Below are 72,089 nucleotides of genomic sequence, written 5' to 3' on the forward strand. Positions count from 1 at the left end.
GATCAATACAGCCTCATATTGTAAATATGTGTTCATTGCTCACTATAATGATGATCCTAATAAGGAATGGAATTGACTGATTGAAATGAAATCCTCTTTTATTGTCACACATGTACACAGCACCACTTTGTTTCCAAAATGGTTTAGCCCTAATTTCAACATTGCATACATTAATGAATTGGTGAAGACAGATAGAAAGGGGCAGCCATCAAGTAAGGATATGTTAAATCTAACCATACGCTGTATTTTTTACTTTAATTTACTATTTTTGTACAATAATAGGAACAACAGGATTGTTCTGAATAGGCAAGACACCTCCAATGAGTGTGAAAAACAAATGTACACGTGAATATGTAAAAGCCCAAAGATGACAGAACAAAATCAGACAGGCATGTATCAACCTATAACAAAATAGTTATTGAAGTGTGCGCATTCACACATTAATAATTGAAATAATATCTACATGTACATATATAAAAAGTATAGTAATTATAAACAACCTTGGTTGGACATAATTACTATGCTTTTCATAAATGTCAAATCAAACATGCTGTCTTCACGAAATCCAAGTGGGTGGACTGTATGAGTGTATTCATTTGATCTGGTGTGCCTGTTTGCTATGGCTTCATGTTTTTGTTATGTTGTATGTTTGAAAAGGACTAAGGAAATAACCTAGTGGTCCTCCTTTCCTTTCATTACATTTTCATTATTCACAAGATCTGTATTCTTTTGACACTCAAGCAATGTGTCTGCCATCTGAGAGTATTCTTCATTATTTCTTCATTGTACACACTCATTGAGTCTGATTGAAAGTCCTGCACCTCATGAAGAACGTCAATACCTTTTCTGATTTGAATAGCTGAGGCATTTAATGACTTTTTTGATTACTATGGACACATCTCACAGCATTTCTTCAAGCCAGAGGCTTTTAGCTTCAATGAAACCTCTCAACGTGAAATGCTGTACAGTAATGGCAAAAATAGCATTCAAATATGTTCATTTTCAAAAGAGATTCTAAGAAAAATGGCTTCCATTTAGATGTTATCAAATGCCTCCTGGTTTTGTTTTTTGTATGATAAGAGGAAAGGAGAAACATTAGTAAAATGAATCCCCTGACACACTAACACCTCTCTTTTCATTAACAGCAATTAAAACCCCTTTGATAAACTAGAACAATCTACAAACTAGCACACAAATTAAACTCTTTGGCAAGAGTCCAATTTAAAATATCACAAAGTTTTAACAAAACCTTCCATTTTCAACCAAGATCCATAATCCCCATGTTTATCTGCAGTAGGTACGGCCTCCGAACATGGACTTCAGACTATACGCCTGGTTTCAAAAGTTCACATATGAAAGAGATGAGAAGAGGCCCTCTTAGCCTAATTGCTCTCACAGTGTGAAGTAAATAGTTATTAACGTATGGCAAGCAGCAAGCAGGGATTTCAATCTGGGAGGGAAGTGGGAGGAGAAAGTTGGTGAAAGAGGGAGGAACACGTCAGGAGAGAATGAGAGAGACGAAGGCTGAAAGAAAGGAGGAATGGGAGTGGGAGAAGAACAGAGACATGGAGTGAGAGAGAAAGCGGGTATCACTCCTGAGTGACAAAGCCGCTTGCGTTTCAGGATCCTCGGCTCTAAAACAATTCTTTCATGTTCCCCCTCTCTCCCTTGCATTCTTATTTATCTGTCTCTCTATCCTCCGCACCTCCTCCCCTCAGCGGAGTCACTCGTGTTTCCCCCCCAAGTCAGCTTCTCTCTTTTTTCTCTTTCCTTTAATTTTTTTCTTCTTTGAATAATTTACTGCGGCAGGGGAGTGTGGAAGTGCGCTTATTTTGCGTGTGTTTGCGCTTTAAACAGAATGCTTAATGATTGCCGATGGGAGAGAGACTGCATTAATCCCATTTATGTTGAGACCTTTTAGATGTACTGACACCCGTGGCAGACAGGCAGGGCCCGGGCAGGCAGTGTGTTTGTGTGTGTGTGTGTGTGTGTGTGTGTGTGTGTGTGTGTGTGTCTCTGTGTGTGTGTGTGTGTGTGTGTGTGTGTGTGTGTGTGTGTGTGGGCCCTTTTACCACATGCACACAAATGATCCCCCATCACATCTGTGGGAAGAACCCCCATATCACTCTGTCTGACCGTGTGTGTGTGTGTGTGTGTGTGTGTGTGTGTGTGTGTGTGTGTGTGTGTGTGTGTGTGTGTGTGTTTGTGTGCGTGTGTGTGTTTGTATGTGTGTGTGTATATGTGTGTGTGAGAGAGAGAAAGAGGACCAAAATGCTGGCTCTTTGCATATACCTCCACCCCCGATCAAGGCGAGGCCTTTGGGCATCCCCCCTACCAACTTCAGTTGATTTCAAATCCCTCTTTATGAAATTCACATTTTTTCAAAGTATATGTATTTCCTACTATTTCTGCATCTCCACAAATGTGGGAACTGCTTTGAAAACTTGCATCTGAAGGAGGCACTTATCATTGAATATAACACCATCTTTTAAAAAATGTATTTCTCAGAGCAGCGTTTTGCCTCCGGCTCTGGCAAAAGACAGAACTCAAAGATGGCTCAAAAGAATATTTAACAAGAAATATATTCCTTTTTGTTTCAATGACCATATGAGTTTTTAAAGCTTTCAAACTAATTGCTTCATATTAATGTAACACATGCACTAGACACGCTATCTGCTTTCAGTGCCTGAGAGGAGCTTAATTACAGACTGAACGGTTTTACATAGACAGAAAAAGCAATTCACAGCAGTGACATCATCACACACATTAATCATGCTCTATTAATAAGACTGCAATAAAGTGAATGACTTTGAAGGATGCAAATCTTTGGCTATGAGCAGGAAGTGTAGATTAGCGCTTTAATCTTTTGCACAATAATGTATCAGATACATGTTGGCTTTTTCTCCTGGTAAATGTTTCAGCTCCAATGAAAACATTATTCAGATTTCATCTTTGATTTCACATAGCGTCATCAGTTGTTAACTTTCAGATCTACTACATAAATAGTTAAAAGTCTGCTCAATCGTTGCAAACCTGATACCTCTGTATTCACACCTGTGTGTTTACAATCTTGATTCCCATACAGTGTGTACGATAACACATATGGACTTAAAGAAGTAAGAAAATGCTACCATTCAATGCTGACACAAATGTGTATTTCAGAAAGAATCTTGAAATATGTGTGCTGTCATTATCAATCCAGTGAAAGCGTCACTTGGTTCTTTTATATAGCTCATTTATTGGATCCTCTAAAGGCCTCACTCTTCCTAAGACTTCACATATTCACCTTGACAGTTACGTACAAGGCTGTATTCAAAGTTTAATCTCCCCATTAATCCTCTTCTGCCTGCTGCAGCACTTTAGAACAAGTGTTTCACAGCTCCGCAGCCGTGCACCCCAGCAGTGCTTTAGCACAAAAGGTCTCTGGCAGTGCTCTTTGAATTTACTTAATATTTAGTCTCATTCAGTGTTTGCCTCCGGTATATTGCTTTATGAATTTCTGAGCATATGGCACATTCCTCTGCAGGTCAGCATATGGCAGCAAAGAATTCAGATTCACTTTAGAATCAAATAAGAATGAAGTGAAAAGGAAGGAAGAAAACACTGTTGGTTCTCATTTCCACCCCTGCCACCCTCCTTCCCTCCCTCCCTCTCCTGCTCTCCCCTCCTCTCCATCCATCTGTCGTTTCCCATAGATGCCTGGAAAGTGAAAACAGAGGGAGAGAAAAAAACAAGTGAAACATCTGATGAAACCCACAATGGTGTGCCGGAGCTGATAACCCTGCAGTGTGGCCACTTGTGTGTGTGTGTGTGTGTGTGTGTGTGTGTATGTGTATGTGTATGTGTATGTGTATGTGTATGTGTATGTGTATGTGTGTGTGTGTGTGTGTGTGTGTGTGTGTATGTGCGTGCGTGCGTGCGTGAAACAGGGATCATTTTTATACTCAGTACTATTATAACACACACATCGACATTTTCCATTTTCTGTATTCTTCATATTTATTCTGTGTGTTGTGTATTCATACTTTTTCTGGCATACTGTACATTGTAAATATACATTGAATTGAATGATAATGATTGACATGAATTTAGGAAATATACCAAAATATTTCAGAACAATTGACAAACAATCAACATTTATAGTAATCTATCATCAAGTATGTTTTAAAGCAGGATAACATACTGTATGTTGTTGGCACCTGCTATATATTGATTATATCAAGCCTTGCACATGTGAGCTTCAACTATAACGAATACATTGTTCAGGGAGTTTGTATAATTCTGTCTAATCAAATGTTATTTCCTTATTTCAGGAAAATTAGCAAAAAGTGTGCTATTATGCAGATTAAGTTAGGATCATAATATAATGTTGCAAACATTGCTTATACATACACACCATATATGCTCTTTTCTTTTAACGCCTGAAACCCCACGCTTATTACTCATACTCTGTCTGAAGAGTAATTATTTTAAATAGCCCAGATGCCTGTCTGTGTGTGTGTGTGTGCTTTGAAATCAACTTTATGCTAATCCTGTTCCACGCCTTGACAGTCTTAGTGAGTAGACACATTAGCATAACTAGCTTGTGCCGTGAACAACAGGGGTCCGTGTGGTTCACGTACAGTACGTAGGTGTGTGTCGTTCTTATCTGAGGTGCGTACGAGAGAGGAAAGAGCTTTAGAGAGACAGAATGTCACTCTTCTCCCTCGTTTGCTCTTTCACTCTGTCTTAGCAAGAAGGCCTCTGCCTCATTTACACCTACAGAGGTGTGGGATCTGGGAGAGTGCCACACACACATATACACAGTCACACAGGGGACCTTTTCTTAACCACGAAGCATATGGCTAAGAGAAGGTGCTTGACTTGTGACTAGACCTAGCATTAAGTCCCAGCCTTCATTTTCTCTCAGATCCTTATTTTTTGTGTTGCACTTCTACATGTTATAGAAAAGACAGACTAAGTGGGAAGATAGATAGATGGATGGATGGATAAATAGAAGCTGAAATGGATATTTATTTCTCACTTTGTTTGTTTTCATCTCTCTTTTCCGTTTATCCCATCTCCTATTTGCTTTTGCTTGTTTGTTTATAACATGGAGCCTAACTCCCAGCAGGACATTTGAAACAGGCAGAGCTGACACACAAACACCCACACACACACACACTCGCAAATGCACACACAAACACAGACCTCATAGCTGCTGCTGGCACCACGCCATCCTGTCTGGGCCTGTCTATGTGTAGGGGGCGAGCTGTCTGCCCTCATCAGTGCCAACATGTCGCCTATATGTATGCTGCTCCAGGGGGACCTGTGTGTGTGTATTTATGTGTGTGTGTCCGTATGTTCAGCCCTTTACCGATACCCAGTGACCATGTGGGTACAACAAAGCTCATTACACTGGTGACCTCAATCCCATTTGATATGTGTATCCACATTTTGTGGGCATATGAGTAAACAGAAATGAACATATATGCACAGAGGCAGTTTTACAAACATGCAGATGGATGTAAATATGAGGTTACAGAGATACACCAACATTTATATATTGAGTACAAATGCTGATTTATTGTGCAGCAGGCCTTAAAGATGTTCACTTACTGTAGGAAGTCACTGTGCTCAAAGAAATGTTAGACCTCATCTTACAGTAATTGCTCTTCGCATATGTTAATTTGTTCGTGCTGAAATTACATCATTGATAAACTGAATATAACATATCATAACAAGCCTAAAAGCACCTCACATGTTAGGTCATTTGACCTGAGATGTATCAAACAGAATGCTATATTTTCCTGTTAAAAGTCTAGAGGCGACACATATGTTCATGAATAAACTATAAATCAGTGCTATTCAGGTAAACATATTGTTGAGCATTGTAAATAACTGCATTTATGAGAATTATAGAAATGTTTCATACATATATGGGTCATTCACAAGGTTTGCTGAACGATTATTTTAGTGAGTAGCCTATAGACAAAATTAAAAGTAAATTACCGGTGAACCATTTATGCTTACAATGGGACCGTTTTTCCTGTTTTTTGATAGGCCTTCATGAGACTTTAAGCATAAACCTCTTTCATAACTAAAAGCAGTGACCTTGGACTGGATGTTTCCCTCTTTGTGTTGAGATCAAACTAACTCCCTTTGAAAAAAGATTTGCAGTGGATGTCCCTGTTGACCAGAGCCAACAAATGGCTTGTTGAGATTCTAGACCTACAGTAAACACATAGATATCTAGCGTTATGGTTTTTTGTATTTATGTTTTTTTCTCATTTACAATCGCAGCTCCAACAAAACCTGATTTCCAATTTTTCCTCAGTGCAGCAACTGCACACTTTTTCCGTGCTAGTCTTGTCAGTTTAGTAGTAATCTATTTTAGGTTGAATGTTGCTTACTATGTTTTTTCCATCTAAAAAGGATCTATGATTAATTATAAACCTAAATCTTTCTTTCAATGTGTTTTAGTATTTTTTAAGTAATTTAATCTTTTCAAAAGCCATGAGCTGTCCAACTCCAAAGCCCTGTAGGGATAATTGCCCTTCTACCTTATCATGACTGGCATTTGAACATTATACTGACACATTGGTCCTTGCTGGCATTTGGCGATGAGGCAGAAGGGCAGTCTCATACACACTCATGCAACCGAGCACAAACACACACATACTTGAGCTTGATTTTGCGAGTGTGCACTCACAGGTGTACACGCAATGGTAGATTGCAGTACGTGTACATACACAAAAAATGCCTTTTGTCTTAGGGTTGCCCACATATCCACATTATATGGATGTGTGTGTGTCTGTGTGAATGCGAGAGAGACAGGGTCTTCTTGTCCCCGAGGCTGCAATGCCGGGAAGTGTCGGGGCCGACAGTGAGCGCGCTCAGTAGGCCCTTCATACCCCGTGAGCCACGGAACACTGATCTTTATGTCAGCTCAGAGAAATGGATTCACCCTTTTCTCTGTCAGCCATTCTCTCTGTGTGTGTGTGTGTGTGTGTGTGTGTGTGTGTGTGTGTGTGTGTGTGTGTGTGTGTGTGTGTGTGTGTGTGTGTGTGTGTGTGTGTGTGTGTGTGTGTGTGTGTGTGTGTGTGTGTGTGTGCGTTCATGTGTGTGTGCGTGTGTGTGTGCGTGTGTGTGCATGTGTTTGCGACGTTTGTGTGTGTGTGTGCATGTGCGTGTGTGTGTGTGCGACATGTTTGTGTGTGTGTGTGTGTGTGTGTGTGTGTGTGTGTGTGTGTGTGCGTGTGTGTGTATAAAGCAATAAAAGGACATGAAGACTTGGCCTTGCTTTGAACTCTGTCACTCTCTTATAAGTTACTTCTTTATGCGTTTAGAGCACTTGCAATCTCTGGTTCTCAATGCAGTTTACCTTTGATCTATTTCTCCGGTTTCCTAACTGCAACTGTCTTTCTTCTCCATCTGTTAATGTAACGTTTCTCCAACTGCAGGAATACTACACAGTGGATCAAACAATACACATATAGAGGCATTTGATATACTGTGCTTATAGAAATAGACAGTATGCATTCGTGCAGAAATACACCTTTCCCTCAGGGCCTACGCATGTGGTCTCGTTACCACTTGAAGATCTAATCACCATTAAAAGGTGTTTGATCTCAAAACACGTGGGAAGGATCCGAGCATTCGACTCCTTCCACTTCGCAGTCATCAGCTGTTTGTGATCCTGACTCTTGGCCGGGTGGAGGTACTGCCAGTCAATCTACCCCAGAATCAAAAGAAAAAAGTAAAAATATTGTATCCATCCTTTCTTTCAAATCCTTCCAGCGTATCACCATATGCTCTAATATCCACAATTCATCCATGTAGCCATCATCCCACCATCCATCCCAGGGCTTGACATTAAGGCTTGTCCGATTGTCCGGGACAAGTAAAAAAAATGGTCGGACAAGCATAATACAGTTTAACTTGTCCGAACGGACAAGTGCATTTTTGGGGGGGGGGGGGAAATCACCCAAACGAAATAGTAACGTTATTCCATCTGAAGTGCCTGTCTCGCAGTGTCGCAATCTCCGTACCTGTACGTCAATATTATGACTGCAGTGATTGGTAGAAATATTTGACCCGCGGGAAATTGGTGTGAACACGAACCCGCGAGTGCCTGCTTGCGCGGCTGGTGTGTATGCGCTGTCACGCTCGCGACTCATCTATCCTCGATATCCAGTCAGTGAGTAATGAGTTCAAGATGTCCTGGCTGCAGGCGCCAAAAGCAAACCAAGCCCCAGGAAAGCGACCTAGGCGAGATCCTGAAAAATCGGCTGCCTCCAAATTAGATTATGAAACAAAACGCAAAAGAAACTTCCTTCCATCATGGACCGAGAAGTTTCCTTGGCTCCGGTACACCGAAGAAGCAGGAGAAGAGCATATCATGTACTGTTCAACCTGCCGCAGTTTGCCCGACATTGCAGACACGTAAGTGACAACTTTTATTTTTGCTAACGTTAGATAATTGACTATTTATCTGATGTGTGAAGATGATGAGATTCGAAATAAACTGAACTGTGTAGTCTAGCTAGTTATCCTGACTGACGTTCACAGTTGACAAACGTTGTGTAAAATGCTATATAACATTATCTAGATAACGTAAGCTATTTAATGTGTTCTATGATATTATTGATGTCGACGTTATTATTAGGTGGTCGTTTGTTGTGTTATTGGAGTGGACAGAGGAAGGAGTGGTTATGTTGATGATCAGATATCAAGTCTTTCGTGATTTGATTTGACTATAGTGTAAAACGTATAGGCAGACTATTCCTAACGTTCTCACAAGCTAACGGTCACGACTCGAGACATTAATAACTGTGCTAGAGCAAGCTGCTGCTATGCAAAAATGGTTATCGTTGTGTGTAAAACATTAGATCATCAATCCGACTGACGCTGGAAATGATTGGCCGTTTGTGTAGCCAATGAAATTCAGATAATAATGACTGTAACGGATCCCCGTATTATTATCCCCGTATTATAGTCCAGTAGGGTGTGTTCAATTATGTTAATTCATTTCCATTTTTCAAATCCAGGTCCTCGTCCTTGTTTAAAGGAACCGGGTCATTCCGATATGACACCTTGTCAACTCATGCTCTAAGTAAGCGACACCAGCTTACTGAAGCTGCAGACAGAGCCAGACAGAGGGGACCTGATGCTCCACTGCCACCTGTCCTCACAGGGCTCCACAGGATGGAGGAGACAATGTTGGTTAAAATGACCAACATAATGCATGCTGCTTATTATGTAGCCAGAACAGAACAGCCCTTCACCCACTTCACAACCCTACATGGGTTAATAAACAGGACGGGAGGACAACTTCCCAACTGCTATGCGTCCAACAAGGCTTGTGAACGGTATGATATTCACAAAATGTTCATTTATAGGCAGTCAAAAAGAACAAGCAAAGATGCATTATTTCAGTGTTTTTCGTCTTGCTTTGATTCTGACTTTCCAAAACAACACCATAACAATTTGTATTGCTGTCTCTCCCCCATCAGGTTTGTTGTTATTATTTATGAAATGGAGCTGGAGAAACTACTGCAGAAGCTGAAATTGGCTAAATACTTCTCAGTTATGATTGATGGAGCCACCGATACAGCCACCCTAGAGAACGAGTTGGTGTACGTTCGATACATGGACACGGAGGGTCCCATCAATTCATATTTGAAAATTGAGGACGTTAAGCATGCAAATGCAGCTGGTGTGCTGGAAGCTGTTTATGCAGGTGAGAAATGTTTTTTTATCAAACCTTTTTTACGGTACTGTAGCATATAAGTTCATTATTGCTTCTGTATTGGGAGTTATTGCTTCTGTGTTCTCTATGCTGATGTCTTTTCTTTTGTTCAGCTTTTAGTGTGGCTGGCTTGGTGGATTGGAGGGAGCGTCTGGTGGGCTTTGGGAGTGATGGTGCAGCAGTCAATGTTGGATGCAGGACAGGTGTTGCTACTCGCCTCAAAGAGCAAGTCCCGCATCTCATACCCATCCATTGCATCGCTCATCGTCTGGAGTTGGGCGTGGTCAGTGCGATCAAAGAAAACCCTAAGATGCAACAGCTTCAGGCGACCCTATGCAGCATCTATGAGCAGTACCATTATGCTCCAAAAGCACTTCGTGAGCTCCGGATGATTGCGGAGGCCATGGAGGAGAAGGTACTGAAGCCCACCACGCTACATGGGGCCCGCTGGGTGCCCTATGTTCACCGTGCAGCCAAGGTAGATGCAGTGGTTACATGTGCAGTATTGTGGCATATTTAATATTATAGATTTTATTTATTTAATTGTTTTCACAAACCGTGTTGTCAGTATAACTTTAAAACTATATATATATATATATATTTTTAACCATTTCAGGTATTGTGTGATAGCTTTCCTGTGATCCTGGCACACTTTGAGGACATGGCAAGCCTCGAACGTCGGCCCAAACCATCGGCTGCTGTGACAGGAAGGGCCAAGAAGGTGTCCAGCTATTTGAAGGACTACGGCAGTGTCCTCTTCCTCCACTTCCTCTGTGATGTCCTTGACCACCTTGCCACCCTTTCCAAGGTTTTTCAAAAGGATAGTGTGACAGTGTGTGAGGCGGTGGAGAGCCAGGAGAGGTGTTTCTGGAACCTGTCCTCCCTTAAGACCAGAATGGGGCTGTACATGGAGACCTTTGTGGAGCAGAGCAATGGATCCGGATGCTACAAGGGTGTCCAACTGAACAGGGCTTCTTCCTCCACGCTTGAGCCACAAAGGGCAGCAGTGATAGGTATGACACCTTTTAAATAAAAAAAAAAATATATATATATATAGTGTCTGGTGTATTAAAAGGTGTCAAAGTCAGTGTAGTGATTGTGCATTTATTCTCATACAGATGCAGTCATCAGTCACTTGGATGAGCGTCTGAAGGACTTGCATCAAGACAGCATAGTAGCTAAGTTCAGGGCACTAGATCCCTCTTGCTGGCCCAAGTATGACCACACTGATGCTGTGGCAACAGAGACCTTCACTCAGCATGGTCAGGAAGAAATGAAGAGCCTATCTGGATTTTACAAGGAGCTCTTGGCCAAGGCAGGGATTACACCAGAGGAGGTTATAGCCGAGTATGCCCAGTATAAGAGCTTCGCTCTCAGGCGGTCAGCTGTTCCAATGAGGGACATTTTTCTCAGTGTCCTGCAATCAGGTGTGTGTCAGTATAATGTTAAGTGTGTATTTTAAAAGTTACCAAAAAAAAGCAGAAAGTAGAATTTCTTGAAGGAAATTAATTCATATATTTTTGTCTCATTGTATTCCCAGAGGAGAGGAGAGCCATGTTCCGCTGCTTATGTCATCTGATGGAGATCTATATGGTTCTCCCGGTCTCCACTGCAGTGTGCGAACGTGGCTTCTCTACAATGAAGCGAGTCAAGACCGACTGGAGGTCAAGCCTTACCACCGCTCAACTCCAGAGGCTCATGTTCATCTCCATCCAAGGTCCCGCTCTGGAAGACTTTGATGCAGCCTCAGCTGCCCAGCGATGGTGGACATCAAGCCTGCGCAGGCGTAGACCAGGGTTTAACCCCTGGTCGTCAAGAGAGAGGGGAGATGAGGAGGATGAGCTGGTGTTGATGGGGAGTGAAGATGAGCTGGAGGAGTGATCAATCAGTATTATGGCACAAGACTTATTTTCAACACAGGGCAGCAGCGTGAGCACTTTGCCCGGCTCCGGACTGCATTTTTTGCCGTGCAACCAATACATTTTTGAAGAACGTTTATTTTTCATTTCGTTTTGTAAACTCATTTGGAGGCAGCCGAAATTTGCCGCCTTTCAATCGTTCTGAATGAATGGCAGCGGAAGGCCATTTTGGAATTATTGCGGTACACACATTACAAAATACACAAATTTTCCATGGGATTTTTATAGACTTTGGACCTGTATGATTAAGTTTTCAGGCTATGGAACCGTTATGTTTTCCAGCTCCTACCTCTCAGAACACAAAAGTAAGGAGCAACTATTTTATTTCAGTGTGTTCAAACCTGTTTCTCTTTTACATTAGCACTCAAAGTGATATTTTTAAACATAAATGTTTAACATGATTACATAGCATGATATTTTTTATAAGCACCCAAAGTGATTTTTCTTTATTGTGTAAGAAACTTCAGAATGTTACCTTTCAAAAGAGACCATCTTATGCATGTGCTATAAGTATAAAGTATTATAAATAGCTAATTACTTTGGGTATGCAATCGAATGGCGTTTTATGCCAGACTGTTTATGTTATAAAATGTGCCTGATTAAGTTATTAAATCATATTAATTGTCCAAATCTCTTGTCGGTTTTATTCATTTTTTTTAATAGGCTTTTATTTTCACAAGTAAATTTCGGACAAGTGGGTTTAGCCTTCGGACAAGTAAAATGGCTGAGCCACTTGTCCGAAGGACAAGTGGCTCAAAAAGTTAATGTCAAGCCCTGCATCCATCCATCTCCCATTCATCATCGCACATTCATCCATCCATCCTTCTATCCATCTGATCTACTTACTCTCCACATAATAGGACTGTTTTCATTGCTACATCCCATTACCCTTTGGGCATTTGGTGGGAACAGTTTAGTTCTCCTCCAGTGAATACAGTGACAGTTCTCTTTCATTATTCAGCAAAGCGTGGTCTCATGTCACTAAGGGTGAACTCTGACTCCATGGACCTGACCTTAAACCCACCAGCTCACTGATGTAATGGCAGTCAATATGCAGCCTTCACTAACACAGTCAATAATCAACATTCAGCCATTAAGGACAATTTAAACCCAGACCGAGCAAAATGGTAAGGACTGGTGTATAACGTTGTTTTTTTGTAATTAAATGCATGAATGATTCCTTGCTTTATGATGTGTGGAGGTAAAACACATAAGTTAAGGTTTTTTAGTTTTTAACCCACTTCTAATACTTTCCAGGCCACATTTCTTATTGATTATGTAAGTGACAGTTATACCCACAGGATAAGCATGCAAATGTGTAAAGATTATATTTCGCTGAATTATTTTATTATATCTTTTTTTTATTACTGTTTTATGCTAATATGAATATTCTGTTTTGTTGCTATACTTATTTTGTCCTTCTCATGGTTCATCTCAATTTCTGCAACGACCTGACTTGCTCACACTGATCAATATTTGATCCCATCTCTGTTTAATGTAAACACATTCAAAAGTGGTAACCATTACAATTTAATGATTCAGTGATCAAATATATGACTACACAAGTCCTGCGGTAAATTCCTATTGAAAAATTAAGAAAAAAATATTTGTTATCATCCGATTTTGCTTCGTTACAAACGTCTTCAAAGCCAACATTGTTAACCCTCCATAAAAAAAGCACAACTCTCTGTCCTTCCCGACGCTTTCAGAAATGTCAATTAACAGCACTGTCCTTCATTTGAATATTTCTGATTACTATGCAGCTCCTGCTCTTACATATTCAAAACGGGGTTCTCAATCCAATTAAATGGGCAATGTGCTGTAAAGGCGTGGGCAAACATGATTGAAGGCAGAGCTTAGGATGACAAACAAGAGCAATCTGAGGGAGATGGAAAACCGCTTGCTGCGAAGTTAATGGAAGACTGTGTGATGATCACTGATGGAGCAATGGGCGGAAATGTGTGTGTGTGCGTGCGCGTGCGTGCGTGCGTGCGTGTGTGTGTGTGTGCGTGTGTGTGTGTGTGTGTGTGATACAGGGAGATAAATAGAGATAAAGACACTAAAAGGGAATTGTGAGTTAAGGGGAATAAAGCCGCAATATGGAATTCGGGGTATAAATGAAGAAAAGGAAATAAGCCTGAGATCATGTTTGCAGAGGCACGTCCATGTGCTTTTCTGCATGTTTTTGTGTGCATGTGTGTGTGTGCGTCAGTCTGCCCTTTGCCTGTGCAGAATTTTATGTCACTGCTGAGTGTGCGAAGGGAAAGAGACTCACATGAACCATATTTAATTTTACATTTAGATATGCAAGCTGCACAGAGAGGCAGGCAGTCATTAAAGTAATAACATTTTATTTATAACACACTTAACTAACAATTCAAAATCAGAAAACAAAAAAAGCAATTAAAGTAACATCAGTGGTACTGTGTGTTATGTTGTCCAGAGAGAATGTTATTTAGAGAGAATGTTTAATTGGCTTGTTAAAAAGAGCCAAGAGTCAGAGGTGCCCTTTAGACCTGCACTCAATACATTGTGTAGGTAAGAATGGGTAAAAAAAAGCGATATGTATCCTGTGGAAATGTATTTCAAATAAGAGTTTATGCAATTATCTTTTCGTGTCTATAATTGTGTGTGTGCGCCTTCATCTGCCCTTGGTTCAAAACCCAATCAGTGCCTTTAAAATCCGCGCTCAGGAGCAGCCTGATGCTGTTCTGTCAGACTGTCTGTCTGATGAATGCCTCGGCGTCCCACTGGTTCGCTAAATATGCGCAGTGAAATGAGCTGAAACACGGGCCTTAATTAAAAAGTGGAGACCCAAGAAGATGTGATTAAAGCAACGCTCAGCGGATTATAGTGACTAAAGCGTCTCCGAAGGCACACAGAAAGAGAAAGAGAGAGGGGGAATCAGGGACAGCAATGAGTGAGTGATTAAGGCGCCACTTTCTGTCTTCTTCCTTTCATATTTCCTCTCCCTTTACACGATCATGCCTCCTACAGCGAGTGCTTGTCTTTCACTGACCCTCCCAGTTATGGCTTCGGGACTCATGTAAAGCAAATGTCCACAATACTGTACAATACATAACTAGTCTGTACCCTTGTCTCAGATAACTGTGGATGTTAGCACCAGATACATCAGAAAGGGTTTTATCATGCACTCAATGTTGGTTCACAGTGAAGGGAAATATATTTTTTTTCACAGGGTGGACATATAGTAACACACAAGCTATGGGATTAACAATGTGTTATGTCCTTTTCATTGGAGATAGCACTCAGACAGTAATGACCCCTTATTGTTGCTGCATTGTTAAGCAGCCATAATGATGCTCTTATTAATAATGTAAGGTTTATTACACATCCTCTCTTCTCTTGTCTTCTTTGCTCTTCCCTGTTTGCCATTTTTTTGGATGGACTAAGTACTGGATGGTATTCAATATCAGAGGTACAATTATAAAGAAACAAGAACATATGAAATAAACGTTTAATTTTTTTCTTGATCATTTATAAGAAAACTGTTTTCCTTATGTAATGGTGGAAAAACGTTCACAAAACAAAAGAAAAATAGAGCCCCATTTGTAGTCAATGGGCTGTGTGAAACCATTTTCCATAGTTATCATGCCTCCATTCATAAGCCGATAGGATGCAGAACCACAAACTCTCAATGGTCCGACGAAGAAGGGAATTAAATTACATTTCTGTGGTAAAGCCGAGGGTTTGGAACAGCACATAACCAACTTTTACCCACTCAAAATTGTCTTTTTTTCAATCAATCTTCTTCCTCTGCCTACAGTATATTTACAGGACGACCTATAGTATATATGCAAATATATATTTGCATACTGAGCAATATTCCAACATCAGGTTTCTTAGTGTATGGATGTCAGTACTGATATGAATCAAATCCTTTTGTGCGCTAACAGCATGCTAAGTGGGGTAGTGTTAGATAACACAGCGATAGATAGACACTGCTTTCTGCAGATAATCTCTTTAACATCAGTATGATTAAAGGCTGCATCTCTTATCCATGAGATCCCTGATCCAGAAGCTCTTTTATCCAATCTCTCCTGAATGAAATGCGTGTAGGATGAACAGTAGGATGACAGGATATAAGAAAAATGAATTAAACTTTTTGTAATAACCACTGCATTTTCTCTTCTCTTTCCCTCTTTTTTGACAGGGTAGATGGCGGATTACATGATGAAAACAAATTAAAGATGAAGGAACTAAAAGAGGGGAGGAATAAAGGATGGAAGAAAGAGACAGATGGGATGAAGAGAGTGTGACAAAGGCGACATATAGGAAAAGAAACAAGAGCATAATGATGGACAAGTTGATGCTGGTAGTCAGCTAAGAAATGACGTAGAGATACATTGAGACAAACAGAGTAGAGAAAGAGAAAATGATAAATAGGAGGTTCAGAAAGTAAGTAAATACAAAAAAAGAGAGAAAATAATAAGGAACAAAAAAGGGCAATCACCTTGGATGAATAAATGGCTAAATGAAGGACTATTTGCTCCTCCATTAACTATCTTTCATTTAAAGGCAAGTAAAGCATTCCTCAGTCAGAAAAGAAGACGTCTTAGCTGAGGCTATTTATGCAAGTCAATTTCAGTCTGTCAGAGGCTAAACAAGGCAAGTGTTGTTACATGCTACACCGCAATGATACAGCACAGCCTGATGAGACACCGCCTGTCTCTTTTCCTCTGCCTTTCTAACTCATCCTCATCACTAACGCGATCCCTCACATGCACACATTACCTGCCTCCCAACCCCCATATCTCCCACTGACACTGACTGATTATCAACCTCTGCAGGCCTTCCTCACCCTCTCTTACCACCTCCTCCCCCTCACATCCTGCCATTCTGCACCCTGTCCATCTCCTTTTAATGTTTACACATCGATTATGTTGCTCATCTCTGGATAAATCTCAAACGGACAGCATACTCTGGATTGTGACTGGGACAACACCAGAGAGAAGACACACTATGACGTGAGACAAACTCACAGCAGCTATTGTTTGCGTTGAAGATACCTTAATGCTGGGGATAAACTATAGGACCATAAGTTCGATCGTGAAATTTAACTAAGCTGTCATTTTAAATGCTTGCACTGATTGGCCATTATCTTGTGCCAAGTGAGGGTTGAAGACTTGGCTCACAAGTTAGATTGAGGCAAATATCAAGGTTGTGAATCAAATGGTCATTGACACAAAAAGATTCAATATGATTTGCAATTGCTAAACTGAGCTCAGGGAGAGAGATGGAAGAAAAGTAAGGCAAGAAATAAGTTCTTCGCTCTTGTTTGTTTTGGCTTGTTTTCTCCTTATTTTCTTTGCTTGATTTAATATGGAAAATTCCATCTCTCAAATAATTAAGTATTATTAATTCAATGTTTTGTTTACACCTCTAGGGGTTGTATTTTTCTGTTTTCTATTCTCTTTTTATTTTATTGATCACAAATAAAAATATATAAATAAAACATGAGGCCGGAAGTTAAATAAGTGTTAAGAAGTGGGTTACTTTATACTTCTCCTGTGCAGTTGCATCAACATTTACATTTCATATTCAATTTAAATAAATCCTGCAAAATATGATGCAATTTAGGTGTATAATTGGCCCGATAATTAATTCAGTTAGGGCTCCCTAGCTAATTGATTGATCCCTCGACTCCAGTTAGGATTTCATTTTTTATGTCACTACATCTATTTCTATCTGTTGAGTCTCTTTTTACAGCATTTAAACAACAATACCACACTAAAAAGACAGTATTATTAAACTTATGACTGTTTCAGCCAACTATATTTATCCATGAGGAGTGTACACAAGTTCCTCAACAAAGTCACAAGTGTTAGCATCACTTTTTCTTACATGCGCTCACTGCCTGTCTTTTCACTTTGCTGTCAGCACGGCAGTACTGTAGCTCCCAGCAGCTAAAGCACTTATTCCTTCATTAGACATATATAGTCGGCTGCTTGCCTGACTTGTGCTGTCACCTACACTGCTGTGAAACATCCAATATCGAAAAGGTCAAGGTGTCATGCTACTGAGAAAGTGAGAGTTTGCAGCTGTAATGCACAGACATAACTGTCACTGCTGTCCTGGGAGCTGTCAGGGTGACACACTTTCTCTCTGCTCGCTCTCTCTCTGACTTCAGCTGCAAGCGCTGTCTTTCCTGTACATGTGATGAAGACAGAGGTTCTTCACAGCAGTTGAAGCAAGAATACCACACACTAGATAATCATAAAATACTGCTTTATGCTCCAACTGCATGATCTTTTGGTGCCCCTTCCATTGATTTTGACTTGAATAAATTGCTGTATCTTCTAGTTGAATGATAATGGAAGATATTTGACCTTGGCATTGACTAAGTCTGGTTTGACTGTTTATAAAGCATAAAGTATAAATTATGACCCAATTCTGCCCCATGATGCTGACCTTCATAGGAAAGGGTTCTGTCCTAGTGGGAGATGCATTTAAATGTAATGTTCTAATTAAGCAATCATACACGAGAGGCCGTTCTTGAACTTCATTATTTGTACGACAGTACTGCGGCAAGCGCCTCGGTCCGTATGCGATTCTATTACACAAACTATCATTGTAATCAACAATATCGTAAAATAATTTCATAATGTGGACTAATTTGCTCCCAAACCTACGCTTTCTGCTTGAGTTAATCTCCGTCAGAAAGTAGTTCCTAGAAAGTAGTTCCCACGGTAACGATAGCCGATCAAACACTCCTGCTACCCCGCTTACAGTTATTGATATAATTATAGTAAATAATATATTATGAACCAATTTATTGAAAACAATTTATTGAAAACAATTATTGAATTAGGCTATTTAAATATCTGAGTAATCACTGTGTGGGATTAGCGGAACAAATCAAATCAGGCTGTCCACGGTGCTGAAACATTTTGGGTTCAGAATGAAGGTGGATGTTCATGCTGCCATTAAAAGTGCAATTCTTGAAACAGCTCTCCATGAACTCCATGCCAGACTTTTTTGAAGAGCTTTCCTCCAGTGGCCATTTCATGGCGTGTCCTGGACCGGCAAAAAGCGCGTTGCTCCACATCTTTCTGTTGTCTAGAGATGGAGCCCAGTAGCTGCGAAACGATGATTTGTTTTTATGTCCGCTAACGGACATGATTTCTCTGGCCCCCAACCCTGCCTCCGCCAGGTTTTGTGGTCTGTGTCCATGTCCAACCATTCATCAATACTGAGGCCCCCCAACAAATCAAAATTAACTTCAAAATCTGACATTTTGTAGCTACCGATTTCCAACGAATGTAGCCTCATGGAAGTAGTTTCGGTAGGCTAGTGGTGTGTGTAGGCCACTGGATACTTTGTGATTAGGCACGTTCTATTTGATCGTTGTTTGATCGTGGAATCAAACACGCCTATTGACCAATCAGAGAGCTTGCTCAAACCCATGTGTTATAGAATCTTGATTCCAGTGCAAATCCAATATAATCACCTCCGTCCGTCGAAAGCTGCACATCTTAAAGATAGATTTGTCGGCTTTTCCAGTAAAACATCTGCATTTCACATCTTTAATCCCACAGTCCCTTTTTAATAAACCTTTCTTTGCACATAACGGAACACTATAACGTTTAAAGCAATGCACAACTCAACAAGCTGGATTTTAATTCAGAATACAGGCGTCTCTCTTTTCTCACTTACAGTACATAGTGTATGCTCACACAGAGCACACGCAATCCCCAGCTCAACTACTATCCCTTTGCTGATTACCTCTGAAGTCAGCCTGGAGGTGGAAGAATAATGATCATGAAAAAGTCATCATGCTTTGGCTGCTGAGAGACAGAAAGAGAGAGTGCAGGGCTCTCCATTTGGTAAAAGGCTTTTCAAGGGTCATGCAAAGAATGTGAAAGACAGACACAATTAATGTCCATGTAATTGAGTGGCCCGAGATGTTTGGAGAGGCACAAAAGCTGTTTGTCTGAATATAAGAGTTTGTGATATGTGTGAAATAAGATTGAGACAGTGGAGGTGAGACTAAAATACTTAAACACAGGAAGTGAGCAGCGGTGCCAGCGCAGAGCACTGTGAGAGCACCACAGGTGAAACTATCTGATGAGGTGTCTCGCTCCTTCACTCCCACACACACGCGCACACACACACACACACACACACACACACACACACACACACACACACACACACACACACACACACACACACACACACACACACACACACACACACACACACACACACACACACACACACACACACACACACACACACACACACACACACACACACACACACACACACACACACACACACACACACACACACACAGCTGTATGACATGCTCTCATTGACTTTATTTCATGATAGAAGCCTGTTTCCTTTCTGGCTGATACTGCAACATTGTTAAAGCATGGTGGAGCATGGGGGGATGAGATCATTTTTTTCTCCAGATGCTGTTAAACCTAGAAGTATCAGGAAAAGTCATTGTCCATACAACAATGTGCATGGATGAGTGCCTTTTGAATCATGACTTCTAGAATAAAAAGTGTCATTCATTTCATGTTGATGCTAGCATTATAATACGTTTAGTGTCTACAAAGAAATGTACCTTCTTTTTTTTACCATATATCCCTGTTCAAAGCAATGACAACACTTTACATGATATATATGTATATATATATATATATATATATATATATATATATATATATATATATATATATATATATATATATATATATTTATATATACATACTGTATATATACAACATGCAACTAAGTTGGCTAACAGTGTTATATAACAGCATGAGAGCTCATTTACCACTTAGGGGGTCTGTGAAAACAATCCATTCATTTCATTTAGATTGTCATGATCAATTGTAGGGCACATCTGCAAATAACCATTAAGCAATCATAATTGAAGAAGGCAAGTAAAAAAATATATGGCAAGATCCATACATATATAAGATGTTGATATACTGCTTTGCACAAAGGAGGTTTAATTTTCCTCAATTTCCACCAGTTGAGACACATATTGGGTTCTCCCTCTGTGCCTTTTTTTGCTGCATTTACAGAGCTAGCAGTCTGGTAGTAAAAAGAGAAACATAATCTTCCCCTATAAAAGGCCCTCTATAGCGGAGCAAGGCCAGATGTGTTGCGCAATGTGATCAATCTGCAAGACTCATCTGTCTGATGAGGCTAACATTACACAGAGAGCAGCAAAAAAATCAGGTGTGGCGAATGGTACCATGAAGTAAACCATATCGTTTTCAAACTGACATTCAATCCATTTAAATCAAATTCTGTTCCGGTCCAAAATAACCAGTCCAAAACCTGTTTGTTTGCAGTGAGAACTTAATCCTACTCAAATGCATGCAGTAAGAAAAGATACAGGAGGTTAATACACAGGCATTTGATGAGATAGACACAAGTAAACAACCGATTAACATATGGGAGAGTATAGACTTGGACTACTGCAGACGGTGTCCGTTTTGCACACTTTTCATTAGTGTTTGATTGAATCACCAACAATTTTTTCTTCTCAGATGTCAAATTGTGAGTTTACATTTTCACCAACACATTTTGGACCAATAAGAAATACTTCTGTATACCTTTCTGGCCCTGCTCCTTTTAACCCTCAGCAAATTCATTTGTATCACAGGTTTTTTACCTGAGATGTTAGCATGCGGGTTTAATAACTTGAGTGCAAGCTCAGCAAAATATGCCATCATCTTTTCCCCTATAATCTCTGTATGAGTCCATGCTCCGCTGTGACTTGAGATGATGAAGGGGGGTAGGAGTGTTGAATGTCCAGGCGGAAAAACTAGTGTTGGAGAGGAGAGGAGGTGATTGGAGAGTTTTTATGAGTAAAACTACTCCTCTTTCCTTCATACATCTTACCCTCCATCTCTCCATCTCTCTTATTTCACTCCAGCTGTCCCTCCTACCCTCCTTCATCCCCGCTTGGCTGGCGCTACTATAAATACATTGAGCTAGATGTAAGATCAGAAATGAATTTATCTGACTGACGCGCTCGCCGCGACAATTTCCAGAGCAATATGTTACTGTTTGAAGTCTGAGGCGTTGCGAGGAGGTGGCTACCACAATCTTATCAAAGCAGAGAGGGCTGGCTGGAGAATCTAAGCGCAGGCCTCCCCGCTCTGTTGGATATTATTCACTCTGATGGCTTCAAGAGCTTTATCAGCGTGCCAGGAACGACTGAGTAACTATGTAAAGCCTGTATCTGTATCTGTCTTTTCCTTTGCACACAGACGTTCTTACACTTCAACACATAAATACACATGTTTGCATGTGTTGCCCTGTTTAAACTCACACTTAAATATTTAAATAGTCCCACACACCCATACATATAGGTTAGTATGGACTCCATTCCCTTTTAAGCCTGCCATAACAGACAGGCCTAGACAGAATTGGCCTGGACACACTGCCTGTCAACCTCCTACAGCCACACACACACACACACACACACACACACACACACACACACACACACACACACACACACACACACACACACACACACACACACACACACACACACACACACACACACACACACACACACACACACACACACACACACACACACACACACACACACACACACACACACACACACACACACACACACACACACACACACACACACACACACACACACACACACACACACACACACACACACACACACACACACACACACACGCACACACACGCACACACACGCATTGGATAGGAACCAGCGCCTGCCATCTGCGTGTGTTTGTATGTTGGCCTATTGTACCAGGGAATGTGTTATATTAATGTGTGAAAGTGAATGAATGGGTGTTGAAATGAGTCTTTTGATATTTGGAAAGTACAGAAGGTCAGGCTGTTACATGCTGTCAGGGCCAACGTTGTTTCTTTAAAGAAAGTTAAGACGGAAGTTTGTACTCAAAGTGCAACTAGGACTTAAATCATTGAATGCTTTGAAAGCATTTTTTTCAGTTGATGCAGATGGGAATTGTTAATAGTCGTCAATCATTAAAGGCAGAAAAGACCCTTACCTGCAGAATAAAGCCATTCATAGGCTTGATGTTGTAATCACTTCTTTGAAAACACTTGGGTTAAAGGTATTGACCAAAGGAGGCTGACATTGTACGGGCACCGTTTTATCTGTATTCATAGAGTTTCAAAAGCAATAGAAAAAAAGGTAAAAGTTAAGGCTTTTAACTGATTACCATTACCCTAATTTAATCATTTTTTAAAGTATTTTTAGGACATACACATCAAAGATCAATGGCTTCGAAAGAATTAGCATTTACATGTTTTTTTTTTATACATGCAGCATTTACTGGGATGACATTCAAAACCTGTGTTGTATGTGGCCATGTTACAAAGACTTGATCACTCCTGAATCGCTACATTGGCTGTTTTCCATTTAGACTTTTCAGTCCCGGTATGTGAAAGTTGTGTCCTTCAGTATTTGCTATGAATAAAAGGTGACAAATATATTGTGGAGGAACATTTTTGCTCCAAATTCAAAGGCTGCTAACACAAGCTGTTTTCAAAAGTTGTTAATTGTGTGCGGGATTTTTTCAGAGCACAGGTGCATTTTTAAAGATTTAACAGGTCAAAGCTCTATGGCAACAAACTTTAATCTGTTTTTAATATGTCTGTTTTTAAAGCACTCGCTGGAGCAGTAACTATAAATCTCGTTGTATTCTGTACAATGACAATAAAAGCTTTTGAATTGAATTGTGACAACCCTGTCTCCTAAAAATTACGTTCCCACAGAACTAAACTGCATTCTCAATTACGTTTAGTTAGAAACTTATTTTCTCCCACGTTACGTTCGTTATGAACGTATCTTAAATACGTTTATTTTCTACATATCTTTGTCATTTATTGTCTTGCTTATAATAATGATAATAGTCATTTATAAATATCATTTTAGAGCACACATTTGAAATCAGTAGGCGAGGCTGTAATTTCTCCAGCTGTTACTCTCATGAGCGAGGCAGAAAATAATAGTTTTATCATGCCAAAAAGCTGCTTTGTCGTTTATTGCACCTCAAACATTAAAACAAATCCAGAGTTACGTGTTTCTGTACTTCCTCTAAGAAGAAAGGACAGTAACAGAAGATCTCTGTGGCTTCAGGGTTGATCGCCGTTCAAATGACAGCGTTGGTTTCCCCAAAAGTGGGCGGGGCTGTAAAGTGACGTAGATTTTACTTTAATCTATTATTCAAAACCATTCTATTTATTCTAACGTAAATAACATGCCAGTGTTTTATCTTTTTATTTATTTATTTTTATTTTAAATCGTATAATGTTGGACTTTTTTTCCCGCCTGTGAGGAAAATAAATGGGGCTTAGAGCCTCAAAATACTGAAATCTGCATTTTTTAAAATCTTTTTTTCTTTCTAATTTGTTATTCTTTTCTAAATAACACACAGTTATTTACTCAAAAATAACACACAATTATCCTTGTTTTTATTTATTGGTTTGATTCTATAATCTTGGGCTTTTTAGCATGCTTTTTAGCCGTAAATAAAGTCACCGGAAACAGATGTAGGCCTACAGTATAAGGGACATTTCGAACGATATACACACCACAAACCCACTGAACAGATTACCCAAGATCCTCAGCTTGAAGCTCGTTGATTGGATGTTTTAGCCGCAATGCATGTTGGGATATGATGTTAATGTGATATGTTATCCGAAAACATTTCAAGAAATTATAATAATACTTTATTCCGAGGGTTCTTGCTTTTCTCTTTGGAAGTCATCACATAACGGCATTGTAATACACAGTTTGGCTGCATTAAATATTACAAATCTGCCATAGTTCTTTATTTACAGAGCCCTGATGAGAAGACTTCTGGACAAACAGGAGAACTGCCGCCAAAACTGAATATGTGACGTGGATCATAAATATATCAACAATTAAACAACATCTTGCATTTCTTTTCACAAAATATGTCTCCTCGCAGTATCAATAGTAATTCGGCTGACTTTTATATTTGATCCAATTGGTAGTTAGGTTATATTTACACCATAACGGTGCACAGCTGATAGAAAAGGACTTTTAGTTTTTAAAGATATTACTGATTTTCTTTGAATATAAGAATGTAAATACTGAGTTGAGAGAATAGTCAGGGGATTCGGGTGATGGCAGACACATCTTTGGAATCACAATTTAAATAGCTTACCATTAAATGACGGATATGCCTTTCTGTCTGTGATGTTTTACAAATCAGATATTAATGTGTAAAAGTAAAACATGAGAAATAGTATAGCAATATCCTGTACAATTATGTAAAAACATGAATAAAACTACACATCTTCAGATGTTATACATACATAAGTGTTCTACACTAATAATACAAAGTTATTATTAGTATGCTGTGTGTACCTTGTGTGCACCGCTTAGTGGTTAAAGCATGTTATTGAATTTTTTTTGTTGAATAATGTTATTTTTGTTGAATAATGTTATTTGATGAAAAAAATATTAAGAGTACATACTTTCATAGGGGGATAGTAGAAGTTCATTGATAGCAATATAGAATATAAAAAATCAAGAAGATACTGTAAGTGATCTCTACAATAAAACAGTTTAGTGCTGGATGTACAAAGATATTAATAGGAGGATGTGCAAAACAGACAAACTAATTAAACTTTATTAACACATTAAAGAATACTTTAGGTTAAGGTCTTCTTTCAAATAAGAAAAAAGCTTTGGGGGTGTCTATCTACAGATAAATATTAAGCCTGACAAAGTACTTAACGTCTAATATATTACTTTCCTGCAATGTTAACTATGTTGAAGCACTTATTTTAACTGATATTATACACATTCATTATACTCTTATGTATGTAGATAGTATAAGAAATGTGCAGAATATGACAGTTTAATGGTGGAGGTATACACCCATATTGATAGATGTCTTGTAATGCACTGTTGAGGAACCTGTGTCCCAAGTTTTTCATTCATTGCATAACTACACCGTAGTTGTGTATATGATATGTCAATAAACCTTAGAAAATCTTGAAATCTTGAAAGGGATGTGCGACATAGCAATTATATACAGTTTTTAATTAACTATTAGTAGAGAATAACGAGTGATTAATATACTTTATAGAGATCTGCAGATAAATATTTAGTCTTCTCAAGCACCAACTATCAAATATCTCTCCTGATTGTTGGCACTTGACAATCACCTTTCCCTGAATTTTACTCATGTGTAACTCAAGTCTGCTTTAAGGGTTGTTTATATTTCACATTGTAGTGCCGGTAAGAAGGAGTCGGAGGCGGAGTATTTAAGATGGATTTCCACTCTTTATTTTCCATCAAGCAATAGTAGTATCAGACATGTACTCAGTGAGGAGAGTCAAGTTAGAGTGCCTTGCTAGCTCTAGCTTGGCAACCTATATCTCCGGTGTTACACTAAACAAGGTCCGTGTAGGAACTGTGACCCAAAAGTGAATTATGGTTAACTAGAGTCACCACAACATCATTAATCAGAATCTGCAAAGTAACTAAAATAAATGTAGTGAAGTAAAAATACCAGGTTAACTTCTGAATTGTAGTGGAGTAGAATTACAAAGTAACAATGAGCTGTCATGTGGGTATATACTGTATTAATGCTGCCCATTATGGATACAAGCGATTTTCACCCATTTAGTAATTACATGTTTTAAATTTGGACACACCAATTTGTTTCCTATCGCCTAAACCTCCAGGGCTGTACACAGTTTAATACTGTCAACGTCTAATTTTGGGAAAAACGAAAACGTCTTTTCTCTTAAGCCCCAAGCCTGTTTTTCAGGTTTCAGGCTCGAAAATGACATTCCCAGAACAAATGACCATATCTTCCCTTCTAAAAGGGTTACATTAATAATATTTGTTTCTCAAAGTAATGATAAACCTGTGAGTTGGATGTAGAAAAGTCAGAATCAATATAGATGTTTTTTATTTTAAAGAAAATTCAGATTGAAAATGGTAAAAAATTGTAAATTATAGTGTCCGTCCAAATAATATTTTGTACTTATAGTGAAAACTAACCTTGGATGATGGGTTAGTAGACTAAAAGCTTTAGGAATCCAAAGTAAAACATATAATAAGTTCCCTGTAGACAATAAATGGACAATAAATGGCGAAGATATGTAGAAAATAAACGTATTTGAGATACGTTCATAACTAACGTAACGTGGGAGAAAATACGTTTCTAACTAAACGTAATTGAGAATGCAGTGATTGTGAAGCAGCAGCCACAACAGGAAGCAGCTTTCAACCTTACTAATGATTTCACACCTTTCTCTGTGGTTATTTTTCCTTACTTGTGCGAGAACTGTTCTTTTTCTGTTCACACTTTCTGTGAAGACCATATCTTTTGAGCATTAGTAGGGAACATCTTGATGTTTTTGTAGGCTACAGATAGTACACTGTGTTAAAATAGTTAGTAGTAGTTCATAGTTTTCCAGTTTAACATTATATGTAACATTGTTAATTATTTTTACTTGATCAGAATTATAAAGATGGTGATTCAAATGTTGTCAAAGCAGTCTTTTTGAATGCATATTTCCAGAATAAAACCGTTTTACATTAATCATAAAGCAGATAACACAGAACATGAAAAGACATCTTTTCTATTTGAAAATGTTCTGAGCAACCTTTTTAGGGTCAGAGCTTTCCTTTGAAAGAAGCTTTACCGAAGCGTTGCAATGCACTCTTACTATCTTTTGCTCACTAAAGGAGATATAAAGGATCCAAGTATGCACTGGGAAAATATAGTTCTAACCCACACTACAGATGCGGAATGAAGGAATTCATTCTCGCAAACCCTAACTTGTCTTTGACCCTGCATTTGGGTTCATTTATATCTGCCGAGAAGATGGAACAGGTTGCTATGCCTATGGCCATGTGTTTAAATGGGATTTCACACATACAAATCCATACATTTGATCCAGGCTGGACATGCCATGAGGCACAAGAAGAATGCACAGTATGGAGCAAATGAGAGATTACGATCATTTAATGCTTTTTACAAAATGCACAAAATCCTTTGATGCAAAACCTCGACAGAATGACAGTGGTTGACTGAAAGTAAAAAAAGGCATAATGTAAATCTTTGAAGGGGGGGTTTAATGACATAATTCCTTATAAGATTAAGCAAAATAACAAAACAACATTACAAATTATGCCCACATGATCCTAACTCTATTTTATGCAGCTAAGGCATGTCTCAGCTACGCCTCACAGATGTTACTTCAACCTGAGGTCTATTTTTGGATAATATGCGTTGATATAATAATATACAGTAATATGGTTGATGCCCAATAAAAAGGCATTGAGTACTGAATATTGCCACTAGACAATTCTGGTCTAGTTCTTTAGTCGCACACACTTGTCTGCCCTTAGCGTTCAACTACAAACAAGCGAGACACAAACATATGCACTTTTCTGAGATAGGATAATATACGGAAAAATAGATCGAGAATACTACAGTACTTGACCACAAAACGTGTCTGCACAAATATGCATAGAAACAATTTCTAGTCCTAAGCAGAAACAGAATTCCAAAGTGAAGCAATTGTTGAGCTGCCAATTATTGAGCTAACGATGTAAAACAGTGAATACAATTTGTTTTAAATATATGTAAATCACTGCAACCATGAGAAGTCATTGAGCATACAGTCATACATTAGTCAAAAAAAAAAAGATTAGACTGCCGGGCCCGAATACACACACACACACACACACACACACACACACACACACACACACACACACACACACACACACACACACACACACACACACACACACACACACACACACACACACACACACACACACACACACACACACACACACACACACACACACACACACACACACACACACACACACACACACACACACACACACACACACACACACACACACACACACACACACACAAAACAAGTTCCGCTTCAGGCTTACACCAGGCAAAGTTAATAATTGTCAGGAGATAAAAATGGGACATAATCATCACAATTATTACAGGGTTGGATGGGACTGGATTGTATTAAATGTAAGTGATGTGTCTGTGTGTGTTCTAAATGCTGATACTTATCAATACATTTAATTGTCATAGGGTAAAGGTATACACATTCCCAAACATCTCAGAGAAGCCTCATTTAATCAACCAGTTATTTGTGTGTTCATGGCATCTCTATAACAAGGAGCCCTGGATACTTGGCTTTAAGGGGAAAGTGTATTGGTCTTACTTCTCTTATGTTAAGTTTTCTAATATCTCAAGGGAATTTCACACGACCTTCATTTCCAAATTCATTTCAGCACACCATTTTGTGGAGGGGATGGCACCAGCTATCATCCTGCAAATGGCACACGTGCAACAACTTGTCATCGCATTCAACACTCTGTGATAAATCTCAGCGAGGCTACAGGGCTGTAGATACTGATGGACGGCCACACTGGTGTCAAGATGTCTTCATGCTCAGTGACATATTAGCATCTCTCCGATCAGTTGACACAAAAGTCAAAGTGTGATTATCAGTGTTGATTGCTGTGGTTGCTTCTGTCTGTCCTGCATTGCTCTTTTCCTCAAAGCAAGACATAACACTGCTCACTAACTTAGACATTAACAAGCTTGCAATTCATTTCTACCAAAAGGCAACATCAATTAGAAGATCTTGTGTTGTGCCCTCCATCATTGTATTGTTTTTTGCTCTAGATATTTCAAAGATCACTTATGAAACACTTTTTATTCTAATGACATTGTTTCTGCATGCATTAAAGGTCCCATGTCATGCTTTTCCCTTTATTACCCGTAGCTTTTTCTGCATGTAAACGGTCTGCAAAGTCATAAACCCTCAAAGTACACCCTTTAGCGCAGTGGTTCCCAACCTGGGGGTCGCGAAAGAACGCAGGGGGGGCGCCAGACCTCAGATGATTTGAGGCCTAATATCATATTTATAATTTAAAAAAAAAAAATGTACATAGGCCTATAATTTTCTTTTTACATAATTTTTTTTGTACATATTGTAACGCAATACATGATTGGCGCTAAAAGCCTTGTCTACATTACAATTAAATATAGAAATTAATTGATTAACTAAAATTAAAATTCAAAAAATTCATCTGATACTCCTCCGATTGGCGCCAACATTGACGTTACTGTGTCAGCTTTCATAATAACAGTTTGCTGCGCTTGCTAGCTAGCGACCGACTTCATAAGGTGAATATTTTTGTCTAAAAATGTCTGAAAAACGTAAAGGAGATGACAGCTCATCTGCAATCAAAAAGAAAATGAGGACCTACCTAGAGAGCTATCTTAACTTCGGTTTCATGGAGGGAACGGACAAAACCCGCCCAGAGTGTGTGATATGCAGAGTGAAGCTAGCCAACGAAAGCATGAAACCCAGCAAAATGAAGAGACACCAACAGACCATGCACCCAGAAACAGTCGGGCGTGATCGGGACTTTTTCATAAAGAAACAACACCTTGCAAAGGCAAACAAGCCAATGGATATTAGAACAGCGTTTGTTAGGGCTGGCAGCGAGGCCTCTTTTGAATGTGCACTTTTAATAGCAAAGGCAAAGAAACCGCACAACATTGGCGAGCAGCTCATTAAGCCAGCTTGCATTAAGATGGCTGAGAAACTGTGCGGCCCGCAGGTCGCGGAGAAGCTAAAAACTGTACCACTGTCAAACAATACGGTGAAAGACAGAATTGAGAAGATGGCAAGTAACTGCGAGCTGCAGCTGCTCGAAAAGCTTGGAAAGGGGCCATTTGCCATACAACTTGATGAAACCACAACTGTAGCAGACGAGGCTGAGGTGATCGTTTATGTGCAATATATCGATGGGGAAGATTTGAAGCAGGACATTCTTATGTCCGTCAACCTTACCACTACCACCCGGGGTGAGGACATTTTTACTGCAGTGAATACTTACCTCTCATCCCACAAGCTTTCCTATGAGAATTTAGTTGCATGTTGCACAGACGGAGCTGCCTCATTGATGGGGAAAAACAAGGGATTTAACAGTCACTTGAAAGAAAAGGCCCCACACTGCACAATATTTCACTGTGTGATACATCGCCAGGCCCTGGCCAGCAAGAAACTGTCAGAAGACCTCAGCGAAACACTCTCAACTGTTATTAAAATAGTCAATTTCATCAAAGGTCGCCCCACCAACAAGCGTCTATTCGTAGACTTGTGCGAGGATGAAGCACGCCAAACCCTCCTCCTGCACACCGAGGTGTGCTGGCTCTCACGCGGCCGAGTGCTGGCACGCTTTGTAGAACTGAAGGAAAAAATTGAAGAGTTTCTACAAACTCGTAACCGCGCACTGTCAGAGCAAGTGACTGAGTCATTCTGGATTAAAACAGCATACCTGGCCGACATCTTCAGTCTCTACAATGAAACAAACGAGCGTCTGCAAGGCGTGGAGTCCAACATTCTCCAATGTAAAGAGGCGCTCGATGCATTTGTGCGCAAACTGGAGTACAGGGTCGGGAAAATTGAGAGGGGGGAGCTGCAACATTTTCCACTACTGCTGAAACAATCCCAAAACAATCCTGAAACGGTGCCTGTGTCTGTACGTCGCGAGTTCATCCGCCATATGAACGCACTGCAAACGGAAATGCAATCACGGTTTGCTGACATAGACGAGTTTGTCTCCAAGGAATTGTTGGTTTTAGATCCCTTTATTGCCAAAGTTGAGGATGTGGAATACCTGGATTGCGAAGATGAGCTCACTGACATCCAAGCTGACTCGCTGTCAAAGAAATACTTCCAGGAAAAAGGATTTTAAAAGTTTGGGATTCTCAAAGGACCAAGCCTCGCTCCAAAGATCACACTGCATGCCACGACCAGGATTATACTCCCATTCAGTACGACATATCTATCAGAAACAGCCTTCAGCGCACTTGTTGCCATCAAAACAAAAGCACGCAACACACTGGACGTTCACAACGACTTTAGACTGGCTGTCACTCACATTACACCGGACATTCCATCCCTGGCTGCGGGCGTGCAAGCCCAAGCTTCACATTAATGAACCAACTTGAACCTCGTCTTCTCTCTGCTACCTGTTCCGTGGCAGACAAGCATTTCATTTACCTGCTTAATATGCCAGTTTTTCATTTTTGTTTTATACAGGCCTATGCCACCATATTACCATTTATTTATTAGACATAGTATATTCTTTTGAAGTGTCATGTTCTTCGACATTTGAAATAAATATGATGCATACATTTGCAAGTTAGTAGCTAATAAAAGCATACAAAGACAGAAATGTATCATTTTTTCTTTAATATAAATGTTTCTTCTGCGCGTAAAGTGTCGGTTTCAGTTGGATTATTTGTCACAGTTGCTCCGATCAGATCGGTCTCCTCCATTTTGTAGATTATTTACGATTTTTGAATCCACATAAACACATCGCCAAAATCCGGCTTACTTTGAGCATGTGTTTTAAACAGTTGAATCCCTTTGTGAATTGTTTCCACTTGCGCCGTTCTTTAATTTCTTGATACAGCGGGCATCCAAATTCATTAATCCTGAGTCCAATAACCAACAAAGTCACTCCAATAGTAATCCTTAATTACGCTTTCATCCTCCTTTAATGAAATACTTCACATTCATCCAGTTTGTGACAGTAGTTGTAGCATTTTTGAGACTTTTAAACTTCAATTACCGCTGTTGCCGTGTGTGTGTGTGTGTGTGTGTGTGTGTGTGTGTGTGTGTGTGTGTGTGTGTGTGTGTGTGTGTGTGTGTGGGGGTGTGTGTGTGTGTGTGTGTGTGTGTGTGTGTGTGTGTGTGTGTGTCTGTGTAAAAAAAACCGGGAGAGATGAGTTATTGTTATGACAACGTGACTTCACGATTATTTAACAACTCTTTTTATTGGGTTCTTTTATTTGGGGTTAAGTACATTGTCAGAATAAGTGAGACATAGATTTAACTTCTGTTAGACAGCTTTATGCCATACATTTTTGCATACATTCACAGTAAATATTTATTCAGTATGATAACTGCCAAACAGAAATTAAATCCATTTTCTTTTTGTGCTTTGCCAAACGCCACTGTGTCAAGTGTCCTAGTTGGGTTGCCGACGGAGTTGTCCGGTATGGCAGACCATCTCGCACATGCACAGTACAGATCGGGCAGGGGGGCAGATCGGCAACAGCGATAATTAAAGTTTCAAAGTTTTGGGGGGTCGCAAATTCCAACAGGAGTCATTTGGGGGGGGCCCTGGGTGAAAAAGGTGGGGAACCCCTGCTTTAGCGAGTAAAACTCTAACACAGAAAAGACCTGTCTATGCTGCCCCAGAACGCCTCGTTGGAGATTTTTCTTTTTCCATTTTTTCTTCCTGGGTACAGTGACGTGACCATACCCGTGGAATTCCTCACACACTAGTGTCTCTTGGCGTCACTATCAAAAGCAGTGGGGGGACCTTTAGCGTCGAGCATAGAGCTCCCTGAACGTTGGTAATAGACGGGTTGGGAATGGTTCGCGGAGAAACACTCACTCAGCCTTGTCTTTTCTCAGCCGCGCTACTCCGCGGAGTCTTGCCGGCACCCACACTGACTCAGCCTTATCTTTTCTCAGGCAGTGAGTGTTTGGCGAACTGTGTGGCTTTATGTTTATGTGTGTTTATGTGTGTGCTCAGGCTGAGTTTCGCGGTCTCTCGCTGTCTCGCAGACCCCACGCAGCAACCGGGAAATGACACCAGTAATCCAGCTCACACTCAAGCCTCAAAGCGCGGAGCAGCGAGCCCTGCAACGTCCCGCCAACACGGCACCCAGACCCCACGCAGCATTCTCACATATTTGTCATTACTGGTGTCATTTTCTGGTTGCTAACGCCATTTTAACACATAATCACTGATGTTCCGCTGTAACGGTGGTGGACTCATCAGAATAGAGTGGGCGAGCTGACCAATCAGAGCACAGTGGGCTCATAGGGAGGGGGGGGGGGGGGGGGGGGGCAGGAGCTCCAACAAGCCGTTTAGGACAGAGAGTGAATACACACACTATACAGAGATGCTGTATGAAAACCAATGTGAGTTTGGAAAGTTGAACAATGTAAATCCATTCAAGTAGACCTCAACAATGGAATTATGATCAGTAGAAATGGCCATGTCATGGGACCTTTAATACATTCATATCTACATGAAAAAGGTCCAACCAAAATGTAAGAATAAGACATCCATTGACAAATTGTACTTTCTCTTTAGGTTTAGAACACAGACAAACAGACAGCTGTGCCTACTTTTCTATTTGGGAACCTTTTATGCATTATCTAAAAAATGTGGATATGTCTAAAGAACCATGGACGTTTTTTCAAATGTTCTCTTTTTTTGTACTTCTTTACATAACCGTTCCTCTTTGCTTTGAGAGCTGTAAGTCAGTTGTAGTTAGTTATCTTATTAAGCAGTGATGTAATGCAAACTTGTTTTTGTCTTGTGTGTGATGTGCTTGTAAATGTGGAAAAGATGAATAACAACAATAGGAAAAATAAAATTAAAAAAAAGACAGCTTTGCCCACAGACACAAGGTATGCAGGCAACTGTAGGATTCAAATATTTGTGGAGACAGACAGACGGACAGTGACTCTCATTCTCTCTCTCTCGCTCTGTCACACACACACACACACACACACACACACACACACACACACACACACACACACACACACACACACACACACACACACACACACACACACACACACACACACACACACACACACACACACACACACACACACACACACACACACACACACACACACACACACACACACAAAACTGTAAAGGACTTATTTGAGGTTATTATGGTATATTAGTTTGGCTTGGGAAATGACAAGGCTTTGAACAGATGCTGCCGTTGCATAGCAACCAAGATAATTTTCAGCTAGCTCTGCTTCATTGTAGGTGATACAAAATGTTTGGTAACAAAACAGGGGAAGTGAAGATATTCTGTCTACCAGCTGTGGAGAGAAAGAGAAAAACAATATGCAAGATACTTCTGAAGAATATGTTGATTTTGTAAAAGAACATACATGATTCGGCTTGTGTTTTAAATAATTACCTTGAATCAAGAGGGTTGCAACTAGCTATTAAAAGCATTGACTAATATAAAAATCACTACACATTAAAAGGAGCACATCATTGTACCATGTTTATCACATCCTTTAAGAATAATACAGTTGACAGAAAAAACTGTTGTGTAAACAGTGACACAATTTCCCAGTACTGATGAAAACATCCTGATTTACTGGAGTCCAAAATCTCCCTCAGTAGATACACATTTTAGAGAAATGTGTAGTCTGGAGCAATGACATTCTAAATCTTAATTGAACATTTGAGCGATTAAGACTAAGAATAAAACAAAAGGAATTAGTATCCCTAATGTCATACAGTATCTCCACTAGCTACTTCTCAGCTGGCGGGAGAAAGAGAGATAAGGAATTAGGAAAAGAGGAAGAAGGAAAAATAGAGAGATATAGCAGAAGTGTGAGTCTAAAGAAAGCTTTACTGTAAAACATGCTGCTGTAGTGGCAGATAAGTGTTTTTCTGGTGGGGCAGATTAAAAGACTACAATTTCCCGATGAATATATTAACATTTTATGAGGCGAATCGGGGACTGGCAATCTCTCCCCTTGCATAAATAATGAGCTGGTTTAATATGACTGCCTGGTTGGGAGTCTCCCCTGACATGTGTGAAATTGAATGGGATGTTGTGTGTGTGTGTGTGTGTGTGTGTGTGTGTGTGTGTGTGTGTGTGTGTGTGTGTGTGTGTGTGTGTGTGTATGTGTGTGTGTGTGTGTGTGTGTGTGTGTGTGTGTGTGTGTGTGTGTGTGTTTGTTGGGGTGTTGCCTGGGGATGCATGTGTGTCTGCTTTTGGATGTGTGTTAGGTATTGGCTCTAAGTGTGTGTGTGCGTAGGCAGGATGCTAATGACTAAGTCACTGGCAATGCACCAGGACATTACACACATATACATACACATGTACACAGGGGCACACAAGCACCTTGTTGATACACACAATTAAAAGCTTTTCAGCTGCAAATTAGACTGTACAAAGCTTTCCAGATTGTATTTGCATGAATGTTAAAGGGAGTACGCTAGCATTACACTCACAATTACACTTTCTCATGTCCAGGGATGCAGTCCGTAATTTTACAGCTAACCCTTGAAAATGGTGTGTACACCAATGATTTATGACCCTGCAGAGTCACATCTAGCTAGGGTCTGTATTTCTGTGTACATATTCATCATCATGTCTTTTTTAATCACTGCAAACCTCTCCACCTTCAGGCCTCCTTTTGATAAACAATCTTACAAAGATCAAGATCATCTTGATGAAAATAAAAATAAAAGTCTACATCTGTGTGCTGCATCAATTGGAAAGTCGGAGTAGCATCCAATCAGCACATATTTAAGCAGCTTTTTTTGCCCAGATTAATTGAAATTACTGATGAGAAACATTCCTCACACACAGGAAGTTGCATTTTGATAATGTAACGCACTCTCAATTTTGCCTTCATTTGTCTTTCTCAAAGAAATATGACGATGACATGTTGGTTGATACTGATATGAGCACACAATCTTTTTGTCCGTATCATACTTTCTTATTTTCAAACATAACAATTAATACAAACTAACAAATTAAATAGGGTATACTATTATTTGAGTTATTAGCGCTTGATATGAATATAAATATACTGGAAATACATCGTAACTGTTCATTTTTCTGTTTATGTTTTCACTGAGAAGTGTATCTATGTTTATTAAATGTATCTCCTCTCACTGCTCTCTTCTTGACGTACACTTCATCTTTTGTAAGTTGTTGCTGCATGCATAGCGACTTTACATGCATGCAACATTGAGTACTGTACCTAGAAAACGATATACACATTAAATGTATTATTATTATTATTATTATTATTATTATTATTATTATGGCATACGTTGAAGCAGTGATAGGTGAAAACATGCAGACAAGATATTAACTTAACATAGACACTGAAAACAGGTCTTTAACCAGACCCAATTTAGAGGAGATTGTGAGTTGAAGGACAGAAACAAAATGATGTTAGGGGTTATGTAAAAGTGGTACAAAACAAACGCTGCAAGCAATGGCAGGACTAAATGAAAAAGGAAGATCAAATAAAAAAGCTTAACATCCGTCTAAAAGGGCTGAAAGGAAAGAAAAGGTTTCATAAGAGGTTTGATAGACTTCTGAAAGAGACATATCTTTTTTCTCTAAGTAAATATGCTGGAGGTCAAAAGATTAAACTACGTGGAGAGGAAAATGTGTTTCAATAGCCTATGAAAAGGAATCTGCTTAAATATGTTCTGCGTCTTATCTATTGAGTAACTTTAGCCTTCTTATTTTTACTCTGAAATAATAAAAAAATCTCAATAGAAGAAACTTTTCAGACCTTGTTAAACCTACAAGTGCTGTTACAACATTTTTGTTTTGTAATACAATGATTGAGTATGTCCAAGGTAGCATGCCCAATGGAAGTGGCAGAAAAGCTTATAAAATAAGGGGACTGTATGATTACATATGTATCAGTTAACATGCTTTTCACTTGATGAAAAAAGGTTTTTCAACACTTGATTAAAGTGAGCTTTTAAAGGTGTTTTCAATTCAAAAACATTGGAAGCATCAAAGAATCCTTTCTTTCTTCGACAACCTTTTCCCTCCTTCATTTCTGTCTCTCTTCCTCATCCATCTCAGCTATCACACACTCTGTGACTCTTGGTGGGGGTCTAATGAAAGGGATAGCTCAGAGGGAACAAGAGATGGCATAAAGTGTGTAAGGACAAGAGGAGATTACAGACTTTCAGCTGAAAAGCCCGTCTACACTACAGGCATGAAAAAATCTTGAAGCTGGGCGTGTCTGAAGCTTGGCGATTTTTTGCGAGCAACCAATCACATGAATCTCCCGCCCCCGACATACAAAGCGATAGCAATGTTAAAACGAAGTAAACTGGATATAAACTCTCCAAACAGGCGAAAAAACTATCAGTTTCACCCACTGTCTCTGCCACCTCCCTCCATGCCTGGTTCCTCCGGTTTGTATCCCGGTAAATAGTTCCGGTCGTAATCGTAAAGAACCGGGTGATTTGCTACCGTAATATCTCGTTTGGAATATGAGGAAATGAACTGCGGTCTGGCTCTCCCAGCTTGCACGCGGTTTGATTGGCTGAGCTTGCACTGGCGGGATTTGCATAAACGGAATTTGATTGGCTGATGCCAAGCATCGAGCCTCAAAAGTTGAACATTGTTCAACTTTTGATGCCGATAGATGCTCGTGATGCTTGCAAAGCCATGCCATGCTCCCCACAATGCAGTTCGGCGAAGATAAAAAATCTTCTACGTCACCCCATTCAAGTGAATGGGTGAAGCGTTGAAAGCATTTTTTGATGCCTGTAGTGTAGACGTACCCTTCCACATGGGTTTGCCCTCTGAGGCAGAAAGACGTTTTTGGCAAAGTTGTGGAAGTTTGAGTGGAACCCTGCTGATTATTTAAAACAGCCACTGCAAAACCTGAAAAATGTGCCAGCTAGTAAAGTGTGAAAGTACTGGGTTTAAATTGATTTTGATGCGTGAAAATACAAACATGGTGTGAACTGCGTTGCTTCCAGTCCGCTGGCTCTGTTTAGAATAGTCTTTATTGGCACAGGTGCAACCAACCCCCCCCCAAAAAAAGAGGAAAAAAAAGAGTTGGGATAGGTCGCCGACCATCAGTTTTTTGGCAATGTTTTAGCTAATTATTCATTAGGAAAGAGAGACTTCAGACAAGGGATAGATCCAAAGAAAAGGGAGTTCACTACAGGTATAGCCAAGTAATGAGCTCCACTGCAACAGACAATGAACGACAGAGAAACCTTAATGAGAACAACTTTAACACAAGTGAAATCGATTTAATTGTACACGTGATAAAAATGAAGAGATTTCTTTCACCATGAGACAAGTTGATGAAAGATGGTGGAGCCCTTTCAGAGCACTTCACAGAACCTGGCATTAGCCATGCTATGAGTGGCCATCTCTTATTCCCTTTACTCTGTGTGTTACTTTAGCCCTTAGCTCCCAGACTCTATTAAAGCTCTGAATTCTGACGCTGGCTTCCCTGGAGCATGGCAGATTAGCGGGAGAGGGTCAAGAAAAGTTCAATGATAAAGGCCAGTTTGGGAGGAGTTGGGGGGAGATATGGAAGGGAGAAAGACAGAGAGAGCAGAAGCAAAAGAGGGAGAACGTTTTGAAAACGAGAGAACGAGAACTTTCACCTTGCTTCAACATGATGAAATATCCCAAGACATCAGTAACTGATCCAGCATAAAGGTTAGCCTATTTTTAGATGATGTGTGCAATTTTGTCCACACACATCAGCATGCATATGTGAGTGGTTAAAGTTTTTACCTTGACAGGGATAGGAAGGTGTTACCCTGGACGATACAGAATGGAGCAGTGTGGCTGTGACCTCCTGTGATGAAGTATGAATGCTGTGCCCCCTGAGAAGTGTGGAAGCGTGGAGATATAACTCAAAGTTGAACATAACCTTGACAGGTCATTAAGAACATGCGTTCACGCTTTGAGTAACTTTCAGCGTTACATGTTGGAGGTGCTATCCATAGAGATTGGTGGTGGGCAATAAGAGAGAGTCTGCATGTTGTAAAATACGAATGATAGGTTAAGTGAGTTACGCTTCAGCAATGTGGTATAGGGTACAGCATTCATTTAAACCAAACTTTGAATAAAATCAATCAATTGTTTAGCTAGAACTCTAAGAACAAATGTCCCCTGGGACAATACATTTCAATTTGAACGACTTTCCACTGCAAATAAAGCTGCCATTATCAAAGTTACACAGTTTGGGTCAAAATAAAGTGGTTTGATATTGGAGGGCGCCCATAACCCCTGTCTTTAATCATTTCAATTGTATTAATTGTCACATTTATGAAGACTTTACAGTCAGTCTAAGTCAACATGATCATGCTTATAACATTGACCTTTTATAAATATTGTTCAGTGTTAGTGTAATTCAGTATGCAATTTGAAGGTGATTCTGTTCAAAGAACTTATATTTGAACCATTTTTACCGAAACAAAACACAAGTCTCACAAGAAGGGTCTAAATGAGCCCTGAGCGAAAACATGCTAACGCACTTAGCACAAAACTCTAGGTATAAATCGATCAATATACTTATCGGATCTCTACAAACAACCATGGTTAACATGCTGAGATTCCACAGATTATAGAAATATAAGTATCATCACTGAACGATAAGAACTCGCGACAGGGGAAGCAAATACAGACAACACACGACGTAGCTTTAGGTAGCAAAACACGGAGATATGCTCACCTTTAGCTGTTATTCTGAACAAAAGTTGTGTTCAATGGCATTAAAACGAGAAAAATGCGGCTGAAGGTTAATCCATAGGTTAATCCAATGTGTCTGTCACTTTGAAAAAAGTATTGACAATCCATAATTCAATTTGTAGGTTAAAATCGGAGAATTAATATTAGCTGCTAATGGTAGCCACCAGAGTGTATCGCCTTTTCCGGTTTTGGCTATGCGCCACTCTCATGGATGTATAATAAGAACTGGATACAGCGTGGAGGCGGGGCCTCATTCATTCCTATGAGAGTTGCTAATTGGCGCATGATGATAAAATGGCCCAACTTTTGAGAGAGCGAAACGTCACAGATTACCCGGCATGCCTGAGAAGTACCCGTATGTGCGCTCACAGCGCATGCGCAATTTTAACCAAAATGCCCGTTCACATCAAGCACGTCAATTTGCGTACACGTATCAGCACCGCATGTTCATGACAGCATGGCAATGGCTTGCTTTTATGATGGATTTGATATTAACGAGGCGGCAGTTAGCAGCTAGTGGCTAGCTAGTAATTATGCTAATGTGCACATCAATCGTCATGTACTTATATTACGCTGTAACAGGATCTAGTGATATCCAAGCAACAGAGCTTCATTTAGCATGAAAGAATTATTGCACTGCATATATATATATATATATATATATATACAGTGCAATAAGCTTCTTAGTGCAATAAGAAGCTACAGGGACGTTAATCTAACGTCGGTTATATTAACTTTATTTAATACAACATTTACGGTACAAGATTTAATCATACAGCCCATGTAGTATAATATTTTACAAATGATGAATTACAGCAAACATGTGCAATATATCCATTATTACAGCTCTGTGGGATGGCAGTGGGACGATATGGGTCCGTTGTTATTGTGCATCCATGGGTAAAGATAAACGCATGTAGTGCTGAACCTGCTGAACACGTAACATGAACGTGCCGGGCGGCGCGGTCCCGTGGGTTAGATGCGCGTTCATAATGGAGAGGGATATAACTCTCAGAATAACGTTAATAGCAAATTTTTACAACTTGAGGAACAAATGTTTTTAATAAGGGCTATACAAACGTTCATACTGGGTAGTTTATTTAGTTTAAAAAAAAATATCCAACGAGTTACAGACAACTCTTTCCCAATGTAAGTCAATGGGAAAAAGTGTTTTCGGGACCAGCAACCAAACGGAAGTGTAGTACCGCCGTTTGGCCACAACGAATTTTCTCATCAGACTCCAGCGCACTTCCTGGGGGCTTGGTCACTCTCACTCCTTATAGAGTGGCGAAGTCACGCCCATCTACTTCCGGTTCATGGGACCTTATTTCGGAAAAATAATGTATTGAAGTCAATGGAGAGAGAAAACTTATCTTTCGATCCCGTTTGAATTGTGCCATGGTTCATTTGTGTCGGTGTGAACACAATCTGAGACCTCTTAAGTGAACTAAAGTTAACAACCGGACTCTGGTCCGCTAAAATAGGTGGTCTTGGAGCGCTTGCTTGCGAACTCTGGAGCGGTTCATTGCTGGTGTGAACGCAGTCCGCACCAAAACATAGGAAGCGTAGTATTTACGTGTCACAAGAACGCAGATATCTTCAAAATCTTTAAAGAAAGAGTCTTTCAAGACATCCGCGGTTGTTTAGTTAAAGAGTGAAGCAGAATGAAGTGTTGAACAGTGTTGTGTAAAGTAAAAATTCTCCGTCGGCTACATAAAGTAAGAACACCTGTCGTCGGTGAAATGCCCCTCCTTACTGCAGAACGTCTCTCATTGTATGTGATATAATGTTTTTTAACGGATGTTGTCTGATTATTACATTACATTTCATTTAGCTGACGCTTTTATCCAAAGCGACTTACAATTACCAATTACAGGGAAATTCTCCCTGGAGTAACTAAGGACTAAGTGCCTTACTCAAGGGCACACTAGTGGTGGTGTTCCTGGCGGGATTTGAACTCACAACCTTCCGATCTGCAGCCCACCTCACTATCCATTAGACCACCATGAGCGCATATAATTATATAATCATATGCGCGCGCCGCTAGTGTCTGTTGATCTCCAGATTAACAGCAGCATGAGAATAACCTGCCGAAAGCGGAGGCTCCGGTAGTAATTGACCTTTCGCAAAGCCACGCCCCCCCTTGGTTACTGTTGCTAGTCCGACAAGCTGAGAGCCAGATGTGTTAAACAAAGCCATAATGGAGGGTCTCCGTAACGTCGGAGTTGCCTTAACAGACTCATTTTGGAGCAATAACGCAGCGATATCCTCCAGGTCCCGACAAAAGGGGCTACAATACGCTATGGAGGGTTATATCCACAGTATAAACATTAGAAAAGAGGGAGGCACAACATCAATAGAGGCACTTGCATACAGGTCGCAGTGCAAGAGTGAAAAACCACATGAGCTGTATGTCAAATTCGACGGAATTATTATTATTATTTTGGAATAAAACAATACAATCACAAGAGTCATTAAATGTTGTAGTTTGTCTAAAGTTAACTACCGTTTCCTTGGTGGCTTTCTGCATCCACCTTGTTGTTCCTTTGTGGGGGTCGTGGTGCCCACTTGTGCAGCAGGATTAGGGAAGTCGGCAGTAGGTTTTCCATTAACAAAATGCTACAAAGATTAAAGCAAAATATAAATGAATGATTGCCTGTTGGCTTTCTTGTTTGTACTTTGACCACAGGTAGACTAATAACGGAGCTCAGCTGTTCAGACATTATTATGCATCAAGTGATATACATGGTCAAAACGACCTATAAGCACACAGCTTACAGCTGTAGTCGTGTGACTTTAGCTAACGTTAGTTAGTGAAATTAGTTAATTAAATTAGTTAGTGAATTTGTGAATGTAATCTTTGCTAGCTAGCTAGCTACGTTAGCACGTATTTACCTTGGAGCAAACGTATTTGTGTTTGTTGATATTCGCCATATTCAGCTGGGCATGGGGCCTGCCGCATTTCTTTATCCACTGGCGGCATCTCTCCTCTCGGGTTTTGGGTTTAGGAAACGGGTAAAATATCACCCTCCCCCTCTCTAAGCTTATGGGATATCTGCTATCCGATTTGCAAAGACCATAAGCACAACGCTTCACCATTTTCGCAATGAATTTGAACGTTAAGCTTGTCGGACTTCCACAGGGAGCCGCGCACGTGATCGAATATGATTGGACAACGGGCATTTAGGGGCGTGGCTTTGCGAAAGGTCAATTGCCGGGATTTACGTTTTTACCACCTTAATGTCTGACCAATGGTTGAACAGCATTTCCGTGCACATGACTTGTGTTTAAAGTTTATAGTCTGTTTGAGTTTTGCCCATGTGAATGCAAACCGAACCTTCTGAAAAATGAAACAATGTAACAAACTGTGGTCTGGTGCGCACCAGAGAGTGTGAATGCACCCTCAGAGATAGCTAAGATCAGCGCCATATAGATATAATCTATCTATACACCTATGGCGCTGGCTAAAATAAGATAACTTTAACAAGATGCCTGTGTGCTTAGTACCAGGTTGTTATCATACCAGCAATGGGTCTTGCTGTTCTTTCGCTTCCCGTGAAAGGACCAAGATTGGCTGGATCAAGTTAGCTACCTAGCTAGTAGCTAGCACGTTAGTTAGCATTACAGCCTTGTCATTTTTATTAGCCTTAATATGAAGTAACATCAAGTAAACCAACATGTTAAACAATAAGATTAGTAGTCATATTTCGTGAACCCTTTGAAGAGTACTGCCACCGGTGTGATCATTCTATAATACACAATTTAAGCCCGGGGGAGAAATGCCAACGCTAACGATAGCATCGGCGATCGCCGATCTTTTCTACTTCATGCTATCTGCACAAATGGTTGACATTAAACATTAAAAAGACCAGGCAGTTCAGAGAGAATCAAAGGAAGGCAGACAGGCAGCTTTGCATGACATTCTTCTGGACGTGTTTCATTGTGGTGATAGTGAGGGTAGTCAATCGTTTTGTTGACAAGACAGTAGTGACGGCCATCTTGTTGACGTGTGTTGTTCTGCGAGACCAGAGATGTAGTTCATTGAGCGTTTCATACAAACAAATGTGTTACTTCACAGTTTTACGACACAAAATTACACATATGATGTTTGTCAATCTTAAAAAATAATTTCCATGTCAAAAAAGTCACAGTTTGTCTTAAAACTGCTGAAATATAAGACTATGAAAAATCCGCAACTAGAAAGACTACAAATCCCAGAATCCCGGTCCCGCATGCTGGCTCTTAGGGAACCGACTAACTCCCCTTTTGTGTATGTACAGTAGGGATGTGCATCTCCATCACTGAGGCCGATGGATGCGCATCTCGATACGTTGCCAAAATACGATACATTGACGATACATTTGAAACACCAGGCGATGCGATACGATTCACCCCTGTTGCGATACAGTTCGATACCATACGATTCAACATGATGCAAAATAATGATACTTCAATATGGTACGACAGAGGATTTTTGTTTTATTCCTTATATGCAGCAAATCATACATTAACAAAAAGTGCTTTACATATTTGGTACTGCACATCCCATCATGCTGTTTATTTTTCACCTTTTTTACCTTAAAAAACTCTCCAGAGTACAGTACAATTGTATAACACCTCACAGTTAAACAATTTAAGGATGCATTGCCCATGATTAACAATGTGCAAATAATAACTACCATAGTGCAATGCCCATACAGCTGCCAGCCTGATGTGCTTAACACTCATTCATAGGCTAACTCACCAGTGAGCAGAAAGCACTGGTTTCTATATGAACAATAAAAAATACAAATAACCTTTCACAAACAGCTCTATCATAACTGCTTACAGTAAGGAAGACATTTAAACTATTATTGGCAGTCACAGGCTAAAAGGTAAGGTGGGTAAGCTAAACACCACTCTCTCTGACAGAACACCTCACTGAGCTATTTGACTCATATGTCTAACTTTCAGGTTTCTCTTTTCAGCCGAAGACCCCATGTCGCCTCTTTATGTGCGTCGCTAAGTTCCTCGTACTACTTGTGTACTTTAAAGCGGCTCGGCATCGTTAACAATTTGTGAGCGATTTTTCAAGTGGACCGCCTTTCTTGAACAATCCGAAGTGTTGCCAAACGTTTGATTTGTTGGTATTTTTCGGTGCGCTGTGTTCCTCTTTCTCCTCGACTTCTGTGTGTGTTGATAACTGAGACTCTCGGCCTCCGTAGTGGCGAAGCAAATATCAAAGATCGTCTCTGCTGAGTGCTGACAGGATGAGAGGATATTATTTGAATGAATCGTTTTTTTACCGATGCAAAGACGCTACAATCAATGCATCGCGAGTTCAACCCAAACTGTAGCCGATGTGCACTCTTTCAACCGGTGTACTCGCATCTTGAACGTTTATGCCGGTGCACCGATGCGAATCGGTGAATCTTAACATCTCTAATGTAAAGTTCTCAACATGGCCAGACTTGTTGTGATTTTCACCTATTTTAATACTTTTCGCCTCATTCTGAAAGAAAGGAGTGAAATGTGCCAACGTGACGGCCGTCTTGGTGTGTGGTGCGAGACGGGAGATGTAGTTCATTGAGCGGCTCACACAAACAAAAGTGTTACTTCACAGTTTTACGACACATTTAAAAAATGTTGACTCGTAAAATTATCTTTTAAATTGGCAAACATCATATGTGTAATTCGTGGCACAATTCAAACGGGATCGAAATATAATCTTTCTCTCTCCATTGACTTCAATACATAACTTTTGCTAAATAAGGTCCCATGGAGCTCAACCGGAAGGGGAGGGACTTCGCCTCTCTATTTGGTAACGTGTGTGTGTGTATGTGGAACTTCCCCTCGATTCCATTCGCTCTAGCGGTTAAAAAGAGATGTCAATCATCAAAATCAACCAAGGGGGGCCAGAGATATGTCAAATCCACCCAAATGACCACAGAAGTGTTATTTTTTGCTAAATCTCTCTAAAAAGCTAAAATTTCACTTGTTTTGCATCAATCTTGATACAAGGTACTTATTATATGTTATATGTTTGGATTCCTAAAGCTTTTAGTCTACTATCCCATCATTCAAGGGTGGTTTTCACTATATGTAATGTTTTTTATTTTGGACGGACACAATAATTTACATTTTTTTACTATGTTCAATCTGAATTTACTTTAAAATAAAAAATATATATATTGATTCTGACTCCTCTACATCCAACTCACAGGTTTATCATTGCTTTGAGAAATATAATTATGAATTTACCCCTTTTAGAAGTGAAGTTATGGTAATTTGCTCTGGGAATGTCCTTTTTTATTCTGAGACCTGGAAAACAGGCTCAGGGCTTAACAGGTTAAAGGTTTACACTTGTATTTTTTTTAAATATATGCTCCGTAGGGTGCCAATGCGTTTATGTGACATTGAGCGGGAAGCACAATAAGCCTCCCAGAACTATATACAACAGACCCCAACGGACACATATCACTGAGAGAAGCAGAGACGCACAAGATAAGATACGCCTTGTCAAGTATGTTAATAAACTACAACAGGAGAAGACATGTTGTTCAATCAATACAGCAGGGACAGTGCGGTGTGCAGCAGGCAGCAGCAAAGAAGCGCTGCCATTATGAGTGATAGTGAAAGCTTGTCAGATTATGAAGATTATCTCTTTGTCATAATTAAACATAGATGCTCGTTTGATTGCGATCATCAGATGGCATTGAACTTTGTTACTCAGCCAGAACAAAATTGTTTATTATTTATGTATTTTCAGTGTGAAAGCTCCTGATAAATCTGCATCATCTCTGTAATTATATTCCAGTCTCTTGAATGTTGTGTTAGTTGAGTTCAAACACTGTGTGTGGATACAAGCACATTCTCTATATTATGTGTTACATGTAGTACAGAGAAGATGACAATTTGAAGTTCTCATTCCATGTACTGTAGCTGAATGTGTCACACTTTGGTTTGCTTTAGCTCGACTGAGTGTGATTGACAGACGGCACAACATATGTGCAATTTTTTTAAACTTTTGGCCGAAACATTTTATTTTGTGGAGAAAGAGAAGTCCAATAGTAATTCTTATATATATTGTGATGGAAGACAGTCTAATTTGAGAATATATTAAAGAACATATAACATACGTACATTAACGAGAAAGTTGTGTTTACAATATCAAATTACTTGCAAAAAGGAAGCAATGCCAAGGTTATTTTCGCCTAAGCCTGATTTTGGTAACTTACAGTCTAGTAAAATGTAACTTTTAAAGGATACTAGATATATATTTCATACTCAACCTACGGCGAATCGGCTGATGAATGAGCACAACTTCAGTGCTCTGCCTGAACTAATGCTAAGCTCCATTTACTGTGGTTTCATAGTGTCGTTAAAAGGCCTGGTCAATATATAAAAGACAATAAAGCTCCACCAACACTGGAATGAATCTTTTGGGTGTAACATGCAGTTTTTGCTGTAAAATGGCAGGCTCACGTGTGCAGCTATTACTCACATACCAACTACTAATGTAAAAAAAATAATGTATCAAGGTTAATATGGACAAACTACTAGATCTGAATCCAATACAGGGACACTTTCCCTAACTTCAGCCATAATTCAGCAATCAGCATTATAAGCTGCACAGTGCACGAACAACACCATCTGTTTCTAGAGAGGGCCTGTTTCTTCTGATATACAGTACACACACACACACACACACACACACACACACACACACACACACACACACACACACACACACACACACACACACACACACACACACACACACACACACACACACACACACACACACACACACACACACACACACACACACACACACACACACACACACACACACACACACCCACACCCACACACACCCACACACACACACACACACACACACACACACACACACACACACACACACACACACACACACACACACACACACACACACACACACACACACACACATGTTTACCCCACCCAACTTAATTCCCCCGACCCCGTCTCCCTCTCTTACACACACCCCGTACTGCAGTCGGATCAAGAGGCATCCTGGGAATACCTTTCAACGCTACATAGTGTGCCCATGGGAGTGTTTGCACACACACACACACACACACACACACACACACACACACACACACACACACACACACACACACACACACACACACACACACAAACACACACACACACACACACACACACACACACACACACACACACACACACACACACACACACACACACACACACACACTGTTGTTCTGCTGTTCTTCTTATTATCCACTATACTCTCTTATCATTTTCTTTCCCAACTGTCATCTCAGTTATGACTTTACTTTCATGATTTGCCAGCATTATTAAACTATTTCATATCAGCCATCTTAGAAGACTTTCATATGAGTGGTCCTCTATAGTCTGCTGATATGTGCTCAGATCAACATGAATAGAACATGATGGTGCCATGATGTACATATCCATGTAGAAATGTAGAGTGTTTTTGTCTATTTACCAACCAACTTTGTATTCAGTATAACAGACAACAATGTCGACTGCATAACTTCTGAATTGACATTTAATAAAGACAAGCGGACCAGTCGGAAAATTCAAACATCATCCTCTCCTCAGAAACATGACCTTTAGGTGTGAACCTGCTATAGATGTAAGCTGATAAGACACAGGCCTAGACAAATATTTGTTGTCATATGATCAGGTATTATTATATCTTTGTACTCAACTGTTTCCCTCAATTAATCGTGCTATTAAGATGTATGCATACACTTCAATGTCTGTACATGTCTCTCAAAAAATAAGTGGGGAATTATCTCTATTGCTGGTCTCAAGCACACACACACACCATCCCTGAGCTGTCCCTGCCTGCATCCAATAATGTGTGTGTATATGTGTGCACTGGCTTGTGTGTGTCCATATGCGTGCATGATAGCCTATACCTGTGTGTGTGTGTGTGTGTGTGTGTGTGTGTGTGTGTGTGTGTGTGTGTGTGTGTGTGTGTGTGTGTGTGTGTGTGTGTGTGTGTGTGTGTGTGTGTGTGTGTGTGTGTGTGAGTGTGTGTGTTTGAGAGTGTGTGTATTCCCTGCACAGCTCCTGTCCGTTGTCAGTGTCAAAGCCGGTCCGTTGGGCCTTTCAGTGCACAGGTGGCGAAATACTGGCCCCTAATGAGTCCATATGAGACCGTCTGGGAGAGATGTGTGCTTGGGTGTCTCTGTTGGTGTGTGAGTAAGCGTGCGGGCCATATTGAAGTTCTCTTTGTGTGCATGTACTTTTAAGAGGTAAAACGTATGTGAGAACTTTGTGTGCGTAGTTAGGCTGAAACTTGCCAAGGAGGATGAACTCAGTGACCCTGCCAACCGCCAGTGGCCTGCATGTGATCAGTTTGTTTTTCAGGCGTTGTGTTCTCTTAATCTGTTTTTTATTTGCTGCAGTATACCCACAAGCATGCATATTTGTATCCCATCTCACCTGTCAACAAACAGTGTGTCTAGATAGTCTCCGAGAATATTCCTTAGGTAAGCTAACCTGACTGTGTGGCCTCCCTCTTTGTGCATATGTGTGTTTAAGTCAGGTTCCATATCTTTAATGAATGTCATACCGAATGTGTGCATGCCGTTTGCGTGCTGATTCTCTTCCAGTGGCCCCAGGACACAACGTGTCAGAGTGCAGCTATATTCACACTCATTCTTAGAATAACAAGTGTTATTATAAGAACACAGACCTAGACTTGGCTTCTTAACAGGTAAACACAGACACACTCTCGCCCCCTAAGAGAAAAAGAGATGAATTCATCAACCTTTAGCTACTGGCATGCTCTGAAACACACATGCCATGTACAGGCCCACACCCACGCACATGCAAGCACACACTCTCATTTTATAAAAGCAAAAAGATCACTACCTGACAAATAGAATTATGAACATTTTAATAGATACATACAAACACATATTGTTTATTTAACTTGTATTTCTTTGTACGGTATAGTGCTTTAGAAAATCAAAAAATTGTTTGATTGCATTGCAAATTTTATTTTGTATTGTATTTTTTTCCACCTGATTTTTCTTAATTTCTTCTTAATTTCTTTAAAAAAGTATACACAAACCATCACAAATGTATAAAACAAAAACTAAATATGTTACTGAGTTTTATAGCAGAATTCATTTCAAATGTTCCAGTTCACAAGAGTGCCGCAGTTAGATCAGTTGAACTGAACTTCAGTGGGCAAACAGATCTGTTTTTGTCTCACACAGTTGACAACGTTTGCACTTCACTTAAAACATGAGGTGTGTGTGTGCGTGTGTGTGTGTGTGTGTGTGTGTGTGTGTGTGTGTGTGTGTGTGTGTGTGTGTGTGTGTGTGTGTGTGTGTGTGTGTGTGTGTGTGTGTGTGTGTGTGTGTGTGTGTGTGTGTGTGTGTGTGTGTGTGTGTGTGTGTGTGTGAGTGCTATCTCTTTATCTGTTGACACAACATTATGTGTGTGAGTCAGTGAGTTGAGTCAGTGGTTTAAAGCTGGTTTGACCTGTCTATTACATGAAACCCGCCTCTCACCTTCTGGGATAGAGAGACGGCTGCAGAAACAATAACAAAGTGGCTTTATCACTGTAGAACATCACAACAAGCGATTGCTTTTATTTTGTATAACACAGTTTCTCACAAATCTACTTCTGCATAAGTAGTATACTACTTCAAAATGTGTTGGATGTTTGATATGGGAAAATAGGTTAACATGTGAAGACACATCTATTTAATTTGAGGAATTGTCATGCTCTCAGCAATATTCACAACCACAGTTAGTTTGGGGCATTCACAATGCATAATCAAAAGTTTTTTCTTACATAATTTTGCTGTCATACTACCGCAGAATGAAGACATCAATGACAAACTCAGCTTGTTGTCAAAACTGATTTAATTGATTACGTTTTGCACAGCTCCAGAGACAGGTACTTACAATTCTAGTCATTTATCCATTAAAAAACAAAAATATCACATTTGATGACAAAAAGAAGATTATAATTGGAGGAGCTTGGCTGTGTGAAATAACCACTTACCTATTACACTGTTATTCAGCGCTCGCCTCATTTGAAGTATTGGCTGTTAATTGAGGACAAATTGTGTTAAAATTGGCTTAATATAATAACCTGAGAGAGTTTCTTCGTGTGCTCTGCAATATAAAGACAATTTAGTTGCAATAATATGGGAAGAAAAGTAAGTGATTTAATTAGATTTTTTTTCCTGTTTAATACGTCAGATGTCACTTTATAGCTGAGGACCAAAGTGTCTACTTCTTTTTAATAATCCATCACATTTTTAGCACAATTCCCCCCTTTCACACAGCAGATGTAGGACTTTCACAAATGTAACGGGAGACTCAGAAGACAGCAGACGGAGATCTGTTGACATAGTTGATGAAATTATGATATTTATTCCATTTTGTCTTGATTCTAAATAGATGTAGAAGAGCTTGTCTTATTGAGTGTGACGAGCCTTGTCACTGTCTGACATTTTCCATAATAAAACAATCTCCGCTTACATGTCTGAATAGGAAGAATACAATTATGATGGAAATTCGGAATATTACAGGATGAGTGAGATGTAAAAGAATTTGATGAGGATTTAATCGACATTTGGCCACCTACTGAGAGTAGAGAAGAATCAAACACGAAGAGGAAATGCAGCTTAATGGGAAAGACGTGTCTCATGAAAGAGAAGAAAATTGTTGCTTTATTAGTGTAATGTTCAACAGTCAATTCACCACAGATTTCATTCATGAACATCACAGTGGCAAAGTTAACACCCCAGGGTGCCAGTTATTCCCCTATCATCAGAATAAATGTGACTTTATGAATAACACAAACGGAAGACAAGACTCCTTAAACCACTGATCACTAATGACAACATTCCGGACTTTCAAAATGCTTGGTTGACCTTCTGTATTAAGAAAGGCATTTTTTTTATACCAAATGCATCTATACTTTCTCCAGTGATGACATTGTGACTCTTAAAGGTCAATTAAAATGAGAAATGCAGCATATTGACCCATGTAAAACATACTTTGATATTGATTTAAACTGGTCAATGGCATGTGTTAAACCACAGAACATCGTAGCATGTTTGACTCAATTTACATCTTGGAGGGCATGTCTATGTCTACCACTACATCCACCTTGGAATCAACCTTTTGACAACAAGGAGCTGCACTTAAAAGTAGCACGCAGCAGACAGTTTGATTAGTAAAATAATTCAGTAAGCGAGTACCTATTTGAATGTATCTGCTAGTACTTTTCATTTGTTCTACGTCTTTTTAGATTTTGGAATTCACCTATTCCCTTAAAAGTTACAGTGCAGTTTAAGATTTTTTTTTTATGAACAGACTGCATTTTTTAAGCATGCTGTCAAGTGAAAAGCTTCACATTAGATATTTCAGCTTCTTTTAGAAATGGAAAAAATTGAATAAAAACGTTGAGAACCATGAGTTTTTTTTCTATTATAGAGCAGGTATAGACAGCATTCACTATTCACTGGGAAAATGTAATATAGAAAATGACTTTGCAAGGAACCATGTAGAGCTATACGGTTATTGAAAAAACATCACTCAATACAAAGTACCTCACTCAAGCCATTCCACAAATAGATGCCATTTACTTCAAGAGGAGCAAAGCAGAGTGCATTCGCCATCTTCTACAAAGTCCTGCCGAGAATTCCCAATTTTGCCACACAATTTAGTATTTTGGACTGCAGTTGATTGTTGGCAATGTTGGCCCAGTATTCTTAAAGTAACTCCAATCATGAAGCTTGTCTGCTACTTATTTAGGATCCTGTCTTCAACAGGATGTACAATTCAAGTGAGAGAACCAGAGGAGGTTATGTTTATGCATACAATAATGGAGAATCCTGACACACAGGAAGACAGCAAACACAACACACAAATAGATGTGATTAACTGTGAGTGGCTTAAAGCAAGGGATGTGCTGTGTAGTTGCCATTTACAAATAATGGACCTGTCATATGATGTGGGCAGATGGCAGTGTGGAAAAGTGGGGGATGCTTCTGGTTCATTGAATGCATGTTTATGTAAAGGTCAAGCTTATTAAGTTGATATAGAAAGAGCACAGTGGCCTAAACAAGCTTGTCAAGCAAGTATATGTCAGAGTAACAGTGAGCAGAGGCAGAGTTGGAGCTACAAAAGGAGGGAAATTAAACTACGTTAAAAAATTCACATCATTTCTCGAACAAAGATGGGATGTCATAGTGGAGCCGGGGCAAAGTACGCACTGTCCTGACCACGGAGAGCAGTCGTCAATACTTGCAAATGTAGTTTAAACTGCACTGACAGAAAATGAAGCTCTGGCAAACACCTCATTTCTATTAACTCATAATATTGTCGGTTTGGTTTATACTCATAATAGCAGTTGATTTCTCTAATGTGGCTGCTGTATTAATCTGATACTTTTATTCATTCAATGTCATGTCAATACTACCTAACAATACGTTGGAGCAAATTCTATATTTGACGTTATTTCCCTTGGAGTTTCCAGTAACTGTTGCTTAAAATGGTAATAGGTGTTTTACAGAGTAAAATGTATTTTAGCAAAAGTTATTTGGTGCTTTGTGAACATGTAAGTATTCACTGCAAAACCATGAATGCCTCTTGTCCGCATGGAAATGAACTTTTTTGTCATTCCAATAATTTCTTTGAAAATACAAAATGTTTGAAGGATTATTTGACTAATCATCTCTTTAGAGAAGCACAACAAGTACACAATCGGAAAATGATATCTCAACGATTTTGAAATGACCTTTTTTGCTGAAATAAAGGGTGCTAAAAAGACAGAATTTCCCCTTCTTTAAGATTTTAAGGAAACATCGGATTCCGATCAAGCTTATTCAGGAAGGTGAAAGCAGGGTAATTATGTCTCATGTATAATTCATTTCCTCCCCCTCTCTACCCTTGATTTTCCCTGACAGGTGCCTGTGTGTCCTATTCCATTACCCATGTCATTTCCTCTCCTTCAACTGCAATTCCCTCTCATGTCCTTAACATTGATCCCAGAGGACTGACATGCAAGTGGAAGGAAGGAGGATGGGTACAGAAGAAGGAAAATCATGACAAAAAGGGTGAAAGATAGAAAGAGATAAATTAATAAAATAATAAAAAATAATTACAGCGGGCAATGTGTCCTCAATATTTGAGCTTGTATGCAGATAGACACAAGTAGATATAGAAACAACATAGCTAGGGAGATAACTAAGCCATCCCTAAGTCAAAAAGCCAGTCTGAAGCCTTCTAGTAGGAGACATTATAAAAGCCATTACAGCCAGATGGGCAACTGCTCAGGCAGGCAGTCACACTGGAATTGACCACCTTACCCAACCAACGCACACTCAGCTACCAAAAGCTGTGAGAATCAGCTTGTAAGCCACCAGCTTTCAGACAGACAGCTGTCTATCCAAAAGGCAATCAGATAGGAAGCATGCAGCTCAACAGCCAGCTTCAAGGACAGATAGACAGATAGAGCTGCTGCTGCTGCTGCTGCTGCTTTGCTGCTGTTCTTCCCCTCCAGTGACGCTAGATAACAGCATGCAGCTAGACAAAGTAATCCACCATAAAAATACTGTTAGAGCTACCCAGAGATAGCTAAACGCTGACAGAGGAGGAGGCGAAGAAGGAGGAGAGAGATAGATGTGGATGAGGAGGGGTTATGGGGTGGTGGAAATGGAGGAAAGAGGGTTAAATAATGGGATGTAGGGATAAAGGGAGAGGGGGAAAAAAGAGAGGGCACAAGTGGACGAGAGATGAAGCAATGGGAGATGAAGAGACAAAGAAAGAGGATGAGGAGCTAAGTGTGGAAAAGTGACCATTTCTCTGCTTGTTTGTGTGCTCCAGACTGCAGCTGAATTCCCCCAGAAACCCCAGACAATGGTTGATTGATGGTAAGGGGTGGTGGGGGGGAGCAAAACATAAGGAGGAAGGAGAAAGGGGATATGGGAAGAGGAAGGGAGCAAGAGTTTTCCTCTTTCTTTCCTGCTGTCTCATCCTCTGGCTTTCTGTTTTTGCTGGCTCCCTCTCTCCCCCCTCTCTCTCTCCCTCTCACTCTGTCTCTGACTCCAGACAGTGTTGAATGTAGGTCACCCTGTCTGGAAGCTCCTCTCTGTCTCTCTCCCTCCCTCCATTCATTCATTCCACCGTTCTTTGCCTTTCCTTCTCCTCCACTGGGGCTGCGATTTGTCCGGGCTGGGTGCCGCTTGCTGGACAGCTCTTCTAGCCCGATACCGCTGCACTGGATATGATTTATATTGCATATGGAATCTGCACAATCACAAGGCCCGGCTGCATCTATATCCAGGAATGAGAGCGGGAGATTTCCATCGTTTTATCAGCAGTAGCACCCAGGTGGAAAATAAGGATAGCCAGAGACCATGGGGTCATCATGGGAGTGCTTTTATACAAGAGCAGGGAGAAACCTTTGGCATTGCTCCTGCATTCTCACGCCAATCCAAAAAATAGACCCATGGAAAATTGCACGTTCGTTTGCTTCCAAAAATCCACAACATAGGTCCAAATCTTCTTTTCTTTCATCCAACTTTGTGTGTGTCTCTTTTTGGCTGCCAGGTTGAGTTGCGCATATTCCTTTCGTAGTGATGATACTCCAAATGTCTTGAAGCAACTTTCGGCACAGAGATAGGACAGGAAAACAAAAAATCCCTGAAACGACGGCTGGATGTTACAGAAGCTCTTCGTTTAAAGACATACGGAAACGTTGTACTGTCTTGCTTTTGCCCGCTACTCGTCTCTTCCCTTCCAAAAAATATGGGAGTGGAGCAGGGAAGAGTGTGTGTGTGAGTGTGTGTCTGCTTCCCCTGCCTGCCGCAGTGCAGAGCGACTGGCTTGGAGAAGTGAGGGAGGCAAAACGCAGACTGTTGCTAACTCTGTGGTGGCAGACTGGCAGAAAGTGTTTGTGTGTGTGTGTGTGAGAGTGTGTGTGTGTGTGTGTGTGTGTGTGTGTGTGTGCACGTGCGTGCGTGCGTGCGTGTGTGTGTGTGTGTGTGTGTGTGTGTGTGCGTGCGTGTGTGTGAAGCAATCAGCTGAGGACATCAATCAACTATCAATCATTGTCACCCACAGTCTTTAGTCACAACAAATAACTGGGTTTGGACACAGCAGTCATCAGCTCAGCGAGCACACACACACACACACACACACACACACACACACACACACACACACACACACACACACACACACACACACACACACACACACACACACACACACACACACACACACACACACACACACACACACACACACACACACACACACTATACAAGATGACCGTCAACAATACTAATCACTATAACAAAGAATTTTGCTTAGTCCCTCTGTCTATTACACTCCACATATCTTCCCAATGTACAATCTAACCCTTTTTTAACCTCAATATTTAAGTTGTCTAGCTTTAGTGTACCTTAGGTTCTAATTCAAGTCCAAACCTTCTTCGAGCAGAGTAACTTGGAGAATGTATATAGGACATAGGACCTTAGCCTATGTTTACCTGATTCAGACGCAGATGCTTCTTCTTATACAAGAGCAGGGAGAAAATAGACCCATGGAAAATTGCACGTTTGCTCGCTTCCAAAAATCCACAACATAGGTCCAAATCCTACAGATAAACAAATAAACATGTAGCATATAGGGACATGTGTGAATCTGACCAAGAGCATAAGTGCATGTGTATGACGCAGCAAAACAGTGCTTCCTTTTAGCAGATATTTCAACCATGAGAGAACCAAAACGAACATTAGATATGCTGCAACATTTTAGTGGCAAGTATATTTAAATAACCTCCATTAAAAAAATAGAAAGAGCTCTCAACAAAAAAACACTTTCATATCCGCCTGCTCGCCTGTTGGAAATTACAGGAAATGGCTTTGCCCTTGATTCCAAATCAAGAAAAGAGGGACAGAAAGTACCTTAAAGACAAAGCCTTTCATTTTCCTCTCATCTCCCTTCTCTTCTTCAGCTTTCTGAGGGAAGTGGCTATTATAGGCAGGGGTGCACATAACATTTTGAGTGAGTTACTCAGATGAGTACCAGGAGACAGCATTTGGTAATCACCCCACACGAAGCGCGGTCCTCCTAAGTGTCTGCTTCACTGTCCTCTATTTACACTTCTTGCATGATAGATGATGAAGATGATGAAGATGCACCTCCCTGTCGCTTTTTAAGCCTCAGATTTGCTTTCTCCAAACTTGTTGCCAAAACTGTGAGGTCCTTGCATTTCCTGAGGCCAAGTTGAAGGATCAAATACTAAGAAAAGATCACATGACTTGAATTCATATCTGATTTCAGATGTGGGAAGTTACTAAGTACAGTTATTCAAGTACTTATATGATATGATATGATATTTGTACTTTACTTGACTTTGATCCAATTTGTAAAATTAGCTGCACCTTTACCAGCTTTGATAACACTTTAATGATCAATCATTATAAAACATATCATATATTATTCTGAAATGGACCAATCTGCACAATGACTACTTTTACTGTCGCTACTTTATATTTTGATGATAATACTTCTCTAATTTTACTTGAGTAACATTTTGAATGCAGGACTTTTACTGTAACAGAGTAACACTCTGGTACTTCTACTTTTACTCAAGTAGAAGTACTTCTTCTACCTCTGTCTAATTTCAAACTCTTCCATAACAGCCTGAGGAAGTTTGCAACTGTGTGTTTTACTTCACTTTGGTGTAGCTTGACCACAGAGCGTGAACGTTGTGATCAGCTGATTTTGCGCAGTTCTCCAGTGTGTGCGCGGGGCACAGAATGTGCACAGGGGGGTCTCCCACTGCAGCCAATTGGCGAAGTTTTGGCACAATTCTGTTCATACCGACGTTAACCCTGTCTGTGCACACGGTGACCAACTCTGTTGTCCGGTGATCTAAGCCTCTGTCTCCTGTAAAGCTTCACAGGTCCGTCGGTTATGTCCTCCTCCGCGGCTCGGCCAGCACCCTGTTCAATCAGTCACAGGAAGTCCGAAGAGTTTTTGCAGGGAGCGAAACGGCAACGTAGCTGCTTAATGTCTTTGGGTTTTTTGACATGTCTCGTAGTTTACTCCATTGAGCGTTGACAAGAAACACATGTAGACGAAATATGTGTTTTGTTTTGATGTTTTGAGGTACGCAAAGGCGCGTAGTGACACAAGTGACATTACGCAATTCAGATTTTTGCCGCGCGTGCGTACCTGCGTACCAATTATGTGCACCCCTGATTATAGGACTATGTTACAGAGCAAACATTTTGATTTGTTTCTGTATTGGGGCTGGGCCATTATTATAATACCGTCCAGAGCACATGTGAGTCATTTTACAAACCTCGGTTATATTTACAGCTCAACATGAGACTTTTTTTGAGGCGCTTGTTAGCCTCAAATTATTTCAGTTCCATCCATAGAGCTCCTTGATTTCCAAAGGATTTTATTGTTGAAGGTTTTTTTTCTAATTAAAAAAGTTATCTTTTGGTACTCCTGTTCTCTTTTTTGTATACAACTATTTGAATGTTAATCATTTTTAATAGTGTCAAAAAAACACCTCTACCCTCTACTATACCTCATATACCAGCATAAAATGTGTTTTCAACAGCAGAGGCTAACCGTTACAAGTTGCTGGTTGAACATTGTTGCAAGTGCAAATTCCCCCAGATTTTCTAAGGTCTAATGTCACCAAAAGCTTGGGTCACAGGTTCCTCAACAATGCAATATGAATAAATACAAGACATAAAACAATAAACAAAACAAAATAGTGCCTCAGATTATTTTATGAAGGGTCATCTAGCCTGTACTATAAAAGCAGCACTCCTTTCCTCCCCCCCTGAAAGCTTAAGAAGCTTCTTCTTCTTCCTCTAAATCGGCTCTTCCTCCTTTACACTCAGTAGTGCTAAAGTCTACAGTCTCCCTCTTTATAGTGAGCTGTCTGATCTTTGGTCTCCTTTTCTCTCACTATTTGTTCAAGCATTCTCATTTCTTTCAGCACCTGTCCTCCACTTCCTTAAGTTAGGTGGCCCTACTTGACCTTGACCTCTTTTATGTCTTCCTCATACTGCTCTCCTTCTGTGGTTGTCCTCCAGGTTCCAATGTTCTTTCCGTTTTCCTCCATCAATATTCAGAGTCTGTTCTAAAGGCTAGTGATCTGCTTTCCCTTTGTTTGCCCTTTTGGTATTCTATTATTTATTTTTAATCTCTTGTTTTCCAGTCCTCCTTCCTGCTGCGATACTATTGGTTTCTGGCCACCCTCTCCTTCTCGGATCGTCTTCAGTGAAAAGTCCAGTTGGTGGATGACTTTATTTCCATCCAGCCTTTGTTAACACATGGATTGCAGCTTTAAGACTAACACAATGTAGAGAAACATGATTTTAGTTTTTAAGCACTTTAGGCTTTTAGACTTAGTACTCATCTTTTTTGGGATCAAAATCACTTTTGTGACCATCTGTTAATCGAAGACATGCTACACTCAAGGTGGGAATGCAAAATACATTTAGAAATGTATAAATGGGTGTTTGCTTGAAATCTCATTCTGGTTTTGTTGGATAGTGGCAACTGGTGATTGGGAAATAGTCACTTCCGTTATGTTTTTTGTTTCAGTCAGGGGAATCTCTTTTTGCATATGTTGTCGTGTTATTGAAGGTAGGGTTTCTGAACATTGTGATGAGGGCACTAGTCCTAAGTCAAACCTGGGGCTTTAACATCGAGCAAATGGTCCAGAGAATGAAATAGAGAACAAGATTAGATCAGGAAATAGAGGGTTAACTACTGCATTGTGATATCATAGAAACAAAGTACAGTATGTCATTCACCTGATAAAGACGGAGGTAACATAAAAACAAGTGACAACAATTTAAACCTCTCTCTATGACTTCATCTGTCGGTGTTGCTCTCAGGGCCCACTATCTTATTCGTTCCCCCCTCTCACTGTGTCTCTCTCGCTCTGTCACTCACACATACACGTTGTCAGCCACATCCTCTGCCTGCCAGGTGTGAAGAGGGAGATGGCAGTCAGTAATTGGTGAGAAAGCACTTTGTCACTCTGCTGGATGGAGGATAGATTACATCCAATATGGTTCTAATATGTTGGAAGGCAGAGAACAGAAATCATATCCATTGTTGTTATAAAGCCCAGAGGCAAACTTCAAAAGTAACAAACCAAACGGAACGCACTTTCTGACTGGCATGTTTTATATTATAATTGCTCAGAAATAATGTCAATTATTCAACAGTTATCTTATATGCAAACAACCCCGAGCTACAAATTATGAAGGCTATCAATCTTATATTGTATTGAAATACTCTGTGATCTGCCAGAAACATTGCTTTACACAGATTGCATAAGAGTACATACAATAAGAAGAAACAAGTTCACTATACTCACATAATAATAATATATTAAATAAAGTTTTTCATTAAATTGAATATATTAAAAATACAACCAAATTATAATGTTAATCAAATGAAAGATTCAATTCACTCCAATTTAAAATTAGAATAAAAATGAATTAAATAACAATTACATTTGTAGAGATTATAATTGTTCTACAGGTAATCGATTGATGGCAATTAATTCAGCTTCTTAAATGTTTTTCATTTGGTCATTATTCAGGTTTGTCTACTATAATACAATGGAACAGCTACGTAAAACCATAACTCAAACATTTAGAATAATGTTATTGAGTTGGTTTGAGTCTGCTATTAACATCCCGCTACTGAGTAACGAGTGCCTAGCAACAAATGCAAAGAAGGCTGTCTTGTTCTCTCTGTCAGAACCTTGACAACTGACTGAGCTCTGATATTTGATCCAAATCTCAGTGGTTTTCATTGACCACTTTTCATATGATTGCTAACCCGTCACTAAGTTCTTATTTTCTGTCCTCCTTTATTTCTTCTTTACCCCACCTCCCCCTACCTCTCTTCCTATGACCCTGACCCTGATATTGACTGACTGCACCATCAACCATCAAGTCCCTGAAAGAGCAGAGCTCAAGCTTAATTATGTCAAATCCATCTGTGTGTGTGTGTGTGTGTGTGTGTGTGTGTGTGTGTGTGTGTGTGTGTGTGTGTGTGTGTGTCTGTGTGTGTGTGTGTGTGTGTGTGTGTGTGTGTGTGTGTGTGTGTGTGTTTGTGTGTGTGTGTGTGTTTGTGTGTGTCATCCATTTTCATAGTGAATCTCAAGAGATGTGAACCACACACACATGCTGCCTCACATCACCTGAGGTTCACTCATGGGACCCTTCCATGTGTGTCATCCCTGCAGGCTGCCTTGGGTGGGTTAGGAGGTGCCTCAGGAGAGTCATCACACACACACACACACGCACACACGCACGCACGCACGCACGCACGCACGCACGCACGCACGCACGCACGCACGCACGCACGCACGCACACACACACACACACACACACACACACACACACACACACACACACACACACACACACACACACACACACACACACACACACCACACACAGTCCCAGGAGTAACGGTGGAAGAGATAAGGTGACACCATGTCTCTCTGATACCTGGTTTCTGTCAGAGCTCTGTGACAACTGGTCACCTCTGACTGGACACACACTCAGTCAAACACACACACACATACACAAATACATATGTAAATACACACCGATGAGCTTACCCAAACATGCAGACTTCACACATCTGCCCACTCACACAAACAAATACATGTGCAGATGAACTCGCAGGTATATGCAGACAAATACATAAATGCATAGAAATGAACACAGAGGCATACAAATCCTACTGTTCAAACATTCATTTCAGATTTGAGCCACTCGACAACCTTGCATGACAGATAGGAGTAGTCTCTGCGGTGGCATGTCACCTACTGCAATGACAGAACAAGGTGCCTCACACTGTGGCACTTTCCACACGAAGGTCAGATGCCAAATGTCATAAGTACTTTAATATGCATGTGCCACATGAAGTGTGTAGCAGTGTTAACACTCAGAATGACAGCGAGAGTATTATTCCTTTGTTGACAACCTGAGCCTTTAACACCCTGCTACAGCCTGTTCATTGTGTCCTTCTGTCGCTCTTTAAGGATCAAACTTATCCAATATAAACACATTAAATTACACGGTATTGTAATTATGAAACTGTCAGAATGGGATTGTTACTGCTGAAAGATTTCCATCCAATATACCAGAATTGGACAAGATATAATAAGCATTCATTCAATCTAATGCAATGCAATACGACAACCATGTATAGAGCTTATACTGTGTATATTTTTTATAAAACTATGTCTAAGAAAATGAAGAAAAGTATGGATCATTTGCATACTGCTTCCTTTGGAGCAGACCATTTAAGTATCTCATATATTGTTAATTATGTACTATTGACATGCTGTATTGAATGCCACCCAGGCTCCATCTCTTTACATAGAGATGTGTAGTATGTATGTTCAAAGTTACACATGCCTCAGAAGCTATGCAACAAGCACATTTTGGGGAAATAAAATGATTCTGCAAGACATGAAATCTTCTAAAGTAAACACTTGAACAATGTAAGGAATTATTGATGCTGAAACTTTCGCAAAAAAAAATAGTAACTAAAAAGTGGAAATGCAAGTTAAAATCATATGACCTTTTAACATTGTGCGAATATAAAATTAATGTTTAAATGCAGTGATCATACATAGTGGTTTGTCACACATTTACCTGCCAAATGTGTTTGTCTGCATTTCCCTTAATCACTACCTTGGTAGTTTAGCCAGGCCTGTATTTGCTCTTCCACAGAAACAACCTTGAAATGCGACAGATGTTCAAATTCACCTTGTTGAACTTCACAAATCAAAGCTAGGCCACTAATAATGAGCTCTTGTCAGTTGAGAAAGAAGAGAGATCGTGGGGTAAAATAAGTGTACACACACGCGCGCACATACACACACTGCAAATCATTAACAGCTAAGCTAGGGTCATACTTTGCAGCTGCTCTTTCGGGATAAGATAAGACTTTGACTGCTGAGAGTGCATGTGTGTGTGTTCTTGTGTGTGTATTTATGTCTGCATCTTTGTCTGTATCTGTGCTTGAAAACACCTGTTCAAACAAAGCTTTAGAAATACGACTGAATAAATACATTTCAAATATACAGTAACCGGCCATCTGTCCGTTGGGGTTATAAAAGACTGTGTTGTTAACATTGACTTTGATGACAGTAAAACATAATAAATCACACAGCATCATTATATACTTTAGTTTACTGATACATGCTTTGGGGCCCATTGTCATGCGAGGACATAATGTTTTCATGAGCTTCTTTTCCCTCGCCTCAAACCTGCCGAAGGCAGTCATCCAATCACCCATTGCAATTTTGTCGCCATTGTTTTGCATCCACCTGGTAACATTGCACAGTATACATGTGTTTGGTGAATGTGCATCCACATACATCTGTCCATCCACAAACATCTGTCCATCCACATACATCTGTCCAAATAACATGAGCCCCTTCCCATTCTTGTTTCATAGTAATGTCTTCAACCAGTAGACAGCTGTAATTGCGCCATTTTTCCAAATTTCAATTATAGCAGTCATGCTGTGAAGGCAGAGTAAAGACTTTTTATTCTCAGCAGCATCTCTAATCCAAAGCCTTCATATACGGCACAATGCCTTCTCTTTCTGCTGATGAAATCCCTTTACAGCCACTGCAGGAGGCAGGTATGTGGTCCACCTGCAGCCTCTCATTGGAATGGCTTTGTCAGAGTTTGATTATACACACTGGATCCATCGGTTAACTCACGATTACCTCTTGAACCACCAACATCAAGCAGTTGCCAAATAGCCATACACATGTCTGCGCGTGTGTGCATCAAATGTTACTGGTATTTTTCACAGCATGCAAGTTTGTGCTTTAAAATAATCTACATCCATGAGATTCATGACAAAAAAAGTCCTGAAACAATTAAAACTTTTGTCTCTCCTCTACATCTCTAACACCTCTTAGTCTATCCATTCTCCCCAATCCCCTCAGTACTCTCAATAGCACAACAGCGGGTAAGCAGAGGCAACCTTTGCATGCGTCTTTCTCATTTTAATGGGTGTGACTAAAGTAGCGCCTGAAGCATCATATTTTTAATTGCGATAGAGGCCGACCTGTGGCTGTGATGAACAGCATGATGTGGTAGAGTAGAATCATAATTGTTAATATAAATGCATTGCAATATGCTAAGGCAGTGGATTACATACACGCAATGATTTCACTTTAATATATCCCCATATTTCAAAAGCATCTTTTCACTATTATCTTTCTTGCTTTTTAATGTTTTTTTTCCTCATATTTGACTTGTCTTTAAATATGACCCTTTGGTTTCGTCAATTTCTTCAGTCACAAGTGAACTTCTTTAGATAAACATCTTTTTGTAATGTATCCTCTAGTTGTAATTCAAAGTTCTAGCAGGCTAAACTCTAAGCATGGTTTGTGACAGCCGGTCAATATAGCTCCATAAATATTTAATATGGGAAGATTTAAAGTTTTCATGAAACTGACTGGATGTACTCTGAGTGGGTGGGTGACCATATGGTGTCAGTGTTCTGAATAACAGATGACCTCAGATCAGATTTATCTTGAGAGGGATGTGGGGAGGGAAATGAAAGTTAGATGGGGGTGCTTTGGCAACACTGTTCATCTAAAACATTCATGCCAATAAATGAAGCTGAGCTAAACTGTAGGGAGATTCATACAGGATGAATGAGAGAAGAGAGTCAGGCAGAAAGGGGGAGCGCAGTGAGAGATAAAGAGCAAGACTTCCTTCTCCACTGTAAGATAAATCAAGTTCTTCACCAAAAAACAACTTACATACTAGGAGTTTGACACACTCTCCCACCTAGAAAAACGCAATAGTTACTGAAATAAACTTAAAGATTGACAATATGCTGCAGCCTGAGGTAAACACCATTACGTTTTCTCGTAAAAGTTTTCTCCCATTTTCCGGCGCTGTGGTGCATGAACAGGGATTTGAGCATTATTAGAATTTACTATCATACAAAACTAACAGTTAATATGCTGTATAAAATACCACCAGACTACATTTCTTTTTAAATTTGCTGATCTTTGATAAATATACTTGATCTGAACTCGACAAAAATAAAATAAAACACATCAAGCTCATCTTTGATAGTCTTTCTTCTAATCCAACAATCACTGGCTCTGACTTTTCACTGGCTAAGATTTAAGAAGAGGGACTAAATAAGAATGAACCGTAATAAAAAAAGATTAAACCACTGTAACATTGAGATTTTTACTAACCAGCCGGCGAGTCTGTGAAACGTGACACACCAGGATATCCAAGGAAGAAAGGCTACTCATCTACTGCCAATATGGCTATATTCTTCTAATGTTTAAATCTGAATATACACGCTAATATTTTGTAGAAAAATTCTCATTATTTTTATTTATTTATGATCCTTTAATTACTTGCCCAAACTGACTCTTTGGATATTGTATGTAAAGTTGAACAGTGAAGTGTGGTATATGTGCATTGAACATAACTGTAATGGCCCATTTATTTTTAAACTTTTCAAACTTTGTAAACCTTGTAAAACATGCTTTGGCAAAAGTAAGTTTAATGATGTTCATTGTCATGAAGCACATTTGAAATGGGAGCGGGGCAAGATTAGTAGTTAGTAAAGTGAAGTACAGGGGGAGGGGCAGAGTACAGAGAGAGAAAGAGAGAGTTAGGACAGACAAAGAAAGAGAGAGTGGGGGTGTCGAGTGAGAGCACCCAAAAGAACACCTGTTGAGATTAGGGTTGGCACGCGACCCACTCACACTCGCGTGGCAGCTGCACCTCACTGGAACAATGGCAGTAAAAGAGAGAGACAGAGAAAGCGAGAGGAAAGTTTGAATGCACTACTTATCCTTTCAGGTCATGTGTGTGTGTGTGTGTGTGTGTGTGTGTGTGTGTGTGTGTGTGTGTGTGTGTGTGTGTGTGTGTGTGTGTGTGTGTGTGTGTGTGTGTGTGTGTGTGTGTGTGTGTGTGTGTGTGTGTGTGTGTGTGTGTGTGTGTGTGTGTGTGTGTGTGTGTGTGTGTGTGTGTGTGTGTGTGTGTGTGTGTGTGTGTGTGTGTGTGTGTGTGTGGCATACTAATGTGTGCACTGGGAGAGGGAGGGAGAGACAGGGACAGAAAGAAAGAAAGAGAAACAGAGAAGTGTGGGCAGCCAAGAAAAAAAGATGTGTTTTCAAGTTAACTACTAGGTGAAAGGTCTTATTTGTCATTGGGTTGTAGAATAGGACAGAACAGAGGACACCTGCTCAAGGTAGTGAATAAGGTGTTGGTTTAAAAAGCCTGCCAACTGTCACTCCAGGTGCACTGAGTTCTGAAGAGTTTGTTAGAGAAGAGAAGTATGAAGAAGAAGCACTACATGTAATTAAGTGTGTTCATACTGATCTAAACATATTCTCATTAAGATGTTTTTCACTTCAATTATGTATAATACTTATTGAATGCTTTAAAGTCCTTTTCCATCTATATAGCATATGCTCTAAAACGTTTTCTGGCAGTCTCTTATTAAAATGGCATTTAGGAGCGCTGTGAGTTTATGAGTTAACATTCTTATTTCCATTGCAGCTCTGCTCGATGAACACACAAATTGGAGCCCAATTACTCATTGCTTTACTTGGATGCACTGCAGATATGAGGCCATATTGAATATAATTGTACCCAGTCAAATGCATCCAGTAACATTGGTGACTATGCTTTCATACTAATTTCCCAGTGGTGATTCAAGTCACCTCTGACTCTCCTTCCATTTAAACGCAGAACACCTGACCATATATCACATCCACTTTCCTTTTCTCTCTCTCTTACACACACACACACATACCTTCTTTCATTTCCATTTCCAATGCATTTCACATGTTGATGGCAATTTCATGTGCAGAAACATGCTTTTTTTGGAAGGTGAAATCATGACAGTGATCGCTAATTTCAAACAAAGCTGGTTTTTAACTAATCCAAAGTTATTTATGCTTGTATTTCACTACCAGTTCTACCTTGCCAAAGTAATGGCATTAATATTTTTGCTCTAACACACACTGCATAACAGAAACGCTTGAATGCCTATCTATTGCACATTATATAATTCACCCCTGGTAACTGTTCTGGATGCTTGGTCTGATCTCTGTTCTTCCCTAAATTATTTGCTTCACAGCTGAGCTCTCTTTGGCTCTGCGACGCCATCTAGCGGCCATCCAACACCGCACTAGAGCCTTTACCTTCAGTGTCAACTTGTATGCCTCAGTCCTCCTTTTATTATTTTGGACTCGTTGGTGATTTAAACGTGAAACAAACTTCTTGTTTTTTTTGCTGGGGAAATGCAACAGTCCATAATAAAACGAAAGCGATTAGGGCTTTTGTTAACCGCATATATGTGTTTCTATTATAAGTGAAAAACTAAAAGTGGAATCAAAATGTTTTTTCCCCAATGATTATGATAACTCGGGTAATGTAAAGCTGACAGCTCAGGCATGTAAAATCAACACTACAAAACAAACAACTGTACAAAAGCCTCTTTTTAATTTAGTTTTGTTAATTATGGCCATTACTTATTTGTATTCACAACGTATACCTAATTTAATGTTACATTTGATAAGATTTCCTTCGTGCGTAAAAGGTATAGAACATATCCAAATCGCAGTGTCGTGCATTTTTTGTCACCCGTTCTGGTTTGTGTGTCACTCCACGGAAAACTGCACTCGATGTCAGTTAGAACTGTGCGGATGTGTGCGCAGTTTGCACACGCAGCCGCCTGCTTCTTCGCCTCCCTCTGTTTTCTGTCTGGAGGGCTGGAGAGGGGTTTGTTCGATGTGTGTTATGTGACAAAGGACCGCCCAACCCCGCCTCGTGGAGAGAGAGAGAAAGAGGGAGGAGAGAGAGGAGAGGAAACTTGAAGTCTTTTCTCACACTAGCTTAACGATCATGATGTGTCCAAGAGACATTTCCCTGTTTGTGAAGAGAGGCTCAATTGTTGAACGTGGTCTTGTTTAACATAGCAGTGATGGAGGACCTGGTCAGTGACCACCTGTTGCCCTTCAACAGCTGATTAAAACAATTGTGAAAACAATACTAATCAGTAGGCCTACAATTTAATTTAAGTGATACATTATTGAAATACACATTATATTATACAAACATACAACTGCGTTTTAAAAGCCGAAACTTCAAAGTTTTACTATCCACAACATCTCGGACACGCACTGTAAACATTAGGTAATGCATAACTACAATGCAAGTCATCTGGCTTCAGATCCTCTCTATTCAGAATTATAGGTGCGCACCATTCATAACACCAACTCAGAAAATTAGAAAAATGTTACAGTGTGTATTTTATTCACTATGCAATTACCCAGGCAACATAGGGGTACAAACTGTGCTCATGTGTTAAAGTTTCCATATGGTAAAGTATACTTAGTTTCCCATATAGCTATATGTTAATGGTATACACATGGTCTGGCGGTGAGAGAGTAAAAAGGGGGGGCTCCATAACATAAACCAGTGTCTCTTTAAAAAAATTGAAGTTTCTTGTTGTATTCTGGAATGAGGTCAGACACGAGGCTCCTCATTGCACGCGCTGATTATTATTAGATTCCTTTTTTAACCAATCAGAGCCAAGAGGGGCGTGAGTTTGGCACAGAGGCAGGGTAGCGACAGCACAGGATTGGTGGATTTTTATCGCCGTTGTATCTCCGGGAAGGGATAAATACAAGCAAGGGGGGCCAGGACTGGAGGGCTGCTTGAAACTCGACTGTAGGTCTGCAGATGGAAGGCGAACAGTGTAACTCTAGGCTTCTTTTTTTCCTCCCCAGCATGCATGGCTTTTGTTTCTAGAAGAGGGGACAGAGCTGATGCAGAGAAAAGCACTTACCTTACACACAGTACTTCGGAGCCCTTTTTAAGTGCCCGGGTGCTCAGTGTGGCATTCAGTCTGCGCTCTGCAGCTGCATCATAGACTATGTTCAGTCCCCACACGGCTGAATTTGTTTTATAACACAGAAGGAAGAGACTGAGAGGGACAGATAACAGGGTACTCAGTGGAGAGGGCTTTACTGTCCGTGTTGTTTTAACACCCACAGAACCTGGAAATTTAAAGTTTTTTTGTACACATCTAGCCTTTTTAAAGGCTACGCTGGACTGTTATTGAGTTCACTGCACATCTCAGGAGTGAATTATTTCTTGCGCGTGTTTTTTGCTCAGCTCAAACTGTGAAGAGGAGCAGAAAAGAGCTGAGTTTGCTTTAAAGTGAATCGGAGGACCAAGGAGAGAGCAAGAGCAAGTACACTGCTCTGCCTTTGAGTGTATATCTGGACAACATGGTGCAGAAAATGAGCCACACGGAGAGCACCGCCGAGGCGCTCTCCTTTTTCGCCGGGGATTCGAGCTCTGATTCCGGGGCGTGCATGGACCTGGACCCGGCTGCCTCGCCTCTTTCCCCGGGCTCCACGGCTTGTTCGACTGCCGGGGACAAGCTCGCAGAGAACCCGGCATGGTGTAAAACTCCCAGCGGCCACATCAAGAGACCCATGAATGCGTTTATGGTGTGGTCACAGATAGAGAGGAGGAAGATCATGGAGCAGTCCCCGGACATGCACAACGCTGAGATCTCCAAGAGGCTGGGGAAGCGGTGGAAGCTGCTGAGAGACAGCGACAAGATCCCCTTCATCAGGGAGGCAGAGCGGCTCAGGCTCAAGCACATGGCGGACTACCCCGACTACAAGTACCGGCCCAGGAAGAAGGTTAAGTCAAGCGTCTCCAAGCCTGGCAGTATCGGAGACAAGGCAGAGAAACTCAACAGTAGCTCTCACAACACCAGCACTAAGACATCCTCATCTTCCAGGAAGAATGGATCCAAATCACCCAGCAGCAGCAGACCCCACAAATCACTTTTCGGGAGCAGCAGCAGCAGCAGCACCAAAGCATCACCTTTTGCCTCTGAGCACACATCAGAGCACCACCATAACTCTCTCTACAAGTCGAAATCTGTCTCCTCAGCAGCCAAGCAGATACCGGATGCCAAGAAGCCTAAGCGGGTTTACGTCTTCGGCAGCAACGGGGCCAACTTGAGCGTCAGCCCCCCTTCCTCGGTTGTGGTCCCCGCCAGCCCAACACTCAGCAGCTCGGCGGAGTCCAGCGACCCGCTCAGCCTGTATGAGGACGCGGCCAGCGGCAGGGAGGAGGGAGCAGACTCCCCCGGCAGCGGCAGCCTGGGCGGATCTTCGGAGCGAAACGGCGGGCACACATACAGCAGTCGACGGACTTCCTCACCAACTCCCTCCGGCTCTCACTCCTCCGCCTCGTCCCACTCTTCCTCCTCGTCTTCCTCGGAAGATGAAGAGTTTGAGGACGACATGCTCGACATTAATCCGAGCCCCAACTTCGATAGCATGTCGATGGGGAGCTTTGGCTCCTCGGTTCTGGACAGGGACTTGGATATGAACTTTGAGTCCGGCTCCGGGGGTTCCCACTTCGAGTTCCCCGACTACTGCACGCCCGAAGTAAGCGAAATGATCTCCGGGGACTGGTTGGAGTCCACCATCTCCAACCTGGTGTTCACGTACTAAAAATAACGTCAGGTAACGTCCTGCGAGCTCAAATATGACCACAAACAAACAGGAGTTCCTGGTACAGTGGGCGAAATAGTTTGTGTACACCCGACTAGTAAAAACCCACTGAAACTAGCCCCCGTCCCTTCTCGTCTAGATAGTCAAGCGCTACAAATCCTTGGAAAGCTTAACTTTAAAGCGAATAAGTTGCTTTTTGTACTTTCCAATGGATGCGTGGACTGTGGACTTTGGTTCAACCACAGAAGTGGAGTGCAAACACGAGAAGGAGAGAAAATGAGACTGGCTGTGTTTCCTGACAGTGAAACGCTCAGTCCTGAACTGTTTTTGAAATGAACAACTTTAACTGTGATTGATTTGCACGCTATGCGGCCAGCCGTTCACTTAATCAATGTTGTTGCTGATGAAAAAAGGGACATTTCACAACTTTTTATCAATCGCCAAGTGAACTCCACCACTAAAAAGGTACAGAAATAGGACTGTCGTGCAACATTTTTATTGTGGTGTGTCACCCAGAGGGATTTTTTATGAAACCGAGGTGGGTTGGTGTTTTTAAAAAGTCGAATATTTTCTCAAACGCAAAAAAACATGTTAAGCATGATAGCCTACTTTGTTCCTATCTTGTGCTGAGATTTTCTGCAAGACTGTCGAGCAGTTTAAAAACTAGTATTAGGGTTATTTAAAAGGATAGGTGGCACTCGCTTTCGGTTCTTCTCTTTAAAAAAAAAAAAAAAAAGGACATTGAAATAATCACCAGCTGTTGTAATTTGTTCAACCTTCAGGATTCAAACGCAACTTCAAATCTGTGCTGAACTTTATACACGTGTTCTCTACGATTCAGGACCAAACTTCTTTGATTTCAGATGATAGCTATAGAAAAATCCTCACCGATTTTTTTTTTCATCCTCTGAGCTTTGTTTTGTACATGTATTCAGATGCCATTTTATATGGGATGTTGTATTTATATACTGGGCCAAGCATTTTCGACTTGATCATTTTTTTAATTTCTTGTAAACATGATCTAGTCCGGTTTTTCTTACACGGTTGTTTGTCAGTATGTTTGTGTCTGTCACATTTCCTTCTCAGGCGAAGGGCTAGAGTTTTAAAAACACACAACTTTTGATTTCATTTTATATTTAAATGTACACACTTTTTGGACACTGAAAAGAGAGGAAACAGTGTGATTATTTTCTCAGTGTATTTTTGTACAAATCTATATAGAAAATGGGGGAGTCAACAATCCGTGTGTGTAGCCTAATACAGCTGTATTGGATTTCCGAATTTTTAATACCCCATCAGGCTGGTTTTCATGCTGCCTTCAAGTGCTCATGGTAAACTCGGATATAAGATATTTTATCGCCTGTTCAAATGCTTTTGTAAGGACAACCAGCATAATAGAAATTCTATCACTGTG

General features: G+C 40.3%; 2 protein-coding genes and 1 long non-coding RNA gene across 4 annotated transcripts in view; 2 read left to right on the top strand and 1 right to left on the bottom strand.

Moving 5' to 3' along the window:
- Positions 1–5,878: 5,878 nt before the first annotated feature.
- On the bottom strand, positions 5,879–40,222 carry LOC307046675. Its single transcript, XR_013810168.1, has 3 exons — positions 40,033–40,222; positions 39,090–39,181; positions 5,879–7,714 (listed from the first exon to the last, which is right to left on the bottom strand). It is a non-coding gene; the product is annotated as an uncharacterized lncRNA (long non-coding RNA).
- On the top strand, positions 7,847–12,279 carry LOC307046674 (zinc finger protein 862-like). Of its 2 annotated transcripts, XM_079693175.1 has the most exons (6): positions 7,847–9,350; positions 9,495–9,721; positions 9,844–10,208; positions 10,347–10,743; positions 10,849–11,157; positions 11,271–12,279. In XM_079693175.1, the coding sequence occupies exons 1-6, from the start codon at positions 9,187–9,189 to the stop codon at positions 11,609–11,611; spliced, it is 1,803 nt and encodes a 600-aa protein (XP_079549301.1). In that variant the 5' UTR covers positions 7,847–9,186; the 3' UTR covers positions 11,612–12,279. The 2 variants fall into 2 exon arrangements, with proteins under 2 accessions (XP_079549301.1, XP_079549300.1); XM_079693174.1 differs by having other exon boundaries at positions 7,847–9,721.
- Positions 40,223–68,551: 28,329 nt separating the features above from the next.
- The window catches only part of sox4b (SRY-box transcription factor 4b), a 4,752-nt gene continuing 1,214 nt past the window's right edge, over positions 68,552–72,089 (top strand). Inside the window, exon 1 of the mRNA XM_079692169.1 lies at positions 68,552–72,089. This exon is cut by the window's right edge and continues 1,214 nt beyond it. Within this exon, the coding sequence (XP_079548295.1) occupies positions 69,428–70,675 (1,248 nt within the window). The 5' untranslated portion in view covers positions 68,552–69,427 and the 3' untranslated portion in view covers positions 70,676–72,089.

This window comes from Notothenia rossii (genome assembly GCF_949606895.1).
Source record: "Notothenia rossii genome assembly, chromosome: 7".
Taxonomy (NCBI): Eukaryota; Metazoa; Chordata; class Actinopteri; order Perciformes; family Nototheniidae; genus Notothenia; species Notothenia rossii.

What these genes read in the sequence shown, in the direction of transcription:
- LOC307046674 (XM_079693174.1), top strand. Translation starts at nt 9,187, where the DNA reads ATGGAGGAGACAATGTTGGTTAAAATGACCAACATAATGCATGCTGCT. An exon ending in ATGTTCACCGTGCAGCCAAG is followed by an intron (nt 10,209 to 10,346) that starts GTAGATGCAGTG and finishes TAACCATTTCAG; the next exon opens with GTATTGTGTGATAGCTTTCC. An exon ending in TCTCAGTGTCCTGCAATCAG is followed by an intron (nt 11,158 to 11,270) that starts GTGTGTGTCAGT and finishes TTGTATTCCCAG; the next exon opens with AGGAGAGGAGAGCCATGTTC.